Source organism: Coregonus lavaretus (genome assembly GCF_964263955.1).
Source record: "Coregonus lavaretus genome assembly, chromosome: 7".
Lineage (NCBI taxonomy): Eukaryota > Metazoa > Chordata > Actinopteri > Salmoniformes > Salmonidae > Coregonus > Coregonus lavaretus.
The window spans coordinates 5,949,755-6,021,843 of NC_139994.1; the positions used below are offsets into that span (position 1 = coordinate 5,949,755).

At 44.9% G+C, this 72,089-nt stretch overlaps 1 protein-coding gene across 2 annotated transcripts; it reads left to right on the forward strand.

Moving 5' to 3' along the window:
* The first annotated feature begins 7,555 nt into the window (after positions 1–7,555).
* Positions 7,556–51,125, forward strand: LOC311132811 (protein tyrosine phosphatase type IVA 2-like). 2 transcript variants are annotated; one of them, XM_084166154.1, is made up of 7 exons: positions 7,556–7,675; positions 38,932–39,246; positions 39,585–39,693; positions 42,174–42,266; positions 45,461–45,591; positions 49,430–49,504; positions 49,852–51,125. In XM_084166154.1, exons 2-7 carry the CDS (start codon positions 39,242–39,244, stop codon positions 49,961–49,963), a joined length of 525 nt encoding a protein of 174 aa, XP_084022280.1. In that variant the 5' UTR covers positions 7,556–7,675; positions 38,932–39,241; the 3' UTR covers positions 49,964–51,125. The 2 variants fall into 2 exon arrangements, with proteins under 2 accessions (XP_084022280.1, XP_084022279.1); XM_084166153.1 differs by having other exon boundaries at positions 7,556–7,671.
* The last annotated feature ends 20,964 nt before the right edge of the window (positions 51,126–72,089 follow it).

The following is a 72,089-nucleotide window of genomic DNA, read 5'->3' on the forward strand; positions in this document are numbered from 1 at the left end:
GCGTCACGCCGGAGCTAGAGCAATCCGCTCCACCAGTGTTCAGTTCAGCTCTGGTCAGCAGGGCCAGACCGGACCAGGGGTACTTTGGGGGGTTAGAGAAGGAGTGGGGGTCATGTCCGGAGCCGGATCCGCCGCCGAGGCGGAGTGCCCACCCGGTCCCTCCCCTGTTGTATTTGGTTGGCGCGGTCGGAGTCCGCGCCTTTAGGGGGGGGTACTGTCACGCCCTGGCTCTGGGGACTCTAGTATGTTGAGCCAGGGTGTGAGTTTTCATTTGTTTATGTTCTTATTTGGTTTGTTTATGTAACCAGAGACATCACGTTTTCGTCTGTTATTTTGATTGTGTGATCATACCCTAATAAATATAAATATGTTCACCTTCAACGCTGCGCATTGGTCCTCCTCCTTAGACGAGCGTGATAACGACTCAAGTCATGTTTGTGCCTGTGCGATTGAGTCTGACTAGTAGAGGCGTTGTCTTCTCTTCCCTAGCAGTTGAAATTCAAATATTTAAAAAAAACTAGCTTGTGAACAAAACAATGTAAATTGCCAAGAAACACAAGGACAAAGTCTCACTTTAGTAAATTATACCAACAAAAAAGTAAAAAAAGTAAATTATACCAACTTTTTATGCTTTTCATAGCCTACTGGTTAATTTAGAATGTTTCTCATGACTCAGCCCTGTTGCGACACCACTCATATTATGGCCATTGAAATGCCACCGATCGCGGTTAACATTTTTTCAATAACTGAAGCTGAAGGTTATACTCTTAGTTTAAAGTGTGACCGAAACCCAAATTGTGTACTTGCCTACTGTCAGATTTCTTTTTTTTTATTTCAAGGGCGTATGTAACTTCTTTCCTAGGTCAGTTTGACCTCACTGCACATGTTTAGGGTGATCAACAGATGCTGAGTAAGAGAGAACTCCAGCTGATCGTCGCGTTCATAATGACGAGTTTAGGAATTTTATTTTTTTCCCTTTTATTTTTTATTTGAAGGGTATTGTACTATCACTTTTATTTTTATTTTGTGTAGGTTGGGAATGTTGAGGGTGGGGTTATGTTGGCATTATCCAAAGATTATTGTGTTGTGTTTCTATGGTATTTTGACTTCTCCTCTTATAAGGATTCATGTCTAGTTCAACCACAAGTCAGGATGGTATTTTGACTTCTCTTATAAGGATTCATGTCTAGTTCAACAACAAGTCAGGATGGTATTTTGACTTCTCTTATAAGGATTAATGTCTAGTTCAACCACAAGTCAGGATGGTATTTTGACTTCTCTTATAAGGATTCATGTCTAGTTCAACCACAAGTCAGGATGGTATTTTGACTTCTCTTATAAGGATTCATGTCTAGTTCAACAACAAGTCAGGATGGTATTTTGACTTCTCTTATAAGGATTCATGTCTAGTTCAACAACAAGTCAGGATGGTATTTTGACTTCTCTTATAAGGATTCATGTCTAGTTCAACAACAAGTCAGGATGGTATTTTGACTTCTCTTATAAGGATTCATGTCTAGTTCAACAACAAGTCAGGATGGTATTTTGACTTCTCTTATAAGGATTCATGTCTAGTTCAACCACAACTCAGGATGGTATTTTGACTTCTCCTCTTAAAATAATTAATGTATAGTTCAACCACAAGTAAGGATGATATTTTGACTTCTCTTATAAGGATTAATGTCTAGTTCAACCACAAGTCAGGATGGTAATTTGACTTCTCCTCTTATAAGGATTAATGTGTAGTTCAACAAAAAGTCAGGATGGTATTTTGACTTCTCCTCTTATAGGGATTCATGTCTAGTTCAACCACAAGTCAGGATGGTATTTTGACTTCTCTTATAAGGATTAATGTATAGTTCAACCACAAGTCAGGATGGTATTTTGACTTCTCCTCTTAAAATAATTAATGTATAGTTCAACCACAAGTCAGGATGGTATTTTGACTTCTCTTATTAGGATTAATGTCTAGTTCAACAACAAGTCAGGATGGTATTTTGACTTCTCCTCTTATAAGGATTAATGTCTAGTTCAACCACAAGTCAGGATGGTATTTTGACTTCTCCTCTTATAAGGATTAATGTCTAGTTCAACCACAAGTCAGGATGGTATTTTGACTTCTCCTCTTATAAGGATTAATGTCTAGTTCAACCACAAGTCAGGATGGTATTTTGACTTCTCCTCTTATAAGGATTAATGTCTAGTTCAACAACAAGTCAGGATGGTATTTTGACTTCTCTTATAAGGATTAATGTCTAGTTCAACCACAAGTCAGGATGGTATTTTGACTTCTCCTCTTATAAGGATTAATGTCTAGTTCAACAAGTCAGGATGGTATTTTGACTTCTCCTCTTATAAGGATTAATGTATAGTTAAACAACAAGTCAGGATGGTATTTTGACTTCTCCTCTTATAAGGATTAATGTCTAGTTCAACAACAAGTCAGGATGGTATTTTGATTTCTCCTCTTATACATTTACATTTACATCATTTAGCAGACGCTCTTATCCAGAGCGACTTACAAATTGGGATTAATGTGTAGTTCAACAAAAAGTCAGGATGGTATTTTGACTTCTCCTCTTATAGGGATTAATGTCTAGTTCAACAACAAGTCAGGATGGTATTTTGACTTCTCCTCTTATAAGGATTCATGTCTAGTTCAACAACAAGTCAGGATGGTATTTTGACTTCTCTTATAAGGATTAATGTCTAGTTCAACAACAAGTCAGGATGGTATTTTGACTTCTCCTCTTATAGGGATTCATGTCTAGTTCAACAACAAGTCAGGATGGTATTTTGACTTCTCTTATAAGGATTAATGTCTAGTTCAACAACAAGTCTGGATGGTATTTTGACTTCTCTTATAAGGATTAATGTCTAGTTCAACAACAAGTCAGGATGGTATTTTGACTTCTCCTCTTATAGGGATTCATGTCTAGTTCAACAACAAGTCAGGATGGTATTTTGACTTCTCTTCTTATAGGGATTCATGTCTAGTTCAACAACAAGTCAGGATGGTATTTTGACTTCTCTTATAAGGATTAATGTCTAGTTCAACAACAAGTCAGGATGGTATTTTGACTTCTCCTCTTATAAGGATTAATGTCTAGTTCAACCACAAGTCAGGATGGTATTTTGACTTCTCCTCTTATAAGGATTAATGTCTAGTTCAACCACAAGTCAGGATGGTATTTTGACTTCTCCTCTTATAAGGATTAATGTCTAGTTCAACCACAAGTCAGGATGGTATTTTGACTTCTCCTCTTATAAGGATTAATGTCTAGTTCAACAACAAGTCAGGATGGTATTTTGACTTCTCTTATAAGGATTAATGTCTAGTTCAACCACAAGTCAGGATGGTATTTTGACTTCTCCTCTTATAAGGATTAATGTCTAGTTCAACAAGTCAGGATGGTATTTTGACTTCTCCTCTTATAAGGATTAATGTATAGTTAAACAACAAGTCAGGATGGTATTTTGACTTCTCCTCTTATAAGGATTAATGTCTAGTTCAACAACAAGTCAGGATGGTATTTTGATTTCTCCTCTTATACATTTACATTTATATCATTTAGCAGACGCTCTTATCCAGAGCGACTTACAAATTGGGATTAATGTGTAGTTCAACAAAAAGTCAGGATGGTATTTTGACTTCTCCTCTTATAGGGATTAATGTCTAGTTCAACAACAAGTCAGGATGGTATTTTGACTTCTCCTCTTATAAGGATTCATGTCTAGTTCAACAACAAGTCAGGATGGTATTTTGACTTCTCTTATTAGGATTAATGTCTAGTTCAACAACAAGTCAGGATGGTATTTTGACTTCTCCTCTTATAAGGATTAATGTCTAGTTCAACCACAAGTCAGGATGGTATTTTGACTTCTCCTCTTATAAGGATTAATGTCTAGTTCAACCACAAGTCAGGATGGTATTTTGACTTCTCCTCTTATAAGGATTAATGTGTAGTTCAACCACAAGTCAGGATGGTATTTTGACTTCTCCTCTTATAAGGATTAATGTCTAGTTCAACAACAAGTCAGGATGGTATTTTGACTTCTCTTATAAGGATTAATGTCTAGTTCAACCACAAGTCAGGATGGTATTTTGACTTCTCCTCTTATAAGGATTAATGTCTAGTTCAACAAGTCAGGATGGTATTTTGACTTCTCCTCTTATAAGGATTAATGTATAGTTAAACAACAAGTCAGGATGGTATTTTGACTTCTCCTCTTATAAGGATTAATGTCTAGTTCAACAACAAGTCAGGATGGTATTTTGATTTCTCCTCTTATACATTTACATTTACATCATTTAGCAGACGCTCTTATCCAGAGCGACTTACAAATTGTGATTAATGTGTAGTTCAACAAAAAGTCAGGATGGTATTTTGACTTCTCCTCTTATAGGGATTAATGTCTAGTTCAACAACAAGTCAGGATGGTATTTTGACTTCTCCTCTTATAAGGATTCATGTCTAGTTCAACAACAAGTCAGGATGGTATTTTGACTTCTCTTATAAGGATTAATGTCTAGTTCAACAACAAGTCAGGATGGTATTTTGACTTCTCCTCTTATAGGGATTCATGTCTAGTTCAACAACAAGTCAGGATGGTATTTTGACTTCTCTTATAAGGATTAATGTCTAGTTCAACAACAAGTCTGGATGGTATTTTGACTTCTCTTATAAGGATTAATGTCTAGTTCAACAACAAGTCAGGATGGTATTTTGACTTCTCCTCTTATAGGGATTCATGTCTAGTTCAACAACAAGTCAGGATGGTATTTTGACTTCTCTTATAAGGATTAATGTCTAGTTCAACAACAAGTCAGGATGGTATTTTGACTTCTCCTCTTATAAGGATTAATGTCTAGTTCAACAACAAGTCAGGATGGTATTTTGACTTCTCCTCTTATAAGGATTAATGTATAGTTCAACCACAAGTCAGGATGGTATTTTGACTTCTCTTATAAGGATTCATGTCTAGTTCAACAACAAGTCAGGATGGTATTTTGACTTCTCCTCTTATAAGGATTAATGTCTAGTTCAACAACAAGTCTGGATGGTATTTTGACTTCTCCTCTTATAAGGATTAATGTGTAGTTCAACAACAAGTCAGGATGGTATTTTGACTTCTCCTCTTATAAGGATTAATGTCTAGTTCAACCACAAGTCAGGATGTTATTTTGACTTCTCTTATAAGGATTAATGTCTAGTTCAACAACAAGTCTGGATGGTATTTTGACTTCTCCTCTTATAGGGATTCATGTCTAGTTCAACAACAAGTCAGGATGGTATTTTGACTTCTCCTCTTATAGGGATTCATGTCTAGTTCAACAACAAGTCAGGATGGTATATTGACTTCTCTTATAAGGATTAATGTCTAGTTCAACAACAAGTCAGGATGGTATTTTGACTTCTCCTCTTATAAGGATTAATGTCTAGTTCAACAACAAGTCAGGATGGTATTTTGACTTCTCCTCTTATAAGGATTAATGTATAGTTCAACCACAAGTCAGGATGGTATTTTGACTTCTCTTATAAGGATTCATGTCTAGTTCAACAACAAGTCAGGATGGTATTTTGACTTCTCTTATAAGGATTAATGTCTAGTTCAACAACAAGTCAGGATGGTATTTTGACTTTTCCTCTTATAAGGATTAATGTCTAGTTCAACAACAAGTCCGGATGGTATTTTGACTTCTCCTCTTATAAGGATTAATGTCTAGTTCAACAACAAGTCAGGATGGTATTTTGACTTCTCCTCTTATAAAGATTAATGTCTAGTTCAACAAGTCAGGATGGTATTTTGACTTCTAACCTCTACAAATCTGAACCCCCATCAAATAATACGGCTATAGACAACTTTTTAGATAACTTGGATATTCCATCCATTGATATGGACATGAGTAAAGTTCTGGATAACCCTCTGCATCTTGATGAGATAACAGGGTCTAAAGTTAATGCAAAGTGGCAAGGCCGATGGCATGGGGCCAGATCAACTCACCCCACTTGCTATTACATATGTTCAACGACTCGTTTTCACAGGGCTCTCTCCCCCCGACGCTAACTCAAGCCTCCATCTCACTTATACTCAAGAAAAATAAAGATCCGGTGGAATGTGGTGGATAAGCTACTTTGTTCTACTTGTTATTTTAATGACACTGACAATGCCTTGTTCAATGTTCTGTGTGCCGTTTCTCAAAATAATCCCCATAATAAAGGGACAGTCCAATTGACCACTAGGGGGCGTTTATGTCTCACTAAAAGGTAACATGGACCAAAACAGAGAACCTATTTCTTCACTTGATAATAATGTCAGAGAATAACATGATTTATGATATTCGATACATATTCATACATGGTGTTACTATTATATTTTCTATATTCATAACATGACATTAGATTAATCAATGATGACGCCATTAAGCTATGAGCACACGTCTGTGTCTGACCAATATTTTATATTGCCAATCTAACAAAACAACAGATTACCTCATCCCTTGACTGTTTGTTATATTATAACATAGCTAGTAAGACAGGACAAGGCTTGGCTGGAGGTCATCTAACTAGGTGGATGGACCAAAATAGGTGCGTTTGAGTGGTAAGGCGAAAGCAACAGACTGTAGACAAATGTCTAGGAGTGAAGTCAGGTGCATCTGCGACAGCCGAAAGTCGGACACTAATGTGGTTTTCCAAAAGCAAGGCTCCGATCAACATGGCAGTGTTGCCGTTGTTTATAAAAGTTTATCTTTATAATATCGAAATAAAGATGGCTGCAACCCCCATATCACACACTAACAAATTGAAATCATATGTATAATCAATCGGTGAGAAAGAGCATCATATTAATGTTTATATATCCATTGTATACATGAATCTCGGCAAAGTTGGATCCTGTTTCAATCATGTCTTTGATCACATTCCTGTGGGTCAAACAAAAACACCCTAATGATTGGTTGGCAATAGAGCCTCCCACAATGCAGGCGATGGATGCAGGATGCGGTCAAAATTTCATGACCCTTGATCACATGGTTTTTGTCAAGTTCATGGAGTCAACATGTAGGCACAAGTCGGACAATTTGTAAATTATGCAATACACTTTGAAGGCGGTGAACAAGGATGGCCAGACTTGACAAAAATGATCCACTCGAACACTTATAATGGCTCAATGTACAACCTATTGAGTCCTATTGCTCATCACTCCGAGATTGGCGATGACGAGAGGTTGACCAAATCGGCAATTTATAGTCGGAACTAGGAAACGCGGAAATTTCGATTTGCTGATTCGTTGAACGCGGCACTTGTATAACTACAACCACTTAGCAACTCGGACATTTCTGAGATTCCTAGTTCCGACTAGCACATGAACGCGGCATTACTACTGCTCAACCTGAAATAAACATTATATCTCTCAGTGATTCCAGTTTAATATTAGCACATTTGTTAAACATTATTGTTGTTTTGTGATGACAGTGGTTTTGATCACTGGTTTTCTTGCGTACAAAGTGACGCAAAAAAGATTACCACCTTGAAACTCCTCCCAACAGTTCCGATGTGAGCTCTCTCACCCACCTTTGAGAGGAACTAAAAAGATATCTGACAGCAGTTACTGCCCTCCATCCACATTCTCCGGGATAGTCACTGGTTTTCAATGTTCAGCCTGCTCTTTGTAAGTAAGAACGCTTGTTCATATCGTTATACATTATCACAAAAAAAACCCAGATATAACTATTTCGCAATAGCGTCGGTCTTATTGGGAAGAAAGTAACGTTAGCTAGCTAAGGCTAGCCTGCTAACGCGGGGATATGGCAGCTAAATAACATTACGCGAAGCTGCAGAGTTGGAGAACGACGTTATCTACAAATAATGTTGGCAAAACACCAAGGTCCAAGTTAAACGAAACATTAATAGCGAACGAGTAGTAGTTTTAATCGAAAAAGCCTTAACATCGATAACAGCTAGCTAGCTAACGTTAGCCAGTCAGCTGTCCGTTTCCTGCGTAACGCCGGTAGCTAGCTATAGTAAGTTAACGTTAGCTTAGTTAGCACGTTAACCACGGTAATGGACGCGAGCTAACTAACGAATCTACAAGGGGGGATTGTGGTTTCAGCCAACCATCTAAGCCAAAGTAGCCATCGATAATAACTAGGTATTTTTTTCTGTTTATCTACCCAGATAGCTTTGTTAGTGCTAGCTAGCTAGCTACTCGTTTGACCCACACTAACAGTTACAGCCCAGTGTGACCCATTTATTTTCTTAACTGCCTTGCTTGTAGCCGGCTAGTTAGCATAACGACGTTAGCAGGGTAGCTAGTTTCATGGCTTGACAGACGGAGAAGGGGCAAGCCAACGTTGTTGGCTAACATTACAGTTACACACACAGCGACCTATTTTACAAGACATGCGGACCCGTTTCTTGTGTCAATGTTATCTTTTGTCCTCGATATTAATTAGCCGACCAAGAAAGCTTACTAGCCAAATATAATTAGCCTGTTTGCTAATTGCTAGGTAGCTAGATGATGCTTCTACTGTACCCAATGATGTATAGTTATACTCCTTGCTTCTAGCTACCTTACTTGCCCTTGTTCCTGTTCACATGTAGCTAACGTTAGCCTAGCTGCGCAGTGTTGAACTGGAAACGCCGCTGTCTGAATTGGATGTACAGAGTTTCGGTCGGTCCTAAGGTTGGCTACGGACAGGTGTAACACGATATAACGTGTCAACTAAATTCAAAAAAAAAAAATACAAATCGGGATGGAAAAACGCATTAACTGTTAACTTATACGACTAAAACCAGATATAAAGTATGTAGAAAAGATAGTGCTCATATATTTATTTATTTATAATATAGTCTAAGTCATCATAATAAAATCTAGACAATCAGGGAGAATTGAAAATTCCCAAAACAATGAATTTAGCAGAATATGTAAGAATCGCATGAAATTACCTTATACTGCAACATTTTCTCCCAGCTGCATGGCAGAATGTGTAGAATTGTAGGAAATTTGCTTTAAAACTGCAAACATGTCTCATGCTCCCTGCTACCCCCACCACCTAAGCCCCCTTTTCATCCAGAAAAAACCCTGATCATAACATCCACTCCTGCTTCAGTGTATTCTTTGTCAGGGTATTTCAAATCAAATTGTATTTGTCACATGCTTACTTACAAGCCCTTAACCAACAATGAAGTTTTAAGAAAAATAAGTGTTAAGTAAAAAATTGATAAATAATTAAAGAGCAGCAGTATAATAACAGTAGTGAGGCTATGTACTGGGAGTACTGGTACGGAGTCAATGTGCGGGGGCAGAGAGTAGCAGCAGCGTAAAAGAGGGGGTGGGGGGAACAATGCAAATAGTCTGGGTAGCCATTTGATCAGGAGTCTTATGGCTTGGGGGTAGAAGCTGTTAAGAAGCCTTTTGGACCTAGGCTTGGCACTCCGGTACCACTTGCCGTGCGGTAGCAGAGAGAACAGTCTATCACTAGGGTGGCTGGAGTCTTTGACAATTTTTAGGGCCTTCCTCTGACACCGCCTGGTATAGAGGTCCTGAACGGCAAGAAGCTTGGCCCCAGTGATGTACTGGGCCGTATGCACTACCCTCTGTAGTGCCTTGCGGTCGGAGGCCGAGCAGTTGCCATACCAGGCGGTGATGCAACCAGTCAAGATGTTCTCGGGTGCAGCTGTATAACTTTTTGAGGATCTGGGGACCCATGCCAAATCCTTTGTCTCCCGAGGGGGACTAGGCTTTGTCCTGATCGCTCCACGACTGGCTTGGTGTGTTTGGACCATGATAGTTTATTGGTGATGTGGACACCAAGGAACTTGAAGCTCTCAACCTACTCCACTACAGCCCCGTCGATGAGAATGGGGGCGTGCTCGGTCCTCTTTTTCCTGTAGTCCACAATCATCTCCTTTGTCTTGATCACGTTGAGGGAGAGGTTGTTATCCTGGCACCACAGGGCCAGGTCTATGACCTCCTCCTTATAGGCTGTCTTGTCGGTGATCAGGCCTACCACTGCTGTGTCGTCGGCAAACTTAATTATGGTGTTGGAGTCGTGTCTGTGCAGTCATGGGTGAACAGGGAGTACAGGAGGGGACTGAGCACGCATCCATGAGGGGCCCCTGTGTTGAGGATCAGCGTGGCAGATGTGTTGTTACCTACGCTTACCACCTGGGGGTGACCCGTCAGGAAGTTAAGGATCCAGTTGCAGAGAGCGGTGTTTATTCCCAGGGTCCTTAGCTTAGTGATGAGCTTTGAGGGCACTATGGTGCTGAGCTGTAGTCAATTATTAGCATTCTCACTTGGGTGTTCCTGTTGTTCAGGGCAGTGTGGAGTGCAATAGAGGTTGCATCATCTGTGGATCTGTTGGGGCGGTTTGAAATTTGGAGTGGGTCTAGGGTTTCTGGGATAATGGTGTTAATGTGAGCCATGACCAGCCTTTCAAAGCACTTCATGGCTACTAACGTGAGTGCTACGGGTCGGTAGTCATTTAGGCAGGTTACGTAAGTGTTCTTGGGCACAGGGACTATGGTGGTCTGCTTGAAACATGTTGGTATTATAGACTCAGACAGGGACAGGTTGAAAATGTCAGCGAAGACACTTGCCAGTTGGTCAACGCATGCTCGGAGTACACGTCCTGGTAATCCATCTGGCCCTGCGGCCTTGTGAATGTTGACCTGTTTAAAGGTCTTACTCACATTTGCTACAGAGAGCGTGATCACACTGTCGTCCGGAACAGCTGATGCTTTCATGCATGCTTCAGTGTTGCTTGCCTCGAAGCGAGCATAGAAGTAATTTAGCTCATCTGGTAGGCTCGTGTCACTGGGCAGCTTGCGGCTGTGCTTCCCTTTGTAGTCTGTAATAGTATGCAAGCCCTGCCACATCCGACGAGCGTCGGAGCCGGCGTAGTACGATTCAGTCTTAGTCCTATATTGACGCTTTGCCAGTTTGATGGTTCGTCGGAGGGCGTTGCGGGTTTTCTTATAAGCGTTCGGGTTAGAGTCCCGCTCCTTGAATGTGGCAGCTCTACCCTTTAGCTCAATGCGGATGTTGCCTGTAATCCATGGCTTCCGGTTGGGGTATGTACGTACGGTCACTGTGGGGACGACGTCATCGATGCACTTATTGATGAAGCCAGTGACTGATGTGTACTCCTCTATGCCATCGGAAGAATCCCGGAACATATTTGATTTTGTGTTCCTGCTGTTGTTTACAAATATACACAGAGACGGTGGCAGAAACATTATGTACAAAATAAGTTACAAATAACGTGAAAAAACACACACAATAGCACAATTGGTTAGGAGCCCGTAAAACGGCAGCCATCTCCTCTGGTGCCATTCTTTTGAAGGTTCTTTTTTTTTGGTCTATTTGACAGTGAGTGACAACTACAATTTATTTTGGGGTGGAAAGGTTGAATGTGCAAAGGATGTCACACTGCTTGCTTAGTGAGTACCACTTCCTCCTGATTCTGCCTATTCCTGTCTGAACTCGGGACCTCTGCCTCACGCACGTGACCGTACTCCCGCAAGCGTCTTGTCCGATCGCGCCACCTCAAAGGCTAGCTAATGAGGTGACACAGGCACGACACTTAAAGCTGAGGAGTTCACACATCCCCATGTTCTACACAGGCAGTTTACACACACCCAGTGTGGGCGGATCAGTCAGAAGGTAAGCTTAGACGTTCCTACTTAGGAGTCATGGCAAGGTGACCTATTTATTCATGCACTTGTAAAGTAGCTGTAGGTGGATATACATCACTCTAAGGTATCACTGGCTACCAGTGCCTGCTCAGTTTTGATTACTGAGCATTGCTTTGACTAATTAACAAAATAGGCCATACAAATCCTATACATTGCATTCGGAAAGTATTCAGACCCCTTCACTTTTTCTACATTTTGTTACGTTACAGCCGTATTTTAAAATTGATAAAGTTGTTTTTTACCCTCATCAATCTACAGACAATACCCCGTAATGACAAAGCAAAAAACAGGTTTTTATACATTTTTTCAAATTTCTAAAAAATAAAACCAGGAATATTACATTTACATATGTATTCAGACCCTTTACTCAGTACTTTGTTGAAGCACCTTTGGCAGCGATTACAGCCTCAAGTCTTCTTGGGTACGACGCTACAAGCTTGGCACACCTGTATTTGGGGAGTTTCTCCCATTCTTCTCTGCAGATCATCTCAAGCTCTGTCAGGTTGGATGGGGAGCATCGCTGCACAGCTATTTTCAGGTCTCTCCATAGATGTTTGATCGGGTTCAAGTCCGGGCTCTGGCTGGGCCACTCAAGGACATTCAGAGACTTGTCCGGAAGCCACTCATGCATTGTCTTGGTTGTGTGCTTAGGGTCGTTGTCCTGTTGGAAGGTGACCCTTTACCCCAGTCTGAGGTCCTGAACCTGCTCCAGAGCGCTTTCATCAAGGATCTCTCTGTACTTTGCTCTGTTCATCTTTCCCTCGATCCTGACTAGTCTCCCAGTCCATGCCGCTGAAAAACATCCCCACAACATGATGCTGCCACCGTCATGCTTCACTGTAGGGATGGTATTGGCCAGGTGATGAGCGGTGCCTGGTTTCCTCCAGACGTGACACTTGGCATTCAGGCCAAAGAGTTCAATCTTGGTTTCATCAGACCAGAGGATCTTGTTTCTCATGGTCAGAGTCCTTTAGGTGCCTTTTGGCAAACTCAAAGCGGGCTGTCGGTCCTTTTACTGAGGAGTGGCTTCGGTCTGGTCACTCTACCAGAAAGGCCTGATTGGTGGAGTGCTGCAGAGATGGTTGTCCTTCTGGAAGGTTCTCCCATCTCCACAGAGGAGATTTTAGATTGAATACATTTGGAAACGTTTCTAAAAACCTGTTTTCGTTTTGTCATTATGGGGTATTGTGTGTAGATTTATAAAAAATAAATATTGAATCCATTTTAGAATAAGGCTGTAACGTAACAATGTGGAAAAGGTCAAGGGGTCTGCACTTTCCGAATGCACTGTGTATCATAATGATCTGTAACAATTGAACTGTAAATCCATTTCCTGTAGGACATTGTTAGCTTATTTTATTGTTTCAAGTACGGTTGTCACAATCCCAGTGTCCATGTCAGAAAGGAAAACACAAAGCAGACAGCTCTTTTTGGACCTTTAAAAACACAACTGCAATATTGTGTGCTATAGCTTGGAAAATAAAAATGTGATTCTGGGTGACATCAGGCTGTTTGTCTCCAACATCAGGACTGTTTTCTACAGGAAATATAGTCCGTTTCATGTTTTGTTTCCTTGTGACGATACCTCTGAGTATGGCAATGCTAGTATAGTAACAACCCTAGTGGGTCACACTGAACTGCTTTATTAGAAAGCTAATTGACGTACAAGGCTGGAGCTGGGAGCTGCTCTGGAAATAGCTCACTTCAGCCAGCCCACATGTATACAGCCTGACGTCAAGGGCAAGCCTTTGACGGCCAGGCAGGGAGGGCCTCATTCCCCAGATTCCATGCTACACATACCGGTATCACACCCCACTTCCTGTCTGTGTTCTTTTGTACACTATGTGCTCTGGATAGAGGTTGGCCTCATCACCCTTGGCAATTTCCTACTCTACTTTTGATCACCTCCTTTTGAGACACAGCCACAGATCTAGGATCGTCTCACCTCCCCAAAATCCTAGCCTTGCTGTTTTTAAGGAGAAACATTACAAAAGGCTGATCAGTTTGGGCTTGGGAAGTGTTGATCCCTCTCCCTGGGGCTTGGATTGGCAGTAAACATGGTGTGAGTCATTGTGAAAACAAATGTTTGCTCACACTGCAACTGAATTGTCTGCTTTGAACACCGATAGTCAAGTCTTCTCAATGCTGGATGGTACTAGACATTGCTGTGGTCCATTGTCATTTTGTCTACATTACTACTTTACGCTTGTAGACAGAATTGCATATTTTATAGTCAAATAGTGAAGGTGTCTTTTTGTACGGGAACTAGATGGGTGGTGTCTGTGTCACAGCCACCACTTCGCTAGATGGTGTGACATTTGGCACACAGAGGAAGGTTCCCCTCTCTGTATTAGCAGCATAAAGAAAGACGAGCGTGACAACAGTGGAAGTCTTCAGCCTTGGTTACCGTAACTGAGACTAGCTGTGGCAGGTACAGTAACATGAGGCTAGGCAAGGGTCACTACAGGGGGGGCAGGGAGCTGTCTGTGTAGCTGGCACCGGGCCTGGTTTGACCACAGGGTGCCTGTGTCTGTTGAATGGTGGTGTTGATGAGCTTGTAATGTGTTCTAGTCTGCCTGGTGTAACGGATTAGCCCATTAAAACATTTCTTTATGCCCCTGGGGCTCTGGCTGGAGTGATGGAGAGAGGGATCACTAACCTCTGGTTTGGTGCATGTGTTGGGGGGAGGAGGGGGTGCTGTGCACTCGCTGCTCCTGACATCCACTCGGCTCTCTCTCTCCACTATGTCCTCCTGTGGACACTCAAGGTAGGCCCACAGGTCTGGGATCAAATTACACCACACTTAATCATAGAGTAGCCAGCCCTCCTGGTTGACATTTTTTTGCAGAAGACCTCTATTTTGGTGGTCTCTGGTACACTCTAATGCCTTGATTCCATCTGAAATACACATCGAAATTATTGAATACTTTATCGAGTTTACCTCACAGATTGGAAAAAAATGGTAGTGTAGAAAGACATGACTTTACAATTTTAAATGACTGAAAATTGATGAATTCCAATATATTGTTGTTTTGGATATTTTCTAGGCCTATATGATCAGGACTGTTTTCTAAGTAGGAGAACATTTAACCTGTCTTCTCTTGAGATGAAGTCTTATTTACTGTTTTACTGCAAGATACGCCACAATGTTTGTTCTTCAAATTATGCATTTTTATTTAAACTGGAAAATGAAGTAAATAGCCCACATTATCTTGACAAATTAATTAAAGTTAAGTTTTTCCAGGTTTCTGTTCCCCACCCACACAATTTTATTTCTTCTGTCAATCACACTTTTTAAATAGGAAAAAACAACAATTAGATGTTCTAAGTCCGCAAACAATGCTTAAACCACATCAGGAGACCACTTTTAAGGTCTGGGGAAAAATCTGAGAGAGAGAGATTTTTGGGTGTAGTGACCCTTTTAATTCATGTTTTTGTAGTGCACGTGAAGGTGCAGTTTGAAAAACGAATACCCGCTGGATTGATGAAAATAATATCATTCTGCCCGGTAAGCATAGGCTACTTTGTAGTTAACATTTTAATTGAGAAGGATTTTGGGAAATCTTTTCCATCTACCAGAAGTCTGTTTTCATTAGCATCATCGTTATGGCTACACAAAGTGGTACATGTGTGCACTGCACACGGGCGTTCTCATTGCCTCTTCAGAAAGCTGCAGGAAATTCGAAATCACTGATGCATTCTGTTCGTCTTATGATAAACTTGGGCTAATTAGTAAATGTTCAGTACATTTAGTTGATTACCTACAAAGGTCAATACTTTTTTGAATATTGTTGAATTCCATTTTAATGCCTGTATTCCGCGAGGGCCCTAATTATCATATTCGGACCAGAATGAGGCTCTCCACTACCTATTGTTCCTGTAGTGATGATTCACCATCTTCATCTAATGTTTTCATAATTTAACTGCAGATAATTGCCAAAAAGCCTAGGCCTGCTACCAGTAGCCTATGCAAATTAGGGAGCCATATGAATGGCTCTCTGCGATTCGGTAGGCTACACTGACCACGACATCATAGCAAAAAACAAAACCAGGCATTTCTTTGGTGTACTTGTTCCGATGCGATACCATCGACATATAACCACATTGCGTGATTTACAGTGCATTTGGAAAGTATTCAGACCCCTTGACTTTTTCCACATTTTGTTACGTTACAGCCTTATTCTAAAATTGATTTAAATTGTTTTTTTAATCATCAATCTACACACAATACCCCATAATGACAAAGCGAAAACAGATTATTAGACTTTTTTGCAAATCTATTAAAAATAAAAAACATACCTTATTTACCTAAGTATTTAGACCCTTTGCTATGAGACTCGAAATTGAGCTCAGGTGCATCCTGTTTCCATTGATCATCCTTGAGATGTTTCTACGACTTGATTGGAGTCCACCTGTGGTAAATTCAATTGATTGGACATGATTTGGCAAGACACACACCTGTCTATAAAAGGTCCCACAGTTGACAGTGCATGTCAGAGCAAAAACCAAGCCATGAGGTTGAAGGAATTGTCCGTAGAGCTCCGATACAGGATTGTGTCAAGGCACAGATCTGGGGAAGGGTACCAAAACATTTCTGCAGCACTGAAGGTCCCCAAGAACACAGTGGCCTCCATCTTTCTTAAATGGAAGAAGTTTGGAACCACCAAGACTCTTCCTAGAGATGGCCGACCGGCCAAACTGAGCAATCGGGGAGAAGGGCCTTGGTCAGGGAGGTGACCAAGAACCTGATGGTCACTCTGACAGAGCTCCAGAGTTCTTCTGTGGAGATGGGAGAACCTTCCAGAAGGACAACCATCTCTGCAGCTCTCCACCAATCAGGCCTTTATGGTAGAGTGGCCAGACGGAAGCCACTCCTCAGTAAAAGGCACATGACTGCCCGCTTGGAGTTTGCCAAAAGGCACCTAAAGGACTCTGACCATGAGAAAGAAGATTATCTGGTCTGATGAAACCAAGATTGAATTCTGGCCTGAATGCCAAGCGTCATGTCTGGAGGAAACCTGGCACCATCCCTACGGTGAAGCATGGTGGTGGCAGCATCATGCTGTGGGGATGTTTTTCAGCGGGCAGCGGGAGACTAGTCAGGATCGAGGGAAAGATGATCAGAGCACAGTACAGAGAGACCCTTGATGAAAACCTGCTCCAGAGCGCTCAGGACCTCAGACTGGGGAGAAGGTTAATCTTCCAAGAGGACAACGACCCTAAGCACACAGCCAAGACAACGCAGGAGTGGCTTCGGGACAAGTCTCTGAATGTCTTTGAGTGGCCCAGTCAGAGCCCGGACTTGAACCTGATCTAATATCTATGGAGAGACCTGAAAATAGCTGTGCAGCAACGCTCCCCATCCAACCTGACAGAGCTTGAGAGGATCTGCAGAGAAGAATGGGAGAAACTCCCCAAATACAGGTGTGCCAAGCTTGTAGCGTCATACCCAAGGAGACTCAAGGTTGTAATCGCAGCCAAAGGTGCTTCAACAACGTACTGAGTAAAGGGTCTGAATACATATGTAAATGTGATATTTCAGGGTTAAAAAAATAGTACATTTGAGATACATTTAGAAAAAACAGTTTTTGCTTTGTCATTTTGGGGTATTGTTTAGATTGATGAAGGGGGGAAAAAAAACAATTACATCAATTTTAGAATAAGGCTGTAATGTAACAAAATGTGGAAAAAGTCAAGGTGTCTGAATACTTTCCGAACGCGATGTATGAATGGCAAAGGGATATAAGAGATCAAATTTATTCAGTCACCTTTTATAAACTAGTTAACAACTAGTTGTCAATCAACGCAGAGCAGCCTACTATGCGCCAAGACTCTGCGTGGCTATGTGAAACACAAAATTATCAAATGGGCCGAAATGAATGTGTGAAACAATGACAAGCTTTGGTCCAAAATAAGCCCATAGAAACGCGTTGGGCTGATTTTGGACAGATTTTTGCGAGTTAAACCTCTCGCTTCCCCTCTGCTGCGTTTTCCTGTCATCATTCGCTTTGTGACTGACCGATTTCTGTCCTCTCAATAGATTGCTAGAAGATGCTTCTAGTTTATAGCGTGCGACAGCTTGATATACAAGTATACCCCCTGGACAGGATGCTAAGTCCTAGATCTGTGCCTAAGACTTTACCCAGGACTACAGTAGCTTCTCTCTTTTCTCTATCCCTCCTGGTGCTGCACCTCCTGCTTGTCAGTGTTAATATTTAAAGAGGCGCACCGCTGCTCCTTTGTGATCTCTCCTGGAGGGACAGGAGCTGTCCCTTCTGGAACTCCTGTCTGTCGCCTCCCCAGAGATACCCGCCCGTCGTTATGGCAACAGGCATTCCCTGTTGCGTCTGTTTTGAGTGGCATCTGGAGTCTTCGATCCACAGGCTGTGATTGAATGGGCTAGGCCAACCGCTAACCCTTTGCCAGGCCATGGATGAATGACTTGATTAGAGATTTGGCTCAAGGCTACTTTCTCAAGGTGGTCTTATCAAAGGATTATGATGCATGATATAGTTGTGGTGAATCTTGGTGTTGGCTGTCAATCAGAGTACACACACACGACTGCCACAGAAAGTGGCTGTCATGAATTTTATGTCTCCCTCCGTGTTAATATTAAATCCCTTGGTTCTGTCTGGTTATATGACAACTTGTTCTAAGTGCGAAGGGCGAACCATAAGGCCTAATTTGTGCGTGTTTGTATATGCATGTGCAGGCGTGCCTTTGTTCTGAAATGTATTCTCAGTAAAATAAATGAGTTACCCATCTTAAATTAAGTGAAAGTTCAAACAAAACCCTCTAGACACGGAACTTCCCTGTCTCTCCACTTAACATTAGGAAACCCCAGTGTTATTAAAGGCCCAACACTGTCTCTTCCAGCCCGTATAGGACAGGACAGCAGACCTGGTTTCAAATTCTATTGAAATAATTATAAATTCTTCATTTGGGCTTGATTTGAGTTTGCCTTATGCAATTGAATCAATGGAAAAGTTCCCAAAGGGCAAACCCCACCCACCTGGCACTCCATGACAGGCTAAAGCAAACACTGTAGTATTTGAACCCAGGTCTGCAGGACAGGTGGTTAGGTGACCTGCCTTACCCTCTCCACCACTATCTGGCCAGGGCTGGTTAGGCGGCCCGGCCCGGGGTGCTAGCCTTATAGAAGGGACCTGATTAGATTGGTGACAGGAGATTATGACTCATTAAAAAGCTCAGGGGCAGCTGCCTGGTGACTGTCCATCCTAGCCCATTTTCCACCATAATGGCACTTTACCTGACACACTTTTCAAATGTCTAGAAATGTACATGTTTTGTGCTCTTGTAGGAAGCAATCACTCCCATATTGCTGACTATAAGTTATCTATAACTGGGCTAATAACTCACTAACTAGCAAAGGATATGAACAAAATGTGCACACGTGGTTACATGCAGCGCTTGCTTTTGATCTCAAAACAAGTGCATCTACTCAGCACCACAGCGTAAACACAGTCCAGTTCAAGGTAAATGGCACAGATCCATATATGGCAATGGTCTATTTGCATATAGGCCTACTGCAGCTCTGATTGTACTCTACACAGAGCTGTGTAGCATAACCAGTCTGAGGTGTGAGCAATAGAATCCTACTCCGATGCGTTCTGCCTACAACAAAATCTCTCACATAGTTTGTTTTGTTTCGGTATGTTGCATTGAAAGTGGCTAATATTGCGTTGATTTTATCAAAATTGCCACAGTAAAGTGAAAAGTTGATAGTGTTAACTAAGAGGGAAAACTCTAGAAAAGTGAGTGAAGTTCAATCCCGTGCTTCTCTCCGTGGGCTGATATTTATTTTGTGCTCTGCAGAAGGGGGTAGTCTACTGGGGGTAGTCTTGGGCTACTGTGGACTCACGCAGCTTAGCGGTAACATTGGTGGACACCCCTTCAAATTAGTGGGTTCGGCTATTTCAGCCACACCCGTTGCTGACAGGTGTATAAAATCGAGCACAAAGCCATGTAATCTCCATAGAGCTCAGTGACTTTCAACTTGGCACCGTCATAGGATGCCACCTTTCCAACAAGTCAGTTTGTCAAATTTCTGCCCTGCTAGAGCTGCCCCGGTCAACTGTATGTGCTGTTATTGTGAAGTGGAAACGTCTAGGAGCAACAACGGCTCAGCCGCGAAGTGGTAGGCCACACAAGCTCACAGAACGGGACCGGCGAGTGCTGAAGCGCGTAGCGTGTAAAAAATCGTCTGTCCTCGGTTGCAACACTTACTACCGAGTTCCAAACTACCTCTGGAAGCAACATGAGCACAAGAACTGTTCATCAGGAGCTTCATGAAATGGATTTCAATGGCCGAGCAGCCGCACACAAGCCTAAGATCACCATGCGCAATGCCAAGCGTCGGCTGGAGTGGTGTAAAGCTCGCCGCAATTGGACTCTGGAGCAGTGGAAAAGCGTTTTCTGGAGTGAAGAATCACACTTCACCGTCTGATGGACGAATATGGGTATGCCAGGAGAACGCTACCTGCCTGAATGCATAATGCAACATTTGGTGGAGGAGGAATAATGGTCTGGGGCTGTTTTTCATGGTTTGGGCTAGGCCCCTTAGTTCCAGTGAAGGGAAATCTTAACGCTACAGCAAACAATGACATTCTAGATGATTTTGTGCTTCGAACTTTGTGGCAAATTTGGGGAAGGCCCTTTCCTGTTTCAGCATGACAATGCCCCCGTGCACAAAGCAAGGTCCATACAGAAATGGTTTCTCGATCGGTGTGGAAGAACTTGACTGGCCTGCATCAGTCCCTGACCTCACCAATGCTCGTGGCTGAATGGAAGCAAGTCTCCGCAGCAATGTTCCAACATCTATTGGAAAGCCTTCCCAGAAGAGTGGAGGCTGTTATAGCAGCAAAGGGGGGACCAACTCTATATTAATGCCCATAATTTTGGAATGAGATTGTCACGAGGTGTCCAAATACTTTTGGTCATGTAGTGTACTTTGACAAGTGTTGCTTGTTCCTCTTTTTCACTTTCACACCCCCTTTCAGTCATTGGGATGGGATGGTTTTCTCTCCCCCTTTCAGTCACTGGGGGTAGGTGGATTTTCACTAGTGGGTTAGTAAAGAACCTGGGATGAAACTGTGGTTGTTCTGCTTAGGATGTAAGACATCAACAGTGACCTGGTGTTCCATTTGAAAAGCTAACAGGAAGTGGCGCTAACTGGACCTTGCCAAGGAGATTTAAATATATTATGCTATTACCTGTCCGGGAGAGCACAGTACCCCACCCTCTCATCCTGCCCAGAAGGGCCTCTGGCTCAGAGCCTTCTTTGGGTAACATTTAGGATATTTATACCTCTAGACTGACTGGGATAGTGCCTGTCCGCTGTGGTAGTCTGAACCACAATAGTCCCTAGTCTACACAAACACACAGAGCTACAGATCCAGACCCAGACTGAATCTGATCACCCAGTGTTTCTTCTGGTAATATGTAGCAGTGGGGGAAAAGGGGGGGGACAATTGCATTGCAGGTCGGAAACATTTAAAATCAAGAGAATAAACTTTTTTTTTTTAAACAGGAGCTTTTTATGTAGAGTTGTGTTGCGAATTCCGTTCTGTGAGCGGCGAGGCAGACATAAGGCTAGCAGCCACACATTGAGTGTGTGGAGCCAGGAACTGTCCCTTTTTTGTGTGGTGCTAAAACGTTGTAATTTGTCCACGCGCAGAGCTTATGTTCCCTCTCCCCACGTGAGAATACGACACGTTGCCAAGTTTACTTTCCCTGGATAGCCTAGCTCACGCGAAAATGGCTAACATAAAAAGAGAGGTTATGATAAGGGCATAGGCTACAACATCACTGCGGAAACAGGTGTTGCGCGAGTGAAATCCCCAGTTTGGAAGGACAATAACGCGGTAGATGGTTACACAGCCTCCACGAAGTACAAGCAGGTAGGCCTGTGTCTGTTAGCCCATATAGCTAAAGCCCATAGGGTTGAGTCCTGAGGTCCCCGTACCGAGCGGTTCGGTACGAATACGTGTACCGTTACACCCCTTTCAGATACAATTTCTATTCTATAGTCCCTACCAGCCCGACAGTGGCTACTTTGTGTTCTAAGAACCAGCCTACCAACCCGGCAGTGGCTGCTTTGTGTTCTAAGAACCGGCCTACCAACCCGGCAGTGGCTGCTTTGTGTTCTAAGAACCAGCCTACCAGCCCGGCAGTGGCTGCTTTGTGTTCTAAGAACCGGCCTACCAACCCGGCAGTGGCTGCTTTGTGTTCTAAGAACCAGCCTACCAGCCCGGCAGTGGCTGCTTTGTGTTCTAAGAACCGGCCTACCAACCCGGCAGTGGCTGCTTTGTGTTCTAAGAACCGGCCTACCAACCCGGCAGTGGCTGCTTTGTGTTCTAAGAACCAGCCTACCAGCCCGGCAGTGGCTGCTTTGTGTTCTAAGAACCGGCCTACCAGCCCGGCAGTGGCTGCTTTGTGTTCTAAGAACCGGCCTACCAGCCCGGCAATGGCTGCTTTGTGTTCTAAGAACCGGCCTACCAACCCGGCAGTGGCTGCTTTGTGTTCTAAGAACCGGCCTACCAGCCCGGCAATGGCTGCTTTGTGTTCTAAGAACCGGCCTACCAACCCGGCAGTGGCTGCTTTGTGTTCTAAGAACTGGCCTACCAGCCCGGCAGTGGCTGCTTTGTGTTCTAAGAACTGGCCTACCAACCCGACAGTGGCTGCTTTGTGTTCTAAGAACCAGCCTACCAGCCCGGCAGTGGCTGCTTTGTGTTCTAAGAACCGGCCTACCAACCCGGCAGTGGCTGCTTTGTGTTCTAAGAACCAGCCTACCAGCCCAGCAGCGGCTACTTTGTGTTCTAAGAACCAGCCTACCAGCCCAGCAGCGGCTACTTTGTGTTCTAAGAACCAGCCAACATTCTCTGAACCCTCCCCATTACCATTTCAGTTCTTTCACACAGGAATTCAGTAAACAAAACGAGGACCCCTCAAAATCAGTCAGTCACACCAGTATCACTTTCAGCCAGAGACACCTGTATGCAAATCCTCTTCGTCCAATCAGTTGACTTCATTTGGAGGCGTTGCTAGATTAGTGCAGTTAGTTTTTCTCTCTCAGCCTGTGTGCTGCTGCTGCAGGTGTGTTGCGGCAGTCCTGTCCTGCTCATGTCCTGACATGTCTCCTTTTTTATTCCCTCACATGTCATGAGCGGAGCGAGGCAGAAAAGAAACAATGGTGGGAGGGAAAGAAACCGGAGGCTCTGTACTGTCCTTGGTTGTAAACTAAGGTGTGTGTGATCCTAAATGCCTCCAGTAAGGCAGGGGGTGGGGCAGTCAATAGTACAACTTCCTGTAACTGTTTGCATTTCCCCGTGGTGACATGTCAACACGCCCACCTGCTAACGTTCTGCCCCGCTCTGCTCCTCTCTGGACTCTCACCCCAGCCCAGCCGGAACAAAAACCTTCTTGTCTTTTGAAGCGTAGTTATTTTTCCTCTCTTGTGACCCAGTAGTGGCTTCCATTTGTCCCGCACTCGTGATGAGGAGTTTTGACTCTAGTTTACTGACCAAAGACATGACTGAAACAGGAACCAATTTTCTGCAATTTATGTGGCTATATACAAATACAGTGGAGAAAAAAAGTATTTAGTCAGCCACCAATTGTGCACGTTCTCCCACTTAAAAAGATGAGAGGCCTGTAATTTTCATCATAGGTACACGTCAACTATGACAGACAATGAGGAAAAAAAATCCAGAAAATCACATTGTAGGATTTTTTATGAATTTATTTGCAAATTATGGTGGAAAATAAGTATTTGGTCAATAACAAAAGTTTCTCAATACTTTGTTATATACCCTTTGTTGGCAATGACACAGGTCAAACGTTTTCTGTAAGTCTTCACCAGGTTTTCACACACTGTTGCTGGTATTTTGGCCCATTCCTCCATGCAGATCTCCTCTAGAGCAGTGACGTTTTGGGGCTGTCGCTGGGCAACACAGACTTTCAACTCCCTCCAAAGATTTTCTATGGGGTTGAGATCTGGAGACTGGCTAGGCCACTCCAGGACCTTGAAATGCTTCTTACGAAGCCACTCCTTCGTTGCCCGGGCGGTGTGTTTGGGATCATTGTCATGCTGAAAGACCCAGCCACGTTTCATCTTCAATGCCCTTGCTGATGGAAGGAGGTTTTCACTCAAAATCTCACGATACATGGCCCCATTCATTCTTTCCTTTACACGGATCAGTCGTCCTGGTCCCTTTGCAGAAAAGCAATGCAATGCAAATAGTCTGGGTAGCCATTTGGTTAGATGTTCAGGAGTCTTATGGCTTGGGGGTAGAAGTTGTTTAGAAGCCTCTTGGACCTAGACTTGGCACTCCGATACCCAAGCAAGCCAGGATCTGTTCTAACCAGGACAGGGCTCCCTCCCCAGCTAGCCCGCCAGGACTTGTTCTAACCTGGCCAAGGCTCCCTCCCAGGCCAGGCATTCCCCTAGTCCCCTGGCCCAGCTCCCACACTGCCCTCCAGCTGGTCTGAGCCCGAGCCAGCCCCAGAGAACTAGACAGAACCACAGACTCTCTCTTCCCCAGACACTTCCTCAGTCCCCAAGACTGGGCATGGTACATTTCTGACACCTGCCTGCCCAACTGTGGGAGGAAGTGGTCTAAGGCTGGGAGTTGCCAGGGACTTGACGATATCACCATACTTAGGTGCCGATACGTATTGCGATTCGATCTTCCAAACATTTTTCTCACCATATGTCTGCTGCAGAGGGACGAGAGAGCCATGAGAAAACTAGTTTTGATCAGTCACGGGGAGAAAAAAAAGTGCTGAAAACAAATTTGCACGCTATGAATTAAAAATACTGGAGTTTTGGCGCAAAAATATAGCGATATTGTCAAAACTATATGATATATCGTCAAAAATATCCCGACATGTGACTCCATTTTTTTCTTCTCCCCCCAGCACTATCTAGTAGTGCTAGTTTGTATTCATTTGAAAGTCAACAAATGGCTTGTGCTATTTCAGTATCTGAACGCCTTTCCTGTTGCCTTTTGTTTCTGTAAGATTAGTCTCTGCTGACCTACCTAGTTACCCGTGCCAGGTCATCTGTGTTTCCATGTTATATACATTTACATTTTAGTCATTTACAAGACGCTCTTATCCAGAGCGACTTACAGGAGCAATTAGTCAAGTGCCTTGCTCAAGGGCACATCGACAGATTTTTCACCTAGTCGGCTTGGGGATTAGAACCAGCCACCTTTCGGTTACTGCTTAGACCCACAATATTATCGTGACCTAAGCCCATGTTCCAGCAGATTCCTCTAGCCTAAATCTTCAGCACAGCCACCGGGCAAATAAACAACTGACATATCAGCCTATATTTGTGACAAAACCCCTGATGCCAAAACACACTTGTGTGAACCGGTGGTCCTTGCTTGTGTCACAAATGGCACCCTATTCCCTACATAGTGCACTACTTTTGAACAGGGCCCATATGGCTCTGGTCAAAAGTAGTGCACTATGTAGGGAATAGGGTGCCATTTGGGACTCAGCCTGGGTCCGTGCCAGTGGCTCAGCTGGATTTGTAGTAAAGATATGGGGGATCTGAGGAAGGGGATTAGGTCGCTGTGGTGGATATATTAGTTATTCAAACCTCCTGCTGATCCCACGTTTAACCCTGTTCAGGGATGTCGGAGGGGTAGAGAGGAGGGTTGACATGTTATCTCAGGTGGTTTAGGTTTCACTTCTCATGGATGTTAGCTAGGCTATAGCCTAGCATATATTACCTTGAAATCCCACAGCATTTATCCTTTTCACATGGAGAATATGTAAGAGACATAAAACTGGTTGCTTGGATCCTGGATGCTGATTGGATGAGCAGCGTTCCAAGTCGTGCTGTGTTGGCCGTCACAGACACACCTATGCCTGCGAACAGTTCCATCTGAAAATGATCACTGTGCCTCATAAGAATATCATGTTCATGTTGCTGTCCCAATCATCTCTTGTATTTATCTCCCCTTGCTTCCAGCCTAGCATTTAGCCTCGCTGTCTGCCTGTCCGACCTCGGAAACAATGTTTCACTTTTGAATTTCTATCTCTGTAGTACCATACATGGAGTGAACGGTGCCCAGAAGAACTTTTTCCCAGTCAGTCAAAATCGTGCATCAACATCATTATCATGGACATATCCAAATAAATGCCAATAGGAAAAAAACTAAAACAAACGAAAATGCAGCTAGTGTACTGTCATTCCAGGTTCAATGTTTGACGTGACTGAGTTAGCTAGCTACCTGGCTAGCTAGCAATTGACAAGAACGTTATCCAGCCTGCGTAGCAAACATTTAGTTAAGAATGAACAACTATGCAAAAATAATTAATGACTGGGTCGCGTCTGTAGCAACATGACCAAAAGATGACCAGATTTTTGTCTGGACTATATCGCGTCATGGCGATCAACGCCATTTACCTGTGACTGTATTCATGATACAGCACTACCTCTTACCTGTGACTGTATTCATGGTACAGCACTGCCTCTTACCTGTGACTTGTATTCATGGTACAGCACTGCCTCTTACCTGTGACTGTATTCATGGTACAGCACTGCCTCTTACCTGTGACTGTATTCATGGTACAGCACTGCCTCTTACCTGTGACTGTATTCATGATACAGCACTGCCTCTTACCTGTGACTGTATTCATGGTACAGCACTGCCTCTTACCTGTGACTGTATTCATGGTACAGCACTGCCTCTTACCTGTGACTGTATTCATGGTACAGCACTGCCTCTTACCTGTGACTGTATTCATGGTACAGCACTGCCTCTTGTGCCTTATTGCATAGTTGTTAGTCGATTTAAAGTCCCATTGTAGCAGGTCTCTCCTGTGGTTTAGCCGTCCAGGCAGTCTTTCTCACTGGCACACGTCCCACTGCTGATAATACCAGCCTATTAAATGTGACCTGTCAAACACAGAATTCACTCACCGCTGATTCCCTTACTAACATGCAAATAAAGCTCAGTCCCATTATTTCACCATCAGTCACTTGTTTTGTAATTAGTCTAGGACTCTTTTTGTTTTACGCTCTGTCTGAAACGCGCACACACGGCTGCTTTGCCATCAGATCTAACCTAGTTGTTTTCCCGAGCCAAGCTTTACAAGGGAGCCCCTGGCTGCACTCCCAGCCCTGCCATTATCTGTTGGGTTTGTTCTCTCTGTTCTCTGATACTGGGCTCATTCTCACACTCTATACACCACTACTAGTGCTGAGCGATTTGTGCTTTTTGAGGTCTGTACGATTTTGGTTCGATTATGAACAAATGATCACAGGTCTCTGTTTCAATTTATTATTTTTAGACATGAAATGCACTATGCATTGTGGGTTGAATGCTGTAACACAGATTAAAACTGTTAATAAAAGTCCCATGTTGGTAATAACTGCCCATTTTACTGCTTATCACGTATTAACCATATTTTATTCACATTACTTGAATAAAATATTTCAGTTGTGTATTTTACGTTTGTTTTATTTGATGACTTTATTATTTAATTCCAAGTCATCTCTATAGAGCTGCTGCCTATACTGTCTGACAATCACTATTTTAGGTCTTCAAATAAATAAGGCATACTTTTATGACTGCTGAATACCAACTATCAATCACTTAGATCATGTATTTTCAGGTAGAGATACCTCATGATGTAACTGCTCTCTATCCCTCTCAATCATGCTTTCTTCTCCCCTTCTCCGGACAAGTAGGTGCAATGGATTATGGTCATTGTGTAGTTAACATTTCCTATGTAGAATATTGGCCTGTCGGAAACAACTCCCTACTACATCGTACAGTTCGGGCTTGATCTGATTTATCTAGAGAAACTGCAGTGAGAAAATGAACATTGAGCTCACAGAAGAACAAAAAAAACAAAATGGAATTCTAATAATTGAACCTACGTCAAATTACCGAAATGTAGTTTAATCGCTCAGCACTAGCCACTATCCTCCCACAGTTGTATTTTTGTATTTCTTTTTCACTCTCCCTTCCCTCTGTCACAGTGTGTGATATTGCGCTTAGAGTGGCCAGCTGATTGGGGCCGATGGGTCTAATATACTCTCCCTATCAGCTCTCACACGCCCTGCCCGGCAGTGTCGTACAGTACAGGCCCACCATGGGAACACGTGACGAGCAGGGCACCAAGAGGATACTCTCCCTCTGTCTCTGGGCCTAGATGTCGAGCAGGGCACCAAGAGGAGACTCTCCCTCTGTCTCTGGGCCTAGATGTCGAGCAGGGCACCAAGAGGAGACTCTCCCTCTGTCTCTGGGCCTAGATGTCGAGCAGGGCACCAAGAGGAGACTCTCCCTCTGTCTCTGGGCCTAGATGTCGAGCAGGGCACCAAGAGGAGACTCTCCCTCTGTCTCTGGGCCTAGATGTCGAGCAGGGCACCAAGAGGAGACTCTCCCTCTGTCTCTGGGCCTAGATGTCGAGCAGGGCACCAAGAGGAGACTCTCCCTCTCTGTCTCTGGGCCTAGATGTCGAGCAGGGCACCAAGAGGAGACTCTCCCTCTCTGTCTCTGGGCCTAGATGTCGAGCAGGGCACCAAGAGGAGACTCTCCCTCTCTGTCTCTGGGCCTAGATGTCGAGCAGGGCACCAAGAGGAGACTCTCTGTCTCTGGGCCTAGATGTCGAGCAGGGCACCAAGAGGAGACTCTCCCTCTCTGTCTCTGGGCCTAGATGTCGAGCAGGGCACCAAGAGGAGACTCTCCCTCTCTGTCTCTGGGCCTAGATGTCGAGCAGGGCACCAAGAGGAGACTCTCCCTCTCTGTCTCTGGGCCTAGATGTCGAGCAGGGCACCAAGAGGAGACTCTCCCTCTCTGTCTCTGGGCCTAGATGTCGAGCAGGGCACCAAGAGGAGACTCTCCCTCTCTGTCTCTGGGCCTAGATGTCGAGCAGGGCACCAAGAGGAGACTCTCCCTCTCTGTCTCTGGGCCTTGATGTCGAGCAGGGCACCAAGAGGAGACTCTCCCTCTCTCTGGGCCGAGCTGCCTATGTCTCAGAGGCTGCGTCCCAAACGGCTCGCTATTCCCTTTATGCTGCACTACTTCTGACCGATACCACAGGGAATAGGGTACCGTTTGGGACAGAGCCAGGGCCTCGGACCCTCAGCTAGGCCCCAGTACTGCAAGTTTACTCACTCACTGACTTATCTCCTAGTTTAGCTTCCGCAGACAAGGGGGGGTTGATGTGCAACCTAGCTGTCCTTTCTCAGAATATGTGTGGGTAGTTTAGTGGTTGTGTGTGTGTGTGTGTGTGGTGACTGACTTGTGTTTTGTAATGTTTTTCCCAGGTTCATATAGGCTAAGCCCACTATGCCTATCTCTAGGCATCAGGTGAAGGAAAATACTTAATGTAGCTAGTTGAACTATTTCTTAGTGCTGAGTGGACACACAATGTGTACCCAACAACATTCAGTCCAGCTGGAAAACAAAGGGAGGTGTTGGTACTCCCAACAGGGAAGTGGTTGTAGGGTATGTGGAACACAGCAGGAGAACTGATTAGCTTGTGACCTTTTGTGTTCTCCTTCATTAGGACTTGTGCAGGAGCTGTGAGGTAATGACGAATAATCATGACACTTTATGCTAATCACATAGCCTAATCATGCAAATCATAAAGTAGCCTAATTTTATAGAAGTTGTAGGTTAGAAAAAAAGAATGAAGCGCTCCTAACTCAGTTGACCTGAATGTGGCCTAGACCTGAATGGGTCCCTTGTTGGCATTTGTTTTGTGTGTAGGCCTAGCTGTGTGTTTGTTGGATAGTTCCGTTATTTATTTTTTTTGGTTGAAATTACTTGACGGAATTTGACCAATATTGACTATTTTATTATATTGGTGTAGGCCTACATCTGTCAATTACTCATGGTTAGGCTACACGATTATGCCTGATAGCAGTCAGTTTCACACTCACACAGACACAGTGTTCATTTCCGTGTTGTATTTCCTGTGTGGTAACGAACACATTGTCTGAGTTGGTGTGTTTACTCAGTCCTCCATCTGGGCTGACAGCTGGCTGTAATTGCAGAAGGACTAGTTTGCAAATATGGCAGAGTTATTTGCATGAGTTCCCTGCAGCGTTGCGGAAGCAGGGCTGGTCTGGCCTTACCACAATGTCCCTGCTGTGGGCTATTCCTTTAGCTAGTGCTACTCACAGAGACAGGCTATAACTGGGGATGTTCCTTTAGCTAGTGCTACTCACAGAGACAGGCTATAACTGGGGATGTTCCTTTAGCTAGTGCTACTCACAGAGACAGGCTATAACTGGGGATGTTCCTTTAGCTAGTGCTACTCACAGAGACAGGCTATAACTGGGGATGTTCCTTTAGCTAGTGCCACTCAGAGAGACAGGCTATAACTGGGGATGTTCCTTTAGCTAGTGCTACTCACAGAGACAGGCTATAACTGGGGATGTTCCTTTAGCTAGTGCTACTCACAGAGACAGGCTATAACTGGGGATGTTCCTTTAGCTAGTGCTACTCACAGAGACAGGCTATAACTGGGGATGTTCCTTTAGCTAGTGCTACTCACAGAGACAGGCTATAACTGGGGATGTTCCTTTAGCTAGTGCCACTCAGAGAGACAGGCTATAACTGGGGATGTTCCTTTAGCTAGTGCCACTCAGAGAGACAGGCTATAACTGGGGATGTTCCTTTAGCTAGTGCCACTCAGAGAGACAGGCTATAACTGGGGATGTTCCTTTAGCTAGTGCTACTCACAGAGACAGGCTATAACTGGGGATGTTCCTTTAGCTAGTGCTACTCACAGAGACAGGCTATAACTGGGGATGTTCCTTTAGCTAGTGCCACTCAGAGAGACAGGCTATAACTGGGGATGTTCCTTTAGCTAGTGCCACTCAGAGAGACAGGCTATAACTGGGGATGTTCCTTTAGCTAGTGCCACTCAGAGAGACAGGCTATAACTGGGGATGTTCCTTTAGCTAGTGCTACTCACAGAGACAGGCTATAACTGGGGATGTTCCTTTAGCTAGTGCTACTCACAGAGACAGGCTATAACTGGGGATGTTCCTTTAGCTAGTGCTACTCACAGAGACAGGCTATAACTGGGGATGTTCCTTTAGCTAGTGCCACTCAGAGAGACAGGCTATAACTGGGGATGTTCCTTTAGCTAGTGCTACTCACAGAGACAGGCTATAACTGGGGATGTTCCTTTAGCTAGTGCCACTCAGAGAGACAGGCTATAACTGGGGATGTTCCTTTAGCTAGTGCTACTCACAGAGACAGGCTATAACTGGGGATGTTCCTTTAGCTAGTGCCACTCAGAGAGACAGGCTATAACTGGGGATGTTCCTTTAGCTAGTGCCACTCAGAGAGACAGGCTATAACTGGGGATGTTCCTTTAACTAATGCCACTCAGAGAGACAGGCTATAACTGGGGATGTTCCTTTAGCTAGTGCCACTCAGAGAGACAGGCTATAACTGGGGATGTTCCTTTAGCTAGTGCTACTCACAGAGACAGGCTATAACTGGGGATGTTCCTTTAACTAATGCCACTCATAGAGACAGGCTATAACTGGGGATGTTCCTTTAGCTAGTGCCACTCAGAGAGACAGGCTATAACTGGGGATGTTCCTTTAACTAATGCCACTCATAGAGACAGGCTATAACTGGGGATGTTCCTTTAACTAGTGCCACTCAGAGAGACAGGCTATAACTGGGGATGTTCCTTTAGCTAGTGCCACTCAGAGAGACAGGCTATAACTGGGGATGTTCCTTTAACTAATGCCACTCATAGAGACAGGCTATAACTGGGGGGCATCTCAACGATGCGATTGGCTTCCTGTCCTTTCCTCCATGTTCACTGAGATTAATTTGGGACTATTGAGACACAGCTAGGGGACTATTAGGGAGAGAGGACCTTGACACATGTAAGTCTATATGCTGACTGAATGGAAGTTAATGCTAATACCACTTAGCTATGAAGGATGCTACTTAGCTGGCGAGTAGAGCCCAACTCCTGTAGACTCATGTTTGGAGGCACTCCAAGTGGTGGGACATCTTTTATAGGCTGTGTCTAGTCTATAGGCTGTGTGTAGTCTATAGGCTGTGTTTTGAGACGTTGTGCAGTTTCTACTTCCCTTGTCTGTCACTCTCCACACACATTGTCCTGTAGTCATATTTGGTCTGTCTATCTGTGTCGCAGTGCCCTAATGCTTAGTGCTGTTTGGAGCTGGTAATTAAAGGCTAAGGGAGAAATGCACTCACAGAGAACTAGTGGCTCCTTTGAACAGTGGCACTGTTTCTGGCACCAGCTAAAGAAGGTACAGTGAGGGAAAAAAGTATTTGATCCCCTGCTGATTTTGTACGTTTGCCCACTGACAAAGAAATTATCAGTCTATAATTTTAATGGTAGGTTTATTTGAACAGTGAGAGACAGAATAACAACAACAAAATCCAGAAAAATGCATGTCAAAAATTTTATAAATTGATTTGCATTTTAATGAGGGAAATAAGTATTTGACCCCCTCTCAATCAGAAAGATTTCTGGCTCCCAGGTGTCTTTTATACAGGTAACGAGCTGAGATCAGGAGCACACTCTTAAAGGGAGTGCTCCTAATCTCAGCTTGTTACCTGTATAAAAGACACCTGTCCACAGAAGCAATCAATCAATCAGATTCCAAACTCTCCACCATGGCCAAGACCAAAGAGCTCTCCAAGGATGTCAGGGACAAGATTGTAGACCTACACAAGGCTGGAATGGGCTACAAGACCATCGCCAAGCAGCTTGGTGAGAAGGTGACAACAGTTGGTGCGATTATTTGCAAATGGAAGAAACACAAAATAACTGTCAATCTCCCTCGGCCTGGGGCTCCATGCAAGATCTCACCTCGTGGAGTTGCAATGATCATGAGAACGGTGAGGAATCAACCGAGAACTACACGGGAGGATCTTATCAATGATCTCAAGGCAGCTGGGACCATAGTCACCAAAAAAACAATTGGTAACACACTACGCCGTGAAGGACTGAAATCCTGCAGCGCCCGCAAGGTCCCCCTGCTCAAGAAAGCACATATACATGCCCGTCTGAAGTTTGCCAATGAACATCTGAATGATTCAGAGGAGAACTGGGTGAAAGTGTTGTGGTCAGATGAGACCAAAATGGAGCTCTTTGGCATCAACTCAACTCGCCGTGTTTGGAGGAGGATGAATGCTGCCTATGACCCCAAGAACACCATCCCCACCGTCAAACATGGAGGTGGAAACATTATGCTTTGTGGGTGTTTTTCTGATAAGGGGACAGGACAACTTCACCGCATCAAAGGGACGATGGACGGGGCCATGTACCGTCAAATCTTGGGTGAGAACCTCCAGGGCATTGAAAATGGGTCGTGGATGGGTATTCCAGCATGACAATGACCCCAAACACACGGCCAAGGCAACAAAGGAGTGGCTCAAGAAGAAGCACATTAAGGTCATGGAGTGGCCTAGCCAGTCTCCAGACCTTAATCCCATAGAAAATCTGTGGAGGGAGCTGAAGGTTCGAGTTGCCAAACGTCAGCCTCGAAACCTTAATGACTTGGAGAAGATCTGCAAAGAGGAGTGGAACAAAATCCCTCCTGAGATGTGTGCAAACCTGGTGGCCAATTACAAGAAACGTCTGACCTCTGTGATTGCCAACAAGGGTTCTAAGTCATGTTTTGCAGAGGGGTCAAATAATTATTTCCCTCATTAAAATGAAAATCAATTTATAACATTTTTTACATGCGTTTTTCTGGATTTTTTTGTTATTATTCTGTCTCTCACTGTTCAAATAAACCTACCATTAAAATTATAAACTGATCGTGTCTTTGTCAGTGGGCAAACATACAAAATCAGCAGGGGATCAAATACTTTTTTCCCTCACTGTAGATGGAAAATCTAATCAAATTGTGTTTGTCACATGCGCCGGATACAACAGGTGTAGACTTTACCGTGAAATGGTTGCTTACGAGCCCTTAACCAACGTTGCAGAATTAAAAACATTAGAAGAAAATTAATAACGAGGAATAAAATGCACAATCATGGAGCTATATACAGGGAGTACCAGTTCAATGTGCAGGGACACAAGGTATTTCAGCTAGATATGTACATAAAGGCAGGTACCAGAAGGCGAGACCGCGACTGAGGGAGGAGGGGTTGGTGATTTAGATTTTTGTTTTTAAGACTGCCCCTCTTATTGGCACTAGGTGAGAGGAGACGAGAGAGTCATGGAGACAGAGGGCGAGAGAGCCAGTGAAGGACAGATGGGGAAAGAAGGTTGGTTTTAGCCTCAAACGTAGCCCTGTCTTTGGCTCAGAGTGAGAGATTGAGAGGCACCGCTCGCTTCCTCTGTCTGTAGAGAAGGTGAGCAAGGCAAAGTGAGTCGGTTTGTCCTGTTCTTGGCTCAGAGTGAATGAGTGGGCGAGACGACTGCACTACACTGGCGCCACGACAGACTGAGGAAGATATGAGGAGAGCTAGAGTTACAGTTGAAGTTGGAAGTTTACATACACTTAGGTTGGAGACAGTAAAACTTGTTTTTCTACCACTCCACAAATTTCTTGTTAACAAACTATAGTTTTGGCAATTCGGTTAGGACATCTACTTTGTGCATGACACAAGTAATTTTTCCAACAATTGTTTACAAACAGATTATTTCACTTATAATTCACTGTATCACAATTCCAGTGGGTCAGAAGTTTACATACAGTCGTGGTCAAAAGTTTTGAGAATGACACAAATACGAATTTTCACAAAGTCTGCTGCCTCAGTGTTGATGATGGCAATTTGCATATACTCCAGAATGTCATGAAGAGTGATCAAATGAATTGCAAAGTCCCTCTTTGACATGAAAATGAACTTAATCCCCAAAAAACATTTCCACTGCATTTCAGCCCTGCCACAAAAGGACCAGCTGCCATCATGTCAGTGATTCTCTCGTTAACACAGGTGAGAATGTTGACGAGGACAAGGCTGGAGATCACTCTGTCATGCTGATTGAGTTAGAATAACAGACTGGAAGCTTTAAAAGGAGGGTGGTGCTTGAAATCATTGTTCTTCCTCTGTTAACCATGGTTACCTGCAAGGAAACACGTGCCATCATCATTGCTTTGCACAAATAGGGCTTTACAGGCAAGCATATTGCTGCTAGTAAGATTGCACCTAAATCAACCATTTATCTGATCATCAAGAACTTCAAGGAGAGAGGTTCAATTGTTGTGAAGAAGGCATCATGGCGCCCAAGAAAGTCCAGCAAGCGCCAGGACTGTCTCCTAAAGTTGATTCAGCTGCGGGATCTGGGCACCACCAGTGCAGAGCTAGCTCAGGAATGGCAGCAGGCAGGTGTGAGTGCATCTGCACGCACAGTGAGGCGAAGACTTTTGGAGGATGGCCTGGTGTCAAGAAGGGCAGCAAAGAAGCCACTTCTCTCCAGGAAAAACATCAGGGACAGACTGATATTCTGCAAAAGGTACAGGGATTGGACTGCTGAGGACTGGGGTAAAGTCATTTTCTCTGATGAATCCCCTTTCCGATTGTTTGGGGCCATCTGGAAAACACCTTGTCCGGAGAAGACAAGGTGAGCGCTACCATCAGTCCTGTGTCATGCCAACAGTAAAGCATCCTGAGACCATTCATGTGTGGGGTTGCTTCTCAGCCAAGGGAGTGGGTTCACTCACAATTTTGCCTAAGAACACAGCCATGAATAAAGAATGGTACCAACACATCCTCCGAGAGCAACTTCTCCCAACCATCCAAGAACAGTTTGGTGATAACCAATGTCTTTTCCAGCCTGATGGAGCACCTTGCCATAAGGCAAAAGTGATGACTAAGTGGCTCGGGGAACAAAACATCGAAATTTTGGGACCATGGCCAGGAAACTCCCCAGACCTTAATCCCATTGAGAACTTGTGGTCGATCCTCAAGAGGCGGGTGGACAAACAAAAACCCACAAATTCTGACAAACTCCAAGCATTGGTTATGCAAGAATGGGCTGCCATCAGTCAGGATGTGGCCCAGAAGTTAATTGACAGCATGCCAGGGTGGATTGCAGAGGTCTTGAAAAAGAAGGATCAACACTGCAAATATTGACTCTTTGCATAAACTTAATGTAATTTTCAATAAAAGCCTTTGACGCTTGTGGAATGCTTGTAATTATACTTCAGTATACCATAGTAACATCTGATAAAAATATATCATAACACTGAAGCAGCGAACTTTGTGAAGACCAATACTTGTGTCATTCTCAAAACTTTTGACCACGACTACACTAAGTTGACTGTGCCGTTAAACAGCTTGGAAAATTCTAGAAAATGATGTCATGGCTTTAGAAGCTTCTGATAGGCTAATTGACATCATTTGAATCAATTGGATGTGTACCTGTGGATGTATTTCAAGGCCTACCTTCAAACTCAGTGCCTCTTTTCTTGACATCATGGGAAAATCTAAAGAAATCAGCCAAGACCTCCACAATGTGTAGACCTCCACAAGTCTGGTTCATCCTTGGGAGCAATTTCCAAACGCCTGAAGGTACCACGTTCATCTGTACAAACAATAGTACGCAAGTATAAACATCATGGGACCACGCAGCCATCATACCACTCAGGAAGGAGATGCGTTCTGTCTTCTAGAGATGAATGTACTTTGGTGCGAAAAGTGCAAATCAATCCCAGAACAACAGCAAAGGACCTTGTGAAGATGCTGGAGGAAACAGGTACAAAAGTATCTATATCCACAGTAAAACGAGTCCTGTATCGACACAACCTGAAAGGCCGCTCAGCAAGGAAGAAGCCACTGCTCCAAAACCGCCATAAAAAAGCCAGACTACGGTTTGCAACTGCACATGGGGGCAAAGATCATACTTTTTGGAGAAATGTCCTCTGGTCTGATGAAACAAAAATAGAACTGTTTGGGCATAATGACCATCGTTATGTTTGGAGGAAAAATGGAGTGGCTTGCAAGCCGAAGAACACCATCCCAACCGTGAAGCACGGGGGTGGCAGCATCATGCTGTGGGGTTGCTTTGCTGCAGGAGGGACTGGTGCACTTCACATAATAGATGGCATCATGAGGAAGGAAAATTAGGCGGATATATTGAAGCAACATCTCAAGACATCAGTCAGGAATTTAAAGCTTGGTCGCAAATGGGTCTTCCAAATGGACAATGACCCCAAGCATACTTCCAAAGTTGTGGCAAAATGGCTTAAGGACAACAAAGTCAAGGTATTGGAGTGGCCATCACAAAGCCCTGACCTCAATCCTATAGAAAATGTTTGGGCAGAACTGAAAAAGCGTGTGCGAGCAAGGAGGCCTACAAACCTGACTCAGTTACACCAGCTCTGTCAGGAGGAATGGGCCAAAATTCACCCAACTTATTGTGGGAAGCTTGTGGAAGGCTACCCGAACGTTTGACCCAAGTTAAATAATTTAAAGGCAATGCTACCAAATACTAATTGAGTGTATGCAAACTTCTGACCCACTGGGAATGTGATGAAAGAAATAAAAGCTGAAATAAATAATTCTCTCTACTATTATTCTGACATTTCACATTCTTAAAATAAAGTGGTGATCCTACCTGACCTAAAACAGGGAATTTTTACTAGGATTAAATGTCAGGAATTGTGAAACTGAGTTTAAATGTATTTGGCTAAGGTGTATGTAAACTTCTGACTTCAACTTTATCTATTTCATTTACTTTGGCAATGTGAACATATGTTTCCCATGCCAATAAAGCCCACTGAGTTGTATTAGCCCTATGGGGAAAGGAGAAGCTAGATGAATGGTCCCACAGAGAATAGGAGAGAATGAATGCAGTAAAGAGATGGGAGACCTGGAAAGGAGATGGCTGAGTGAGGGATGGAAATAGAAGGAGAAAGACTGAGGGAGAGTCTCAGAGGTGGAAGGGGGAGCGTGGGACTGTGAAAGTTGGCTGGTGTGAAACCCTGCCAACCCATAATCCTCACCTTGTGACTACTGCCTTAGACACTGCTGCCGAGGTCTCCCCCACCCTCTCCCCTCTCTCTCCCCACTGCCCTCTCCCCACTGCCCTCTCCCCCCACCCTCCAACCCCTCTCTCTCCCCACTGCCCTCTCCCCCCACCCTCCAACCCATCTCTCTCCCCCCACCCTCCAACCCATCTCTCTCCCCCCACCCTCCAACCCATCTCTCTCCCCACTGCCCTCTCCCCTCTCCCCCCACCCTCCAACCCCTCTCTCTCCCCTCTCCCCCACCCTCCAACCCATCTCTCTCCCCCCACCCTCCAACCCATCTCTCTCCCCCCACCCTCCAACCCCTCTCTCTCCCCTCTCCCCCCACCCTCCAACCCCTCTCTCTCCCCTCTCCCCTCTCCCCCCACCCTCCAACCCCTCTCTCTCCCCTCTCCCCCCACCCTCCAACCCTCACTCTCCCCACTGCCCTCTCCCCTCTCCCCCCACCCTCCAACCCCTCTCTCTCCCCACTGCCCTCTCCCCTCTCCCCCCACCCTCCAACCCATCTCTCTCCCCACTGCCCTCTCCCCTCTCCCCCCACCCTCCAACCCCTCTCTCTCCCCACTGCCCTCTCCCCCCACCCTCCAACCCATCTCTCTCCCCACTGCCCTCTCCCCTCTCCCCCCACCCTCCAACCCCTCTCTCTCCCCACTGCCCTCTCCCCCCACCCTCCAACCCATCTCTCTCCCCACTGTCCTCTACCCTCACCATCCACCCCCTCTCTCCTCACCCTCCACCCCCTCCCCTCCCCTCCCCTGGACTCGGTCACGTAGTCTGTGTGAGTACACAGCGGTAGCTACTAGCCAGTTTGGTGGCTGGTTTCAGCCGGTTAGAGGTGAGGGCAGGCCTTACATGATTTGTGAGAGGCTCTCTTGAAGCCAAGAGCTCATGGGTGTCTGTCTGTCTTCATTATCAGGCTGTGTGTGTGGCTGGAAACAGAGTAATAAATAATGGGTCATTATAACGCCTTAGTACAAAGCTGATAATGGCTCTGATAATAGGTTTAATAGCCTCAACGTGTGGAGACATATTTCTGCTGTAATGAGTTTTACCATTTTCTCCAACCGGTGCTTTTAGATTTGTCTAACTAGTCTTGCTCTTTAAGAACTTCAATGGTGCCTTGCTAAAGGGTGACTGTGTTGTCTTGTCTATTTGAGTTTACCTAACTACATTTTTCCCCCTCCCTCTCTCCTCTTCTCTCCTGTCTCCCTCCCCCTCTCCTTCTCTCTCTCTCTCCATTCTCGGCAGTGTTTCTGTGTTGATTTGGACCATACATATATGGCGTATGTGAGCGTCAGTGGAGACTTCTGCCAGGCACAGCACCTCGCCTTCGTGGACAAGTGAATCGTCCGCCCCCCTCGGGACTACGCTACCCAGAAGCCCCCCTGAAGCCAGCACACTGGGAACCCCTGTCTCCTCCAACAGTCCCCTAGGATATCGCGTAGTCCAAGGCCAGATTGCCCAGCTCTGTCCCCTGAGCGGCCAATAAGGAAACTGCCTAGTTCTCTTCTACTTGCTGCTTTCTCTCCCAGAAGCCAATCACATACCACTCTCCTGAATGGGGTAAAATCTGAATGTCCGATTGGATGACTGGTGGATAGTCTCTGCATACATTTTTTTGTTTGTTTATTTTTTGTAAAATATTTTTTCCATCCCCCTGTGGAGTCTTGTGGACTAGATCATCCAGTTTTTTGTTACCCCTCTTTTTATGTAAACCTTCCTGTAGCTATCCACCTGTGTTACCCACATCCTCCTCCACCTCTTCCCTTCGTTGACATCTTTTTATTGTTTTTTTTTAACCTACAGAATTCTACTACAAGTCCTTGCTGACATTAGAGCCAAAAGTAGTCATCCTTTTTGTACCTGATATTCTAAGTATTTCATTGTAATTGTTTTCAAAGCCGTCTCGCCAACATGAACCGCCCTGCTGCAGTGGAGATTACCTACGAGGGCATGAGGTTCCTCATCACACACAACCCCACCAACGCCACGCTCAACAAGTTCACTGAGGTGAGGCCGCCACGCTGTGTGTGCGTGTATAACCAATTCAACACTTGAGTTCACTGTGGAGAAACTTGCACATACAGTACCAGTCAAAGGTTTGGACACACCTACTCGTTCAAGGGTTTTTCTTTGTTTTACTATTTTCTAAGTTGTAGAATAATAGTGAAGACATCAACACTATGAAATAACACACATGGAATCATGTAGTAACCAAAAAAGTGTCAAACAAATCAAAATATATTTTTGATTCTTCAAAGTAGCCACCCCTTTGCCTTGATGATAGCTTTGCATTCTCTCAACCAGCTTCACCTGGAATGCTTTTCCAACAGTCTTGAAGGAGTTCCCACATATGCTGAGCACTTGTTGGCTGCTTTTCCTTCACTCTGCGGTCCAACTCATTCCAAACCATCTCAATTGGGTTGAGGTCGGGTGATTGTGGAGGCCAGGTCATCTGATGCAGCACTCCATCACTCTCCTTCTTAGCCAAATAGCCCTTACACAGCATGGAGGTGTGTTTTGGGTCATTGTCCTGTTGAAAAACAAATGATAGTCCCACTAAGCACAAACCAGATGGGATGGCGTATCGCTGCAGAATGCTGTGGTAGCCATGCTGGTTAAGTGTGCCTTGAATTCTAAATAAATCACAGACAGTGTCACCAGCAAAGCACCCCACACACCATAACACCTCCTCCTCCATTCTTTACGGTGGGAACTACACATGCGGAGATCATCCGTTCACCTACTCTGCGTCTCACAAAGACACGGCGGTTGGAACCAAAAATCTCAAATTTAGACTCATCAGACCAAAGGACAGATTTTCACCAGTCTAATGTCCATTGCTCGTGTTCCTTGGCCCAAGCAAGTCTCTTCTTATTGGTGTCCTTTAGTAGTGGTTTCTTTGCAGCAATTCGACCATGAAGGCCTGATTCACGCAGTCTCCTCTGAACAGTTGATGTTGAGATGTGTCTGTTGCTTGAACTCTGAGGTGCAGTTCATTGCCGATTTCTGAGGCTGGTAACTCTAATGTAACTCTGGGTCTTCCTTTCCTGTGGCGGTCCTCAAGAGAGCCAGTTTCATCATAGCACTTGATGGTTTTTGCGACTGCACTTGCAGAAACTTTCAAAGTTCTTGACATTTTCTGGGTTGACTGACCTTCATGACTTAAAGAAATGATGTTGTTCCTCTTTCATTATTTGAGCTGTTCTTGCCATAATATGGATATGTCCTGTATACCACCACTGCCTTGTCACAACACAACGGATTGGTTAAAAATTAACTTTTAACAAGGCACACCTGTCAATTTAAATTCATTCTAGATGACTACCTCATGAAGCTGGTTGAGAAAATGCCAAGAGTGTGCAAAGTTGTGATCAAGGCAAAGGGTGGCTACTTTGAAGAATCTCAAATATAAAATATATTTTGATTTGTTTAACACTTTATTTGGTTACTACATGATTCCATATGTGTTATTTCATAGTTTTGATGTCTTCACTATCATTCTACAATGTAGAAAAAAATAAAGAAAAACCCTGTACATCTGATTACATGCATCAATAACCTCACCAATGTAGCCTATAACAAACTCACCTCAACCTACAATTAAACACATATTTTAGAGTACAAAATTGACCCTCTCTCCATCCCTCTCTCACTACCCCTCTCTCTCCCCTACCTCTTGCTCTCTTTCTCTCTATCTCTCCTACTTCTTGCTCTCTTTCTCTCTCTCTCCCCCACCTCTCTTGCTATCTTTCTCTCTCTCCCCCTACCTCTTGCTATCTTTCTCTCTCTCTCTCCTACCTCTTGCTATCTTTCTCTCTCTCCCCCTACCTCTTGCTATCTTTCTCTCTCTCCCCCCCACCTCTCTCGCTATCTTTCTCTCTCTCCCCCCCACCTCTCTCGCTATCTTTCTCTCTCTCCCCCACCTCTCTTGCTATCTTTCTCTCTATCCCCCTACCTCTTGCTCTCTTTCTCTCTCTCTCCTACCTCTTGCTATCGTTCTCTCTCTCCCCCTACCTCTTGCTATCTCTCTCTCTCTCCCCCACCTCTCTCGCTATCTTTCTCTCTCTCCCCCCCACCTCTCTCGCTATCTTTCTCTCTCTCTCCCCCACCTCTCTTGCTATCTTTATCTCTCTCCCCCTACCTCTTGCTCTCTTTCTCTCTCTCTCTCTCTCCTACCTCTTGCTATCTTTCTCTCTCTCCCCCTACCTCTTGCTATCTTTCTCTCTCCCCCTACCTCTTGCTATCTCTCTCTCTCTCTCTCTCTCTCTCTCTCTCTCCTACCTCTTGCTATCTTTCTCTCTCTCCCCCCTCACCTCTCTTGCTATCTTTCTCTCTCTCTCTCCCCCTACCTCTTGCTATCTTTCTCTCTCTCTCCCCCTACCTCTTGCTATCTTTCTCTCTCTCTCTCCTACCGCTTGCCATCTTTCTCTCTCTCTCTCCCCCCACCTCTCTTGCTATCTCTCTTTGTCGCTATCTTCCTATCTCAGGAGCTGAAGAAGTTTGAGGTGAACACGCTGGTGAGAGTGTGTGACGCCACCTACGACAAGGTCCCAGTGGAGAAGGAGGGAATCCAAGTTGTGGTAAGGATAACAAACGCACACACTCCCAGAGAGGAGAGCAGTCAGAATTTCTACTGAACCAAAACAGGATCCCTTTGTTTCCTTCCGAGGAATTGAGGGTAGTTAGATTCACTTTGCCCCTCTCTGGAGAACTTCTGTTAGTCCGTCTGTTCCACTGTCCTCAACTGTCTGCCTCCCGCTGTGTGCTGAGCTAATGGGTGGAGAATTGGAAGGAATCTCTGGCTCAGATCCAGATGAATGGTGTTCCACCCAGGCCTTCTTGCTCTCTCTGTTGCACTCGTATGTGCACTGTATTGTCTTTCTCACAGCTAAGGCTAGTATTCTTAAAATATTTCTCTACAACATTCTTATTTTTTTCACTTGTCTCACAGGTGATTCAGGAAAACCAGAGACACTTTGGGATAGGAAATGTCTTATCCCCTCTCCTTGATACAGTTTTAATTAAGTGATCACCACCCCTCATCCTGGAGTGTTCCTCTCCCCATTATGCCTGTCACTCTCCAATGTATTGGATTAAATGTTATGCAGACTGTAATCACAATCCTGTTTCATATTGGTTGAGCACCGAGACCGGAAAAGCCATGCGTAGGGTTGCACAATTATGGTAACTTTCCAAACATTTTAGAGACATCCTGATTGGAAAGTTCCCAGAAACATGAGGGAATTGGCAGAAAATATGGGAATCGTCCAACCAGGATTTTTGGGAAAGATAGCAGAATTTTCAAAGCATGGCCAAACGCACGGCTGATTGGCAAACTACAGTGAAAAGCTATTAGTAACAAAACCCTTTCTGTCTGTTCCGGTCTTTGTCACTCTTCAAAAATATGAAACAGGATCTGTGATTGTTGCCTACATAAAACTGGCCCATGGTGTCAAAGGACAGTCACAGACTGGGAGAGAGAAGGCTGCAACAGGGAGAGGATGGTGTGGGAGAGAGAAGGCTGCAACAGGGAGAGGATGGTGTGGGAGAGAGAAGGCTGCAACAGGGAGAGGATGGTGTGGGAGAGAGAAGGCTGCAACAGGGAGAGGATGATGTGGGAGAGAGAAGGCTGCAACAGGGAGAGGATGATGTGGGAGAGAGAAGGCTGCAACAGGGAGAGGATGATGTGGGAGAGTGAAGGCTGCAACAGGGAGAGGATGATGTGGGAGAGAGAAGGCTGCAACAGGGAGAGGATGATGTGGGAGAGTGAGAGATGTGCTGAGACTGAGTCAGCACAAGTGCAGAGGCTCAGATGGTCAGGCTGTCTGCCAGGACACACTCACACACACACACACAGTACTTCAGCATATCAAGCTTCCCAACTTAGACACACATGATACAGCTGCTCTGCTCCAATCAGGCTTTGAGTCCTGTACTGCCTTTGAGCATTGAGCACTGGTTAATCCTCAAGTCTGTTGACGCACCCGTGCTTCAATCTAAGTAACATTTTAAAAATCCCCATCAAAATCCATCAGTTTAAGCTAGAGATATCTATTTTTAGCATGGGCTGCGTCTCAATCTACCGCATCCGCCTATGGCTGGCTTCCGCATCTGCTGTGGAAGGTGGCCGAGTTACAGCAGTGTTTGTCAGACCATGAGACTTCCCGAAAAATCGGCCTTCTCACGACAACGTCTGTAGCATCTGAACAGTTTGGCCTACAAACTATTATGGAAAGGGGAGACTCACGAACACGATGGTTTTCACCGTTTTTGCTCTACGACCCCCACAAGTGTCACGAGACTCGTCTGAAGGTAGCCCATTGATAGAGGAATTATGATTATGACTAAAATTGTTCCACCCCAATACTGATGATGACTGTGTGAACTGTGTTAGGGTTATCATTATAAACCCACTAACAGAGGGGGTGAGTTAGAAACTGCTGAGACAGACATTCCAGGAGAAAGGAGACTTAGAAGATGTCCTATTTAAACATTCTATTAAGGGTGTAACGATCCATCTACTACATCGATGTATCGATTTATATTCCTATGATCCAACTACATCGATCTGTGCTCGGCGAGTTGGCCTTTTGGACAACATATATCAATCTAACATCGTTTTAAAATGTAATAAATCGATTGTATCGATACTAGGAAATAACCCATTGGATTTAAGCACGTCAGACTTTTTATGGATGTTTTTTCTTAGCACTTTTAATGATAAAGGCTTTAAACATTACTCGATTTGGTCTGCCTATCCGTGACGTCATCGCCCCGCGCCAGCAGCAGCGCAAAGGCGCAAAGACAACAAAACATAGCATGGCGGACGACAGAGGAGAAGCCGACGAGCGAGAAATTATCAAGCCACCATTGCGGTCCTTACAAGAAACAGGAATCTAGGAAACTTCACCTGCACTGTCCAGTATCCAGGTATTTATTTCAGTCACACTGGTTGAATTTTTGGCTAAAAGGTTACTGAATCGATTTCAAGTCACTGAATCGTTTCGGATCGTATCGTTCTAAATGAACCAATATCGTCCTTGAATCGTATCGACAACCACGAATCGTGATCCAAATCGAATCGTTGTTAAAACGAATCGTTACACCCCTACATTCTATACTGTGGAAATGTACAGGCCGCCTAAAGGGGGGCGGAGCAAAGTTCCTTTGTGTAAAGGCATATATAAAGGCTGTATATGTGTTTTGGCGGGAGAGCTCTCCATGAATAAATAAAACCAGAGCATTACAACCTCTGGGAATTATTCAAGCTTGAGTTTAATTAGAGATAGAAATACTCGTGACACCCTTACAAACAAATGGCAACAAAAATAAGGGGTTAAATATGCGTAAAAAATATATATATTTCCTTAGCGTTCTTATATCTCCTAGACATAAGACACACTTCAAAACCTTATTCCATATTATTACTTTTTTGACTGTCTTTGCCTTTTTTTAACGTTTATTCAATATGTTTCTGTGGGCTATAGTAGTAAAGGCTGAATTCAATATTTTATCAAATAGTTTAAATATATTTGTTTATACCTAAAGGGTATCAAATAGCTAAATGATCTGTGGTAAGACCATCTTTAAAAACATTATGCTAGCTTAGTACCCCCCCCTAGCCCTTAAATGAACCCCCATCCCCAGCCCTTGGTTTGGTCCATGTTAAATGAACCCCCATCCCCAGCCCTTGGTTTGGTCCATGTTAAATGAACCCCCATCCCCAGCCCTTGGTTTGGTCCATGTTGATGTTTTTGTCCCTCTTCCGCCGTAGGACTGGCCCTTTGATGATGGTGCCCCGCCCCCCACCCAGATAGTGGATGACTGGCTGAACCTGCTGAAGACAAAGTTCAGAAACGAGCCTGGCTGCTGTATCGCCGTGCACTGTGTGGCGGGGCTGGGCCGGTGAGTGTGTTAACCTGTGTGTGTGTGTGTGTGTATATGTGTGTATATATATATATATATATATATATGTGTGTGTGTATATATATGTATATGTGTGTGTGTGTTTGTGTGTGTGTGTGTGTGTAAAGTGGGACATTTGATATGAATGAGTGTATGTGGGCTTGATTGTGTCGCGTGTCAACGACTGAAGCCTGTTCCAATGTTCCATGCTAAGCCTGTTAGCAAGTTAGCGTATGTTTTTATCCTCTTATCAATCTCTCCCTATCTATTAGCCTGCTAGCATTAGCCTGGTGCTTCTGTGGTTCTACCGGCTATTCTCATCCCCTCACTTTATAGCTAGCTTCTCTGCTGTTAGCGCCACTGTCTCTGTTAGGCTATCCAGCTAGTATTTTTCTCCAGAGTGTGCGCTGGACTCCTCATCCTCTCTGTTCAGTTTATTTCCTGTTAGTGTTGGCTTCTCTTTGTCTCTCTGTCATACTTCGTCTGGTCCTTCAGGGTATGCTCTGGACTCCTCATCCTCTCTAGCTTCTGTCCGGTTAGGTTTAGCCTCTCTCGTTCTCGCTCCCTGTTAGCCTGGTTCTCCAGGGTGTGCTGCTGTACACCATTTAGATTTCCCGGCCCTCAAGTTGGCCCCATAGAGCACGTGTCACTCATTCCACGGAGGGCTGAGTGTCTGCGGGTTTTCACTCCTCCCTTGTACTTGATTGATGAATTAAGGTCACTAATTAGTAAAGAACTCTTCTCGCCTGGTTGTCTAGGGCTTAGCAAAAAAACAGAAGACACTAGGCCCTCCATGGAATGAGTGACACCCCTACCATAGAGGCTCCCTCCCGCCGTCTGTGCCAAGACGGGCTCCACACTACTCACGCCTGTCCAGGGTTATAGCCTTCATTGATTCAGCGCATCGCTTAGACCAGTGTTTCCCTCCTCCAGTACCCCAACAGCCCAACTCCAGTCCTCCAGTACACACAACAGTACACATTTTAGTTGTAGCCCCAGACAAGCACACCAGATGCAACTCACCTTAGGGCTTGATGATTAGTTGACAAGTTGAATCAGGTGTGCTTGTTTCCTTGTGGGGACCGGCGAAATGTCCCCACTTGTCCAAATGATCCTTATTTTACTATCCTTGTGAGGACTTCTGGTTCCCACATGGATAGTAAAACCACACACACACACACACACATTGCTGTGGGCTCCCTAAGCAGTGGTGGTCAGACAGACCTGTTTTTCTGCATTCATCTCCTGGTGCTGTGTTTACTGCAGTCCTCAGGGCCGGCAGCATTCTGATGGTCTAAATCACACCAGCCAGCCACAGCCTTTAGAGACTCACAGCGTGGGAGGAGGAGCTAGTGGTGGTTGTTTTTTGCTCTCACACTCTGTTACGCCTTCTCACTTTCTATCTCGTCTCTGCCAGGGTTTCCGTTAGCCGGTAATTGCCGGCTTTCGGCCAATACATTAAAAGCCGATAAATAAAGTTGTTGCCGGCCAAATTAACTGGGAGAAAATACAATCCCGTTGCTAAATAATGCTTTTTATTAATTGATGGAAATATCAGTCGATGTAAATGCATTTGACCATCATGCTTATCGGTCTAGAGGTTAATTAGCAAAAAAAAAATATTTTCGTTAATCGTCATGTTTCTTATTTATCATACGCGCATAGCATATAGCGCTTACTTTGAGCGGAACATCTTGTCAGACAGCGCTGGTGCTACTGCTGCTTTTATAAGCCCAGTCATTGCGCATTCATTCTAAATGCAATTGTGTGTTAACAGTTGATGGCCACAATGTGAAAAGAGCTACTATTTTTATTTCTCAACTGGTAATTGAAGTGCGCATCCGATTCGACTATCAGCACATCACCCACCACTTTGCAATGTGAGCTGGAGGTAGTATGCATTTTGAAAATATATACTTAATTGTTTGAATGTTAAACCTGAACGTTTTACTACATATTATTAGGCATGTCTTGGCTTGCGTCAAGGTAGTGTATGCAAAATCCGTCCATAGAAACGGAAAGGCAATTATTTTACAACTTCCTCATATGCCATTGAAACCAAGTTAATTGCTATTGGTTTTCATATCAACTTTCTTTCCTTGTCCAGAAGTCAAAGGCACAATCCTAGTCATATTAACCAATTCTAGTTGTTGCATCTTTTAGATTTCTAACTGAGATTTTAATATCTGTTACATATGGAACTGCTCGCATCAGGTGCGCTGTTTAGAATGGTGTATTCCCGCAATTTGTTTGAAAATGAAATGTTATTGGCTGATCATTACAGGAGTTGCATGTTCTGTTAAGCTAAATTACCATAATCTAAATGTGATTTCTGTCATTCTGCACACCGTGGGTGGAAGCCCTAATGGTTTGTCATTCTGCGCACCGTGGGTGGAAGCCCTAATGGTTTGTCATTCTGCACACCGTGGGTGGAAGCCCTAATGGTTTGTCATTCTGCGCACCGTGGGTGGAAGCCCTAATGGTTTGACATTCTGCACACCGTGGGTGGAAGCCCTAATAGTTTGTCATTCTGCGCACCGTGGGTGGAAGCCCTAATGGTTTGTCATTCTGCACACCGTGGGTGGAAGCCCTAATGGTTTGTCATTCTGCGCACCGTGGGTGGAAGCCCTAATGGTTTGTCATTCTGCGCACCGTGGGTGGAAGCCCTAATGGTTTGACATTCTGCACACCGTGGGTGGAAGCCCTAATGGTTTGTCATTCTGCGCACCGTGGGTGGAAGCCCTAATGGTTTGTCATTCTGCACACCGTGGGTGGAAGCCCTAATGGTTTGTCATTCTGCGCACCGTGGGTGGAAGCCCTAATGGTTTGTCATTCTGCGCACCGTGGGTGGAAGCCCTAATGGTTTGTCATTCTGCACACCGTGGGTGGAAGCCCTAATGGTTTGTCATTCTGCGCACCGTGGGTGGAAGCCCTAATGGTTTGTCATTCTGCACACCGTGGGTGGAAGCCCTAATGGTTTGTCATTCTGCGCACCGTGGGTGGAAGCCCTAATGGTTTGTCTTTCTGCACACCGTGGGTGGAAGCCCTAATGGTTTGTCATTCTGCACATCGTGGGTGGAAGCCCTAATGGTTTGTCATTCTGCACACCGTGGGTGGAAGCCCTAATGGTTTGTCATTCTGCACACCGTGGGTGGAAGCCCTAATGGTTTGTCTTTCTGCACACCGTGGGTGGAAGCCCTAATGGTTTGTCATTCTGCACACCGTGGGTGGAAGCCCTAATGGTTTGTCATTCTGCGCACCGTGGGTGGAAGCCCTAATGGTTTTATGCACCCAATGCAAATGGGTCCTCATTTCTCAAATGGCCGGTAAATTAAAATCTTCCCGGTCACGTTGTCCAGCTCCACATTTTCCTAACGGAAACCCTGGCAAGCACAAAAGGGTGCTCATTCTGTCAGTCTTTCTCATATTCCCTCTATCGCTCTCCCACTTCTCTCCTCCCCCTCTTCTCTCTGAAAACCCACAAAAGAATGCTCTGTCAGCTTTGAGTTTTGACATTCCGGGCTGTCTGTCTGGGGAATTTTAAAGTTTTGTGGTGCATTTTTTTCCTTCTTGAGAAGTTTGCTTACAGTAACACACTTATCACACCAATTGTGTGTGGGCCAGGTTGTGAACGTGATGCCCCAGCTCATTTGCAGTGAACCCAGGCCACCCCCCTATGGGTTTCCCAGGCCAATGTCTCAGCTTTACAGTACACCCCCACCCTGCTACCCACATAACCTTGACACAGCATGCTTTACACTACATCCCCAGGCTAGTATATGTCGCTCGCGTTCTCTCATTTATTTATTTATATATATATTGTGTCTCTGTGCTGTAGAGCTCCAGTCCTGGTGGCCTTAGCGCTGATTGAAACTGGGATGAAGTATGAGGATGCGGTGCAGTTCATACGACAGTAAGTACCACTAACTTCCACACCAGTGGAGGCTGGTAAGGGAGGTGGGGGGGGGGGGGGGGGGGCTTGTATGGTATCAAACACGTGTTTTGATACTGTTCCATTCCAGCCGTTACTATGAGCCTGTCCTCCGATTTTAAAAGTGCCATCAGCCACCACTGTTCCACACAGGGCACGAAGCCCAAGAACCAATGTTTCTGTGCAGTGGAACCTGTAGTCATGTATTCTCTTCATTGGTTTGTTAGAATATGCCCAGGGCACATATTGATGTTGTTGCAGTTGTGCTGCATGGTCTCTTGTGACCATGAGACCACTTTTTTTTATTTCTCTCACCTCCCTCCCCTCAGGAAGAGACGTGGAGCGTTCAACTCCAAGCAGCTTCTTTACCTGGAGAAATACAGACCCAAGATGCGTCTGCGGTTCAAGGATGCCAACGGCCCCAACTGTTGTGTCCAGTAAAATGTCTGTGTGTGCGGCATCTCATCAAGAACACAGCAGCTAGTGGGAACAACATTATTCCAACCACGGGGAGAGAAAATGAGAGAGAGCTGTCAGTAATTATTGTGATTTGTTAACACTGAGACATGGCTAGTTGATCACAGAATCGATGAATCAACGAGCAAATGATTACATTTGAATTAATGCAAATCTAGGGGTCCAACCAGCCGAACCAATGAACAAGAAGGTCAACGCACACAGATATAGGCCCGCCTCCAAGATACCAGGGTCCAATCATTTTTTTTTCCCAGCGTTGAATCATGGGATAGCTCTTCCTCTTATATATATATATATTATTTTTTTTTACACATGAAAGTTTAACAATGGTGAGAAAAAAAATCAACAAATGTTAAAATGGTATCAATATTGATGATTTGTTTATTTTTCTATTATTAATTATATGAATTATGGATTTGCCCAGGGTTATGTACCTTTTTTTAGTGTTTGTAAACCCTTCAGCACATTAGAAGAAAAACAAAAAATTACTGTCCATTTGGCTATTGATGTATTTTTGTACAACACAAAAAGTTCCACTGAAAATGCAGTAATGTTTTTCTCTCCACCCCACTTGCTTGGATTCACTTTTTAATTACGGGGTTGGCTGGGTTTTAAATATGTCCGCTGTATTTATTCACTGGCTATAACTAGCAAGGCAGTCTGGAGTTGAGTTGGGGCAAGGACACTTCTTTTTTTTCTTTTTTTTTTTATAATTTAAAAAAAATCTTGCGGGAGTGCAATATTCAGTCCACCTCGGAAAAGCCCCCAAACCCCTTATGACCATCTCACTCACTCACTCACACACACACACACACACACACACACACACACACAACAAACAAACAGAGCCAGTTTCACAGGAAGGCACTTGGCTAGTCTTACTGTAGGTACTTTTTTCCATTCACCAAGGCTGCTTACTGGGTTTACAATAGGACTTCCCTACAATGACTGCGCATGCAAACAGATGCGCACACACACAATGATCTCAACTGTTAATCCCTGGTCTCACTCTGAAGGAAAAGAGGTGGAAAAGAAAGCAAATGGTCTGTTTTTTATCATCGTACCCATTTTGAAGACATCCTCAATTCCTATTGGTTTTAAAATAAATAAATAAATGGAAATAAGATTAACCTTGTATGATGTTATTTCATGTGATTATTTTCTCACCTTTTCCATGTTTTAGAGTATTTGAAACGAGCGCCTATTTATAATTGTTTTGGTCTACTTGTCATTCCCGCAGAATGTTTTGTGACATGAGGAATTGCTGAGTCACACGTAATGTTATCATGGCAAATATATCAATCATCTATTTGATTTGGATTGTGTCTCATCACCAGGCAAGCTCTATCCTGGAAGAGCGGCAGGTAACCTAGCGGTTAAGAGCATTGGGCCAGTAACCGAAAGGTCACTGGTTCAAATCCCTGAAATCTGTGCCCTTGAGCAAGGTACTTAACCCTAATTGCTCCTGTAAGTCGCTGTGGATAAGAGCGTCTGCTAAATGACTCAAATGTAACCCACAAGTCAAAAGGAAAAGAGAACACAAGACATACACTTGGAGGCCAGAGCTTGAGGCTAATGCATGGGGTGTAAACAGCTGGGGCCTCTTACCAACTGTGCGTACATTTCTTAAAAAATTCTGGCGTGTGTGGAGATTCTAGGATTTGCGTGCGCAACAAATTATTGGGATTTATCAAACTGTCTCATGCAAAATATGCATGTTTTCATTCACAGAATACTATAACCCCTCCTGGAAAAACCCTGCATTCACATTTTATGGTAACCACAATGCCCTAATTTGCTGTATGTTTTGCAGATGTTGGAACTGGGCCATGATAGTTGCTAAAACAAAGCGCAATGGCAAATGATCACATTTCTGCTGAGGTGTGGGCAGAATGTTTTAATCTTTTGCAGTAACTTTCTTTTAACACAATGCATGCCATTGCAAACACTGGCTGTGCATTCTGCAAGATTGATGTTCTATTGAACAATTTAAAAGTAGGGGAGAGCCAGGACTAAAGTGACACTGGGCGATAGTAATACACCCATTTTCACAAAAGCGAGTGAGTGCATACATAATTGTATTTTTTATACTGGCCCCTCGTGGGAATCGAACCCACAACCCTGGCGTAGCAAACGCCATGCTCTACCAACTGAGCTACATCCCTGCCGGCCATTCCCTACCCTACCCTACCCTACCCTGGACGACGCTGAGCCAATTGTGCGCCGCCCCATGGGTCTCCCGGTCGCGGAAGGCTACGACAGAGCCTGGATTTGAACCAGGATCTCTAGTGGCACAGCTAGCACTGCGATGCAGTGCCTTAGACCACTTCGCCACTCGTGAACCACTGATTTAAGGCTTTTTTATCTCTCTCAGATATAGGGCAGACCATAGACTGTACAACATATGGGCGAAGCCATCGATGACATCACCCCATTGTTTCCTATGAGAATGCTCAGTGGCAAGTTTCATTTCAGCGTGTCGCCATCTTGTTACATGGAGGGGTTAGGTGAAGGGTTAGCTAACATGCTAAGTAGTCGTCCATATTGTGTACAGTCTATGGTCTGTCCTATAGCTGAGAGATAAGAAAGATCAGGAAACTTTCTTTTTTTAAATTGTACACATAAAAAGAAAAAAAATAGGCACTAAACTACTTCCATATATACTTCCATTCATTTTTTAAACTGGTACTGGGCTACCTTCAGGCGAGTCTTGTGAGGCTTGAGGGCGTCCTAGAGAAAAACAACATGTACATGTTCATGAGAGAAACATTGCATGCACAGTTTGGATACTCTAGGAAGTGACGTTGCAGGCTCGGTTAGTGCTGCCCCCTCTCATGGAGTATCTCAATTTGAAGGCCTACCGAGGTACTGCAGACTCATTGGCAACTAAAATGTCCTTATAACTTTGTGTGTGGTTTTAAAGTAATCGGTTCAAGGACATACATCTGGTGAAATAGAAGCAATTATTGGTACCATGATTGTATACAACAACAAAAAAATCCACGAATATTAACAACGAAGATCGCCATTTCCCCATTCACTATAATCAGAGATCCAGTTTTCTGGAAACAATGCCTGCAGTACCGCAGTCGGCCTTCAACTTGAAATCCTCAATGTGAGGGGGCAGTCATCCTCCCCTGGGACAGACACTTCAAAACAAACTTCCTTTATATTAGACAATCCGTTTTCCCATGTATGAATATGTTATTCAATGCGTTTCTATGGGCTAATAGCAGTAAGTCCAAATGCAATGTTTCATCAAATTGTTTTATATTTTTTATATACCTAAAGTGGTCCTAAAATTCTAAATCCAATATCTAAATGGTCCTTAGTTTGACCATCTTAAAACAAATCCATATGTTAGCTTAGTATAGTAGACACGCTTTCCCTTCAAGTTCAACATTTATAAATACCAACCTTTGCAGGAAAACTGCCGCATTCGTCTTTTTTGTGCGCATGCACCTTTGATAAGTATTCCCTAAAGAAGACTGCCCAAAACGGTGTGCTATGGAGAGTTGTCGATGGCCTATTCTCCATGAGAAGCGATGAAACTAATAAGTAAGCTTCACATCAAACACTTCCTATCAAGTAGCCTATTTATTTGCAGGTTAAGTATCTACAGGTTGGACGAGGGTCGGCCATTATCTTGGCCAAATATTGCATACTCCTTATTGGGCTCCCGAGTGGCGCAGTGGTCTAGAATTTGTTCTTAACTGACTTGCCTAGTTAAATAAAAATAAAAGTGCCAGTCTTTCTGTTCAGGTATGTTTTTGTGAAAAGTTAGGGTTATGAGTTGATATATTAATTGATGATTTAAAGAGGTAGGCTAGGTAGTGCTGTTGAACCTCAAGTAGAAGTTACCTGACGTTAGGAATGAGAAGCTAACAAGTGATATTGATGCTTTTCCGTCACGTTCTGATTAGCCTGGCTGAAGCGCGACCCACGTGACTACACAGCGCGCTGGCTTCAGCCAGACTACTTTCTGATATCAATGAGGGCCAAACGCCATCTGGTGTTTGTACAATGAATTATCAACAAAGTCTTCATGGTAAAGCCCATCATATAAAGGCTGAGGCTACTTCATTTAGGATCTCTCAGCTCAATATCCATTAACAAATGCCTGTTTTAATAATGAATTAGCCCTAATGATAAAGGAGACTGTTTGATAGACCTAACAATATTAAAATCTTTAAAGATTTCATACATCATAGCTTTATTCATATTCAAAATGCATTTTCAATGACTTGCAACAACCAAGGGTATGCCCGCCACACCTTGATCAAATCACTTCCAACTAGAATGGCTTGGTAGCACAGGAGGTTGGCAGCACCTTAATTGGGGAGAATGGGCTCGTGGTAATGACTGGAGCGGAATCAATGGAATGGTATTACATTTACGTTTTAGTCATTTAGCAGACACTCTTATCCAGAGCGACTTACAGGAGCAATTAGGGTTAAGTGCCTTGCTCAAGGGCACATCGACATATTTTTCACCTAGTCTGAGATTAGAACCAGCGACCTGTCGGTTACTGGCACAACGCTCTTAACCACTAAGCTACCTGCTGCCCCTGGTATCAAGCACATGGTTTCCAGGTGTTTGATGCCATTCCATTTGCTCCATTCTGGCCATTATTATGAGCCGCTTGGTAGTCCACGTGACTCTCTGACCTCGTTTGCAGTCATCTTCCGTTTCTGATAACAGTAGGCTATCATTAAATGGGCCATTAAACCGCACCTCTCCCGGTATTTCCCGGGCTCTCCCTGTACTCGTTGTTATGGTTGGCACGTGTGACCTTGTCCTCGAGACCGGTGACTCACCACGTGAAGCGATAGGGACACCGGCTGACGCTGACGGGAGAGTGAGTCACCCTATCGGCACTCACTGCGAGCCAAGACCGACAGAGATAGGCCAACGAGCAGAACGCGCGCGCAACCCCCTGCTGCTGTGAGGGTGAAATAATACAATCTATTGAGACTAGATGTATGAATAATAGTATCCTACAATAATAGTGGGCCATGGGCCTCTACAGGTTTTGCAATGAGTTACGCTGTAGGCTACTGAAATCCTAAAACAGCCTATTCTAGCATGGAATTCATGGAATCCCATTCTTGTCACGAAGTTACCTGTGGTTGATTAAAACTACAAGGAACAGTTGCTTTACTTCCGTGTTGTGCCACATATGGGAGAGGCTATAAGGACACTGCTGACCTGCAAAACGACTAACCAAAACTTAAAACCTACCCTTCTTACCTTAACCCTAACCCTAATTGTTACCTTAACCGAATTTTAACCAATTCTGAAATTAAATACTGGTTTGCACATCAGGAGTGTCTGTATAGCCTTTACCCTCACGGATCATTGTGTCGTGTTGGATTCTGAGAATGTGGGTAAGCAAGGCAGGGGCCCTGTTTAAAATGCATCATTCCTTCCTTGGAGTAGCCTTATCACTTATCAGGGGCTGTAGGCTATGTATTAATCATCTCATCTCTCAATGCTCAGTTTCCTCTGTCTGTTTAAAGCAAATCAAATTGTATTGGTCGTGTACACATATTTAGCAGATGTTATCGCAGGTGCAGTGAATGATTATGTTTCTAGCTCCAGTGCAGTATACCAAACAATACACACAAATCCCCAACATTTCAAGAAAGAAATTAAGAAATATCAGAATGAGCAATGTCGGAGTCTGGAATATATATATTAAAAAATATATATTTATATTCCGGACTCTGACATTGCTCGTACTGTGTGTGTGTGTGTGTGTGTGTGTGTGTATATATATATATATATACTGAACAAAAATATAAACGCAACATTCAACAATTTCAACAGTTTTACTGAGTTACAGTTCATATAAGAAAATCAGTAAATTGAAATAAATGCATTGGGCCCTAATCTATGGATTTCACATGACTGGGCAGGGGTGCAGCCATGGGTGGGCCTGGGAGGGTATCGCCCTACCCACTGGGGAGCCAGGCCCAGCCAATCAGAATGAGTTTTTCCCCCACAAAAGGGCTTTACTACAGACAGAAATACAGTTTCATCAGCTGTCCGGGTGGCTGGTCTCAGACGATCCCGCAGGTGAAGAAGCCGGTCTGCGGTTGTGAGGCCGGTTGGACGTATTGCTAAATACTCTAAAACGACGTTGGAGGCGGCTTATGGTAGAGAAATTAACAATAGATTCTCTGGCAACAGCTCTGGTGGACATTCCTGCAGTCAGCATGCCAATTGCACGCTCCCTTAAAACTGGAGACATCTGTGGCATTGTGTTGTGTGACAAAACTGCACATTTTGGGGTGGTCTTTATTGTCCCCAGCACAAGTTGGACCTGTGTAATGATCATGCTGTTTAATCAGCTTCTTGATATGCTACACCTGTCAGTTAGATGGATTATCTTGGCAAAGGAGAAACAAATGTGTGCAAAACATTTGAGAGAAATAAGCTTTTTGTGTGTATGGCATGTTTCTGGGGTCTTTTATTTCAGCTCATGAAACATTGGACCAACACTTTACATGTTGTGTTTATATTTTTGTTCAGTGTATATATATATATATATACATACACTGAGTGTACAAAACATTAGAAACACATGCTCTTTCCATGACATAGACTGACCAGGTGAATCTAGGTAAAAGCTAAGATCTCTTATTTATGTCACTTGTTAAATCCACTTCAATCAGTGTAGATGAAGGGGAGGCGACAGGTTAAATAAGGATTATTAAGCTTTGAGACATGGATTGTGTATATGTGCCATTTAGAGGGTGAATGGGCAAGACAAAATATTTAAGTGCCTTTGAACAGGGTATGGTAGTAGGTGCAAGGCGCACCGGTTTGAGTGTGTCAAGAACTGCAACGCTGCTGGGTTTTTCATGCTCAACAGTTTCCCACGTGTATCAAGAATGGGCCACCACCCAAAGGACTTCCAGACAACATTGCACAGCTGTGGGAAGCATTGGAGTCAACATGGGCCAGCATCCCTGTGGAACGCTTTCAACACCTTGTAGAGTCCATGCCCCAACGAATTGAAGCTGTTCTGAGGGCAAAAGGGGGTGCAACTCAATATTAGGAAGGTTTTCCTAATGTTTTGTACACTCAGTGTATATAATGGTGTGTGTATAGACAGTATGGACAGTATATGAATAGGAAAGGTGAGTACAGCAGTAGTTCTATAGGATGAGCCTTGACTAGAATACAGTGTATACATATGAAGTGGGTAAAACAGTATATAAACATTATTAATGTGACCAGTGTTCAATGACTATGTACAGTACATAGGCTGCAGGGTAGAGTACCAGGTGGTAGCTGGCTAGTAGTGACTAAGTTCAGGGTAGAGGACCAGGTGGTAGCTGGCTAGTAGTGACTAAGTTCAGGGTAGAGTACCAGGTGGTAGCTGGCAAGTAGTGACTAAGTTCAGGGTAGAGTACCAGGTGGTAGCTGGCTAGTAGTGACTAAGTTCAGGGTAGAGTACCAGGTGGTAGCTGGCTAGTAGTGACTAAGTTCAGGGTAGAGGACCAGGTGGTAGCTGGCTAGTAGTGACTAAGTTCAGGGTAGAGTACCAGGTGGTAGCTGGCTAGTAGTGACTAAGTTCAGGGTAGAGTACCAGGTGGTAGCTGGCTAGTAGTGACTAAGTTCAGGGTAGAGTACCAGGTGGTAGCTGGCAAGTAGTGACTAAGTTCAGGGTAGAGTACCAGGTGGTAGCTGGCTAGTAGTGACTAAGTTCAGGGTAGAGTACCAGGTGGTAGCTGGCTAGTAGTGACTAAGTTCAGGGTAGAGGACCAGGTGGTAGCTGGCTAGTAGTGACTAAGTTCAGGGTAGAGTACCAGGTGGTAGCTGGCTAGTAGTGACTAAGTTCAGGGTAGAGTACCAGGTGGTAGCTGGCTAGTAGTGACTAAGTTCAGGGTAGAGTACCAGGTGGTAGCTGGCAAGTAGTGACTAAGTTCAGGGTAGAGTACCAGGTGGTAGCTGGCAAGTAGTGACTAAGTTCAGGGTAGAGTACCAGGTGGTAGCTGGCTAGTAGTGACTAAGTTCAGGGTAGAGTACCAGGTGGTAGCTGGCTAGTAGTGACTAAGTTCAGGGTAGAGGACCAGGTGGTAGCTGGCTAGTAGTGACTAAGTTCAGGGTAGAGTACCAGGTGGTAGCTGGCAAGTAGTGACTAAGTTCAGGGTAGAGTACCAGGTGGTAGCTGGCTAGTAGTGACTAAGTTCAGGGTAGAGTACCAGGTGGTAGCTGGCTAGTAGTGACTAAGTTCAGGGTAGAGGACCAGGTGGTAGCTGGCTAGTAGTGACTAAGTTCAGGGTAGAGTACCAGGTGGTAGCTGGCTAGTAGTGACTAAGTTCAGGGTAGAGTACCAGGTGGTAGCTGGCTAGTAGTGACTAAGGTCAGGGTAGAGTACCAGGTGGTAGCTGACTATAAGTTACTAAGTTCAGGGTAGAGGACCAGGTGGTAGCTGGCTAGTAGTGACTAAGTTCAGGGTAGAGGACCAGGTGGTAGCTGGCTAGTAGTGACTAAGTTCAGGGTAGAGGACCAGGTGGTAGCTGGCTAGTAGTGACTAAGTTCAGGGTAGAGTACCAGGTGGTAGCTGGCAAGTAGTGACTAAGTTCAGGGTAGAGTACCAGGTGGTAGCTGGCTAGTAGTGACTAAGTTCAGGGTAGAGTACCAGGTGGTAGCTGGCTAGTAGTGACTAAGTTCAGGGTAGAGGACCAGGTGGTAGCTGGCTAGTAGTGACTAAGTTCAGGGTAGAGGACCAGGTGGTAGCTGGCTAGTAGTGACTAAGTTCAGGGTAGAGTACCAGGTGGTAGCTGGCTAGTAGTGACTAAGTTCAGGGTAGAGGACCAGGTGGTAGCTGGCTAGTAGTGACTAAGTTCAGGGTAGAGTACCAGGTGGTAGCTGGCTAGTAGTGACTAAGTTCAGGGTAGAGGACCAGGTGGTAGCTGGCTAGTAGTGACTAAGTTCAGGGTAGAGTACCAGGTGGTAGCTGGCTAGTAGTGACTAAGTTCAGGGTAGAGTACCAGGTGGTAGCTGGCTAGTAGTGACTAAGTTCAGGGTAGAGTACCAGGTGGTAGCTGACTAGAAGTTACTAAGTTCAGGGTAGAGGACCAGGTGGTAGCTGGCTAGTAGTGACTAAGTTCAGGGTAGAGTACCAGGTGGTAGCTGGCTAGTAGTGACTAAGTTCAGGGTAGAGTACCAGGTGGTAGCTGGCTAGTAGTGACTAAGTTCAGGGTAGAGTACCAGGTGGTAGCTGGCTAGTAGTGACTAAGTTCAGGGTAGAGTACCAGGTGGTAGCTGGCTAGTAGTGACTAAGTTCAGGGTAGAGGACCAGGTGGTAGCTGGCTAGTAGTGACTAGTCTCTGGGTCCCAGCTTTAATGCACCTGTTCTGTCTCCACCTTCTAAATGGTAGTGAAATGAACAGACCTTGGCTCGGGTGGCTGAGGTCCTTGATGATCTTCTTGGCCTTCCTGTGACACCGGGTGCTGTAGGTGTCCTGGAGGGCAGGCAGTGTGTCCCCAATGATGCGTTGGGCAGACCGAACCACCCTCTGTAGATCCCTGCGGTTGCAGACATTGCAATTGCCATACCAGCCAGTGATACAGCCCAACAGGAGGCTCTCAATGGTGCATCTGTAGAAGTTTGTGAGGGTCATAGGGGTCAAGCCCAATTTCTTCAGCCTCCTGAGGTTGAAGAGGCGCTGTTGTGCCTTCTTCACCACACTGTCTGTGTGGATGGACCATTTCAGAACTTAAAGCTTTTCACACTCTCCACTGCGGTCCCGTCGATGTGGATGGGGGCGTGCTCTCTCTGCTGTCTCCTGAAGTCCACGATCAGCTCCTTGGTTTTGTTGACGTTGAGGGAGAGGTTATTTTCTTGGCAGCACTCTGCCAGGGCCCTAGCATCCTGCCTGTAGGCTGTCTCGTCCCCTGCTATGGGTAAACCCATCATTTCTCTGCCAGGGCCCTAGCATCCTGCCTGTACGCTGTCTCGTCCCCTGCTATGGGTAAACCCATCATTTCTCTGCCAGGGCCCTAGCATCCTGCCTGTAGGCTGTCTCGTCCCCTGCTATGGGTAAACCCAGCAGCACTCTGCCAGGGCCCTAGCATCCTGCCTGTAGGCTGTCTCGTCCCCTGCTATGGGTAAACCCATCATTTCTCTGCCAGGGCCCTAGCATCCTGCCTGTAGGCTGTCTCGTCCCCTGCTATGGGTAAACCCAGCAGCACTCTGCCAGGGGCCTAGCATCCTGCCTGTAGGCTGTCTCGTCCCCTGCTATGGGTAAACCCATCATTTCTCTGCCAGGGCCCTAGCATCCTGCCTGTAGGCTGTCTCGTCCCCTGCTATGGGTAAACCCATCATTTCTCTGCCAGGGCCCTAGCATCCTGCCTGTAGGCTGTCTCGTCCCCTGCTATGGGTAAACCCATCATTTCTCTGCCAGGGCCCTAGCATCCTGCCTGTAGGCTGTCTCGTCCCCTGCTATGGGTAAACCCATCATTTCTCTGCCAGGGCCCTAGCATCCTGCCTGTAGGCTGTCTCGCCCCCTGCTATGGGTAAACCCAGCAGCCCTCTGCCAGGGCCCTAGCATCCTGCCTGTAGGCTGTCTCGTCCCCTGCTATGGGTAAACCCATCATTTCTCTGCCAGGGCCCTAGCATCCTGCCTGTAGGCTGTCTCGTCCCCTGATATGGGTAAACCCATCATTTCTCTGCCAGGGCCCTAGCATCCTGCCTGTAGGCTGTCTCGTCCCCTGCTATGGGTAAACCCATCATTTCTCTGCCAGGGCCCTAGCATCCTGCCTGTAGGCTGTCTCGTCCCCTGCTATGGGTAAACCCAGAAGCCCTCTGCCAGGGCCCTAGCATCCTGCCTGTAGGCTGTCTCGTCCCCTGCTATGGGTAAACCCATCATTTCTCTGCCAGGGCCCTAGCATCCTGCCTGTAGGCTGTCTCGTCCCCTGCTATGGGTAAACCCATAATTTCTCTGCCAGGGCGCTAGCATCCTGCCTGTAGGCTGTCTCGTCCCCTGCTATGGGTAAACCCATCATTTCTCTGCCAGGGCCCTAGCATCCTGCCTGTAGGCTGTCTCGTCCCCTGCTATGGGTAAACCCATCATTTCTCTGCCAGGGCCCTAGCATCCTGCCTGTAGGCTGTCTCGTCCCCTGCTATGGGTAAACCCAGCAGCCCTCTGCCAGGGCCCTAGCATCCTGCCTGTAGGCTGTCTCGTCCCCTGCTATGGGTAAACCCATCATTTCTCTGCCAGGGCCCTAGCATCCTGCCTGTAGGCTGTCTCGTCCCCTGCTATGGGTAAACCCATCATTTCTCTGCCAGGGCCCTAGCATCCTGCCTGTAGGCTGTCTCGTCCCCTGCTATGGGTAAACCCATCATTTCTCTGCCAGGGCCCTAGCATCCTGCCTGTAGGCTGTCTCGTCCCCTGCTATGGGTAAACCCAGCAGCCCTCTGCCAGGGCCCTAGCATCCTGCCTGTAGGCTGTCTCGTCCCCTGCTATGGGTAAACCCATCATTTCTCTGCCAGGGCCCTAGCATCCTGCCTGTAGGCTGTCTCGTCCCCTGCTATGGGTAAACCCATCATTTCTCTGCCAGGGCCCTAGCATCCTGCCTGTAGGCTGTCTCGTCCCCTGCTATGGGTAAACCCAGCAGCCCTCTGCCAGGGCCCTAGCATCCTGCCTGTAGGCTGTCTCGTCCCCTGCTATGGGTAAACCCAGCAGCCCTCTGCCAGGGCCCTAGCATCCTGCCTGTAGGCTGTCTCGTCCCCTGCTATGGGTAAACCCAGCAGCCCTCTGCCAGGGCCCTAGCATCCTGCCTGTAGGCTGTCTCGTCCCCTGCTATGGGTAAACCCAGCAGCTCTCTGCCAGGGCCCTAGCATCCTGCCTGTAGGCTGTCTCGTCCCCTGCTATGGGGAAACCCAGCAGCACTCTGCCAGGGCCCTAGCATCCTGCCTGTAGGCTGTCTCGTCCCCTGCTATGGGTAAACCCAGCAGCACTCTGCCAGGGCCCTAGCATCCTGCCTGTAGGCTGTCTCGTCCCCTGCTATGGGTAAACCCAGCAGCACTCTGCCAGGGCCCTAGCATCCTGCCTGTAGGCTGTCTCGTCCCCTGCTATGGGGAAACCCATCATTTCAATTTTGACTGTGTGGAGTCTTGTAAGATGCTAAAACACGGTTTGAAAATGAAATGGTTTTGCTCCGCAGCGCCAGCGAATGAAACATGCCAGCCGCCTGCCAGCTTAGCCTGCAGGGAGTTATTTTCCAAATGCACTGTATAGTGCAGAAGTACTCAGAGCACATTAGACATAAACAATTGATCAAAACATACTATTTAATCTATGTGTTTTACATATACATTTCCTGCATTAAATATTGATGATAATAAACACTTTTGTTTTTCAAATAAGGGAGAGGCTATCAAATATTTCAGACACACACCTCATTATGGTCTAAAACGCAAAACTGTTCTTAGATCAGCACATGACCTTTATTTCATTGAGGGGAAACTATTAAGTGGAATCCTTCATTCACCACCTTTCCGGTCCTCTTAGGAGTAATGACTTAATTGAAGGGAGGAAGGAGTGATACATTTTCTAAGTATCCCAACAGATCCTATGTACGGGTTTCTTAGCAGGAAGTCCTGATCTTATACAGTTATAAACACACAGTGTTTAGCATTAGCATAATGCTAGCATAGAGCACAATTATAAATGTATGTAGCTATAACAGTTCAATTTTGAATCCATCCTGCCCCTTTAAAAATACATGCTCGCTCTCGGCTTTTTTCCCTTAATGAGGTGTGTGTCTGAAATATTTGATAGCCTCTTCCTCATTTGAAAAATAAATGCGTTTATTGTCATCAATATTTGATGCAAGAAATGAATATATGTAAAACACATAGATTAATTAGTATGTTTTGATCAATTGTTTCTGTCTAATGCGCTCTGACTACTTCTGCAGTATAACTCCCTGCAGGCTAAGCTGGCAGGCTGGCACGTTTCATTCGCTGGCGCTGCGGAGCAAAGCCATTTAATTTTCAAACCGTGTTTTAGCATCTTTAAAGACTCCACACAGTCAAAATTTAAATGATCGGTTTACCCATAACGGGGATAAATATAAATTCTGTTCTGTGAAGTGGATGTTTTCTCATATCGTGGAATTGTTGCTGGAAGGGGGAAAATAATAAATACCCAAATGATGAGACTAGATACTTATGTCTGTTGTCTGTTGTCTGTTGTCTGTTGTCTGGCTTCCATAGACATACAATATGTATATATATACAAAAGTATGTGGACATTCCTTTAAATTAGTGGATTCTGCTATTTCAGCCACCCGGTTGCTGACAGGTTTATAAAATCGAGCGCACAACCATGCAATCTCCATAGACGAACATTGGCAGTAGAATGGCATTACTGAAGAGCTCAGTGACTTTCAACGTGGCACCGTCATAGAATGCCACCTTTCCAACAAGTCAGTTCGTCAAATCTCTGCCCTGCTAGAGCTGCCCCGGTCAACTGTAAGTGCTGTTATTGTGAAGTGGAAATGTCTAGGAGCAACAACGGCTCAGCCGCGAAGTGGTAGGCCACACAAGCTCACAGAACGGGACCGTTGAGTGCTGAAGCGCGTAAAAATCGTCTCTCCTCGGTTGCAACACTCACTACCGAGTTCCAAACTAGCTCTGGAAGCAATGTCAGCACAATAACTGTTTGTCGGGAACTTAATGAAATGGGTTTCCATGGCCGAGCAGCCGCACACAATCTGGCAGTCCGTCGGACGAATCTGGGTTTGGCGGATGCCAGGAGAATGCTACCTGCCCGAATGCTAGTGCCAACTATAAAGTTTGGTGGAGGATGAATAATGGTCTGGGGCTGTTTTTGATGGTTTGGGCTAAGCCCCTTAGTTCCAGTGAAGGGAAATCTTAACGCTACAGCAAACAATGACATTCTAGACAATTCTGTGCTTCCAACTTTGTGGGAACAGTTTGGGGAAGGCCCTTTCCTGTTTCAGCATGTCAATGCCCGCATGCACAAAGCGAGGTCCTTACAGAAATGGTTTGTTGAGTTCGGTGTGGAAGAACTTGACTGGCCTGCACAGAGCCCTGACCTCAACCCCATCGAACACCTTTGGGATGAATTGGAACGCCGACTGGGAGCCAGGCCTTATCGGCCAACATCAGTACCCGACCTCACTAATGCTTTTGTGGCTGAATGGAAGCAAGTCCCAGCAGCAATGTTCCAACATCTAGTGGAAAGCCTTCTCAGAAGAGTGGAGGCTGTTATAGCATCAAAAGGGGGACCAACTCCATATTAATGCCCATGATTTTGGAATGAGATGTTCGACGAGCGGGTGTCCACATATTTTTGGTCATGTAGTGTAAGTTACTATGTGTATCAATAGTTTGTCCTGAGGTAAATTACCATATGTATCAATAGTTTGTCCTGAGGTAAATTACCATATGTATCAATAGTTTGTCCTGAGGTAAATTACCATATGTATCAATAGCTTGTCCTGAGGCCAGGTGGTCAGGGAACACGACTGGCCCTATGAATTGGGGCTGGTGAAAACATAAAGTATTCAGACCTCTTGACTTTTTCCACATTTTCTTACTTACTTTGTTGACGCACCTTTGGCAGCGATTATAGCCTGTTGTCTCCTTGGGTATGACGCTACAAGCTTGGCACACCTGTATTTGGGGAGTTTCTCCCATTTTCCTCTGCAGATCATCTCAAGCTCTGTCAGGTTGGATGGGGAGCATCGCTACACAGCTATTTTCAGGTTTCCCATTCTTCTCTGCAGATCATCTCAAGCTCTGTCAGGTTGGATGGAGAGCATCGATGCACAGCTATTTTCAGGTCTCTCCAGAGTTGTTAGATCGGGTTCAAGTCCGGGCTCTGGCTGGGCCACTCAAGGACATTCAGAGACTTGTCCCGAAGCCACTCCTGCGTAGTCTTGGCTGTGTGCTTAGGGTCGTTGCCCTGTTGGAAGGTGAACCTTCGCCCCAGTCTGAGGTCCTGAGCGTTCTGTAGCAGGTTTTCATCAAGGATCTCTCTGTACTTTGCTCCATTAATCTTTCCCTCGATCCTGACTAGTCTCCCAGTCCCTGCCGCTGAAAAACATCCCCACAGCATGATGCTGCCACCACCATGCTTCACCTTAGGGATGGTGCCTGGATTCCTCCAGTCGTGACGCTTGGGATTCAGGCCAAAGAGAATCTTCGTTTCATTAGACCAGAGAATCTTGTTTTGCATGGTCTGAGAATCCTTTAGGTGCCTTTTGGCCAACTCCAAGACGGCTATCATGTGCCTTTTACTGAGGAGTGGCTTCCGTCTGGCCACTCTACCATAAAGGCCTGATTGGTGGGGTGCTGTAGAGATGGTTGTCCTTCTGGAAGGTTCTCCCATCTCCACAGAGGAACTCTGGAGCTCTGTCAGAGTTACCATCGGGTTCTTGGTCACCTCCCTGACCAAGGCCCTTCTCCCCCGATTGCTCAGTTTGGCCGGTCGGCAAGCTCTAGGAAGAGTCTTGGTGGTTCCAAACTTCTTCCATTTAAGAATGATGGATGCCACTGTGTTCTTGGGGACCTTCAACGCTGCAGACATTTATTGGTACCCTTCCCCAGATCTGTGCCGCAACACAATCCTGTGTCAGAGCTCTACAGACAATTCCTTCCACTTCATTGCTTGGTTTTTGCTCTGACATGCACTGTCAACTGTGGGACCTTATATAGACAGGTGTGTGTGCCTTTCCAAATCATGTCCAATCAATTGAATTTACGAAAGGTGTACACCAATCAAGTACCCTGGCGCCGACGAAGATGGCGGCCTCGCAACTAGCACTTAGGAAACTTTGCGGTATTTTATTTTATTTTTATGTATTATTTTTTACATTAATTGCTCAGAAAGTGTTTTGTATCATTACATACAGTCTGGAAAAACTATTGAATATCAGAGCGGCGGTAACTCACCAGCATTATGACCAGGAATATGACTTTCCCGAAGCAGATCTTTTGTTTGCTCTTCCCAGGGCAATTGAACTGATTCCAGCGGCAGACCTGAAACATCGCCGGTGGAGGAGAGGCACTCGGAGTGGCCTGCTGGTTTGACTTAGGAGGCGCGCACACCACCTACCGCTTCCAAGTATACTACTCGCTAATGTTCAGTCTTTGGATAACAAAGTCGACGAGCTCAGGGCAAGAATTTCTTTCCAGAGAGACATCAGGGCCTGTAACATACTTTGTTTCACGGAAACATGGCTCTCTGGGGATATTCTGTCGAAATCGGTCCAGCCAGATGGGTTCTCAGTTCATCGCGCCGACATAAATAAATATCTCTCCGGGAAGCAGAAGGGTGGAGGTGTGTGTTTCATGATTAACGACTCATGGTGTAATTGTAGTAACATACAGGAACTCAAGTCCTTTTGTTCACCCGACCTGGAATACCTCACAATCAAATGCTGACCATATTATCTCCCAAGATAATTTTCTTTGGTTATAGTCACGGCCGTGTATATCTGCCTGGTACAGCAACTGCACCGCCCACAACCGCTGGGCTCTCCAGAAGGTGGTGCGGTCTGCTGAACACATTACCGGGGGGGCAAACTACCCGCCCTCCTGTACACCTACAACACCCGATGTCACAGGAAGGCCAAAATGATCATCAAGGACATCAACCACTCGAGCCACTGCCTGTTCACTCCACTATCATCCAGAAGTCGAGGTCAGTACAGGTGCATCAAAGCTGGGACCAAGAGAATAAAAAACAGCTTCTATCTCAAGGCCATCAGGCTGTTAAATAGCCATCACTAGCACATTAGTCTGCTGCTTCTTATTGAAATCACTGGCCACTTTAAGAAATGGAACACTAGTCACTTTAATAATGTTTACATATCTTGCATTACTCATCTCATATGTATATACTGTATTCTATAATATTCTACTGTATCTTAGTCCATGCCGCTCTGTCATTGCTTCTCCATATATGTATATATTCTTAAATTCCATTCCTTACTTAGATGTGTGTGTATTGGGTATATGTTGTGAAATTGTTAGATATTACTTGTTAGGTATTACTGCACTGTCGGAGCTAGAAACACAAGCATTTCGCTACACCCGCAATAACATCTGCTAAACACGTGTATGTGACAAATATCATTTCATTTCATTTAATTTTAAGTTGTAGAAACATCTCAAGGATGATCAATGGAAACAGGATGCACCTGGGCTCAATTTCGAGTCTCATAGCAAAGAGTCTGAATGCTGAATACTGAATACTGTTTTTGTTTTTTATATATTTGCAGACATTTCTAAAAACCTGTTTTCGCTTTGTCATTATGGGATATTGTGTGTAGATTGATGAGGATTTTTATTTATTTGATCCATTTTTGAATAAGGCTGTAATGTAACAAAATGTGGAAAAATTCAAGGGGTTTGAATAATTTCCAAATGCACTGAATAGACATAATTCCTATTGAAGATTAAATGAAGATTATTTTAAAACAAAAAAACATGACAATATATGTTGCAAACAACAATCTGTATCTCATGAAAGAGAAAAATACAGAAATATATGTTTTTGAAGCTGATCTTGTATTTTTTTGTCCTAAAAAAAGTAAAATCATAATTAGGGTATTAAATGGCAGTATGCAATCTATCACATAGCCTCTAGATGGCAGTTTGCCACCCATCACATAGCCACTAGATATCAGTTTGCCACGTATCACATAGCCACTAGATGGCAGTATGCAACCTATCACTTAGCCACTAGATGGCAGTATGCAACCCATCACATAGCCACTAGATGGCAGTATGCCACCTATCACATAGCCACTAGATGGCGGAAGCGGCACATGAGAATGAATGAGGGTTCAGGGAAATGCAGGACTCGGGAAGAGGGATGTTGTGTGGAAAACTGTGATTCATTATCCATGGCAGCACCTTGGACAGTGCCAATCTGGCAAGTCATACTTACCACTGTATCCACGGCGATGTTAGCTGTTAGTATTCAGCAGTCAAGCCTGCCTGGTAATCAATTACCACCCATTTAGATTAGTTTACTGCACTGCAACCAGCTTGCAGGCTATCAAACAACCACAGTATTTATTTACAGTAAGATAAGGCACACATAACTGTTGATGGTTGATGGTTCACAGTGAAGCGTCCACAGTTTATACCTTGTGGAATATAATTTCAATAATACATTTAGCTGCTGTTGGAAATGCTTGTCTGTAGCCTATGCACCTGTTATCCATACTAGTAAACAAGGATATTCATTTTTGCTGTCATCTGTAGAATTATTAACCATAACCAAATTTTCTCTCTGTGTATCTCTCTCTCTCTGTGTCTGTCTGTCTCTCGCTGTCTCTCTTTCTCTCTCTGTCTTTCTCTCTCTCTGTGTCTGTCTCTCTCTCTCGCTCCCTCTCTCTCTGTCTTTCTCTCTCTTTGTGTCTGTCTCTCTCGCTCCCTCTCTCTCTGTCTCTCTCTCTCTCTTTGCCATGAGGCTCTAAACCCATCTAAAGCTCTCTCCTCATCTCCTCATCTTCCACACTCCCCTCTTATCTCCATACTCTCTACTACTACTCCTGTTGTCTGAGCCTACATATGTGTTATAATCTGTAAACTATGTATGTATGTAATGTCCTGTGTTGTAATACCCTGGGTTGTAATGCCTTGTGTTGTAATGTCCTGTGTCTGTAATGCCTTGTGTTGTAATGTCCTGTGTTGTAATGCCCTGTGTTGTAATGCCCTGTGTTGTAATGCCCTGTGTTGTAATGCCCTGTGTTGTAATGCCCTGTGTTGTAATGTCCTGGGTTGTAATACCCTGTGTTGTAATGTCCTGGGTTGTAATGCCCTGTGTTGTAATGCCCTGTGTTGTAATGCCCTGTGTTGTAATGTCCTGGGTTGTAATACCCTGTGTTGTAATGTCCTGGGTTGTAATGCCCTGTGTTGTAATGCCCTGTGTTGTAATGCCCTGTGTTGTAATGTCCTGTGTTGTAATGCCCTGTGTTGTAATGCCCTGTGTTGTAATGCCCTGTGTTGTAATGCCCTGTGTTGTAATGCCCTGTGTTGTAATGCCCTGTGTTGTAATGCCCTGTGTTGTAATGCCCTGGGTTGTAATGCCCTGTGTTGTAATGCCCTGTGTTGTAATGCCCTGTGTTGTAATGTCCATTGTTGTAAATCCTTGTGTTGTAATGCCCTGTGTTGTAATGCACTGTGTTGTAATGTCCTGTGTTGTAAATCATTGTGTTGTAATGCCCTGTGTTGTAATACCCTGTGTTGTAATAACCTGTCTTGTAATGCCCTGTGTTGTAATGCCCTGTGTTGCAAAACCCTGTGTTGTAATAACCTGTGTTTTAATAACCTGTGTTGTGTGTTGGTTGGATCTATGTAATATAACATATGGTCTTGTTGCTTTTTGTCATAATGGTATTTAATAACATGTTAGGCATATTATTTCCCAGCTGAGATCCAGTCAACTAAAGTAATCTCACATAGACTGTGTATATATGCATTTTCCTTTAAGGCACTTTAATAGGCAGCCATATTAATAGGTCTGCTGCAGCCATCAGAGGCCAATCCATTGTGACAAGCTTGTTAAATGGCTGACTTAACGAGCACGCTCGCTAATTGGCCGTGTGTTGGCTCTCTATTCATTAGCAGCTGGGGTCAGCCACGCCCAACAGGCAGGTGTCCACTCTACATACCATGTTCTCTCTCTCTTTACACATCTCTCTCTCTTTACACATCTCTCTCTCTCTCTCTCTCTCTCTCTCTCTCTCTCTCTCTCTCTCTCTCTCTCTGTCTCTCTCTCTCTCTCTCTCTCTCTCTCTCTCTCTCTCTCTCTCTCTCTCTCTCTCTCTCTCTCTCTCTCTCTCTCTCTCTCCGTACGGTGGTTCTCAGCACGGCACGTCACCACAAACCTTTCCATTTCAGTATACACTCACACACCTCCTCTCAGCTCTCCCACTGTCTAATTAGCCGCTGTTCCGTCTCTCACTCCCACTGGTGTCTAAATAAAAGAATGCAGGGCACACAGCCTTGGCTGGAAGAGAGAGTGTGTGTTTAAAGGTTAAGATGTAACTTTTATTGGTACAAGATACACATGGTATACACCGTCCAACGAAATGCTTACTTGCAGGTTCCTTGCATTTGTGTGTGTGTGTGAGAGCGAGAGAGTGAGAGAGAGAGAGATGTGGAGGTGTGGCAGGTTGTTTGACTTCCTGTGGACCATTAGCAACAGGTTGGTTACCCAGATCAGATGCTGTGGTTCTTGATGGGTACGCTATATGTGAGACACACACACACACACACACACGTTGTGCCTTACACACACTGTAATAGACCACATATGCAAAATTGAAGGGATGAGTGCTCTCTTGAGTATTTGAATCTGACCATAACTCTATCCTACTGATTCCTTCTTACAAGCAATAACTCAAACAGGAAGTACCAATGACAAGCTCAATACAGAAGTGATCCGATGAAGTGGATGCTAAGCTACAGGACTGTTCCACTAGCACAGACTGGAATATGTTCCGGGATTCATCCGATAACATTGAGAAGTTTACCACATCAGTCACCGGCTTCATTAATAAGTGACTGTACTTACATATCCAAACCAGAAGCCATTGATTACAGAAAATATCCGCACTGAGCTAAAGGCTAGAGCTGCCAGCGGGACACTAATCCGGACGCTTATAAGAAATTCTGCTACGAACTCCAGTGAACCACAAACAGTCAAAACGTCAATACAGGACTAAGATCGAATCCTACTACTCCAGCTCTAATGCTCGATGGATGTGGCAGGGCTTTCAAGCTATCATTGATTACAAAGGGGAACCCAGCCACGAGCTTCCCAGTGATGCGAGCCTACCAGACTAGCTAAATTCCTTCTATGCTCACTTCGAGGCAAGCAAAACTGAACCATGCATGAGTGCACCGGCTGCTCTGGATGACTGTGTGATCTTGCACTCCATACCCGATGTGACTAAGACCTTTAAACAGGTTAACATTCACAAGGCTGCGGGGCCAGACGGATTACCAGGACGTGGACTCAGAGCATGCACTGACCAGCTGGTAAGTGTCTTCACTGACAACCTCTCCCTGACTGAGTCTGTAATACCAACATGTTTCAAGCAGACCACCATAGTCCTTGTGCCCAGGAACGCCAAGGTAACTTGTCTAAATGAAATTTGCCACATAGCACTCACATCTGTAGCCATGACATTCTTTGAAATGCTGGTCATGGCTCACATAAACACCATCTTCCCAGACACCCAGGACCCACTCCAATTCACATTCCGCCCCAACAGATTCACAGATGACACAATCTCTATTGCACTCCACACTTCCCTCTCCCACCTGGACAAGAAGAACACCTATGTGAGAATGCTGTTCATTGACTACAGCTCAGTGTTCAACATCATAGTGCCCTCCAAGCTCATCACTAAGCTCAGGACCCTGGGACTGAACACCTCCCTCTACAACTGGATCCTGGACTTCCTGAAGGTAGGGAACAACACACCCCCCACGCTGACCCTCAACACGGGGGCCCCTCAGTGGTGCATGCTTAGTCCCCTCCTGTACTCCCTATTCACCCACGACTGTGTGGCCACGCACAACTCCAACACCATCATTAAGCTTGCTGACGACATGACGGTGGTTGGCCTGATCAGCGACGACGATAAGACAGCATATAGGGAGGAGGTCAGAGACCTGGCAGTGTGGTGCTAGGACAACAACCCCTCCCTCAACGTCAGCAAGACAAAGGAGCTGATCGTGGACTACTGGAAACGGAGGGCCAAGCACGTTTCAAGTTCCTCTACATCACTAAGGAATTATCCTGGTCCACACACAACAACACAGTCGTGAAGAAGGCACAACAACGCCTCTTCCCCCTCAAGAGGCTGAAAAGACTGAAACGAAGGCCCTGAGATCCTCAAAAAGTTTTACAGCTTCACCATTGAGAGCATCTTGACTGGCTGTATCACCACTTTGTATGGCAACTGCTTGGCATCCGACTGCAAGGCGCTACAGAGGGTAGTGCATACGGCCAAGTACTGGGGTTGAGCTCCCTGCCATCCAGGACCTCTATACCAGGCGGTGTCAGAGGAATGC

Coding starts and splice junctions, on each gene's coding strand:
- LOC311132811 (XM_084166154.1), top strand. Junction 45,592..49,429: donor TGTGTGGCGGGGCTGGGCCG/GTGAGTGTGTTA, acceptor TCTGTGCTGTAG/AGCTCCAGTCCTGGTGGCCT. Junction 49,505..49,851: donor GCGGTGCAGTTCATACGACA/GTAAGTACCACT, acceptor CCCTCCCCTCAG/GAAGAGACGTGGAGCGTTCA.